We start from the raw sequence: 72,089 nt of genomic DNA, 5'->3' as shown, positions 1-72,089 counted from the left end.
AGACAGATACAAATAAGTGCAGCGATTAACAACATGGACTACTACACCAGCATTAACCTAATAATTCAATCACTGTCCCTTCATAATCATGGATCCCCTAGCCTTAGCAAAAGGGAATTAGCTACACATCACTATCGAGTTAACAATAATAATATATATATAACCAGGATTAAACATAATACCAATAAAAATGAAAGATTAAATAAAACAATAATGGAAGCAGTGAGAAGAAGATAGAAATAAAATGATAAATACGATTAAGAAATAAAAGGAGAAATAATACCAATTACAAATCCGAATCTTAGTAGCAAAGTATAGAAAAAAAAGTAGAAATCAATAAGCAGTAGAAGTCGATCAAGTAGAAGTGAAATGAAAGAAGCAGTGGAAAATTATAGAGTGAAAAGTGAATGAGGAAGAGTTACGCAGCTACTGTATTAGTAGTATACGAAAATCCTCCTCTAAACCTAATCCATAGCCTATTTACAAAAGCCCACACGAAATTAGGCGGAAAAACTCTATTACAGGCAAAACCACTCGATCGAGTGTAAATAAACCACTCGATCGAGCAACTAAGCGTCAAACCCTTCGATCGAGTGGAAATAAACCACTCGATCGAGTAACTCCATGTAATGTCTTCTCGATTGAATACTCGAACTGCTCGATCGAGTAACCTTCAGTATATAAAGCATTCGATCGACTAGAAAAGTAGTCGATCGAGCTATTTTGGCACGTTAGACACTATGACACCTTCCTAAACCAGCTCATACGTCTTCAAGGTGATAGATTCCAAGCTCCGGCTCCTTGTTCTCCATAAATGCATGCAAATGGGACGAGTTTAGGCTCGATTTAGCTCTTCTTTGGTTTATTCCTGCAATTTACATAAAACGAACCAAAGTAGACTATTCGGGGGTATTGGTAGCTAGATGCCACGTAAATAGTACAGAAATGCGTGTAAAAGTGACGTAAAAACCTTATATAAAATACACGCATCAAATCTCCCCAAACCAAATCTTTGCTTGTCCCCAAGCAAACTATGAATGCAACTAAGAAATAACAGTGGAACGGGACCAACGCATCAACTAAAAATCATCCACCAAAACCAGTTTAATGCAACAACTAACAAAGTGGCAAATGATAAGTGCAAACGAATTAAATCGATGTTTTAGACTTACTGAACCGTCGACCTTGCAAGACTCAAAAGTATCGGACTCTCACGGGTCGCTCATCACTCAAAATTAGGCACAAGGTGAGTATATATGTGAAATATACAAAGAAGTAAAGACACTCACCTAACTCGACCTATAAGAACATGCATGCAGTTAACATGAATAAAGTCTCTACAACCATATATACGCATTCCAAACATACTAATGACCAAGACACATGCCGAGGACTTACATTTGGGTCAGTGAGGTAATGGGTAAGAAGGGGCTAAGATGAATTTGGATATGTGGAGTTAGTAGCCAGGCTAGCAACAACGAATCCAAAAATTGAACTGCATCCCAACTTCGTACTCAATATAACAGAACAGAACGGTGCAAATTCAATGCACTAATCTCACAATACGTCATAAACTTGTCAGCTCCCCATAAAAATATAAATAAGACATGGGAGTGGAAATCATCCATATAATTTCTCATTTTTCTCGCATGATTTTTTTTTCTTTTTCTTTTTCGTATTTCCAATTTTTTCGTTTCATTCTTTTTTTTTTTTTTTGATTTTCATTCATCATTTTTCTCTTTTCATTCCCTTCAGTGCTTCCACCATCTTCTGAAATTAGATAAAAGTAACCAAACTGCAGTAAAGCATTCCAAACAGCTACACATCACTAGGTTGGCTAGGGTAGGAAAAATTATAGTTTGTAGCTAGTAGGACAAAAAGGGCAATTTGACTATGTGGGGCTCATGGGTAGAAGGAAATAAAGGGAATTGCCTCTTGTGGACATGGGCCACGTCTCGGTCTCTGGATTTGGGCCACCTATCGGTCAGCGGTCACGGGCCACCTACGAGCCCACTTCGATCTGTGGACCTGCAGCGGTCTTTTGAAAGCCACGCTCGGCGGCGTAAAAATGCTTTCGACCGGATCGTTTTAGATCGGTCGGTTTCGTCTCGGTTAGGGTCTCGAAACGATTAGAGATGTTCGGAGTCGCCACCAAGCATTTGTGGGATGCCTGGAACCCGTTCGAATTCCACTTTATACCTCGGTCAAATCGAAGCACAAAGCAGCGTTTGACATAGGTATTAAAGATAAGGAAATCGTCCATCTTTAGCATCCTATCTCTAGAATGACTCTCGTACGCCCTGGATAAGGTCGTCCACTATCCAAAGTTTCTGAGTAAGAGGTGAAAGTACGTATTGGGAAGCCCTTTAATCAGACACCCAATCTCGCCCGCGTTAGCGGCCTCTACTGATCGATCTTGGTTGGTTGAATGCAAAAGTTGATAAAACGGTTTAAATGCATGCATGCGCATCCAATAACTTAAACCTAACATGTGAGAGCTTTCTATGTCGGTTGATTTTATCCAAGTATCAAGTATAAGATGTCGAGTTGGATTAATGATTGATTTGCATGCAAGACGGAAATTAAACATCCATTTACTGTATTAGGTTTAGGGTGCATAACATGATCCATTTGTCTTAGTAAGGCATTTTGCAAATATGGTTTTGGATAATCAAATAGTCTTCTGATCCGTCCTATATCCGGGCTAACCGTAGTCGGGATCGTCATAGACTAATGCTGGAAGGGAACAGGCCCTGTACCAGACGGCTACATGAGGCGCGAGCCAGCCGGCGATACAAGGGGCCTCCCTCTGGTTTTGAAAGTGAGAAATGGAGATCCTGTTTAGGCACGGGTTAGCCCACGGTTTATGTGCCGTGTTCTGACCTTTTAGAAAACGTTATAAAACGTGTTGGAAATGGGTATTTGAACCCGGTTTGACTTGAAGGGGTCGTTTAGACCGCATTTGTTGATTTGAAGAACTTGACTCGAATAATCATCATTATTTTGATAATATTCGGTGTCGGGTTCGATTTGACAAACTTGACATGAATAGTTTTGAAAATAATTATGGACTAATTGTTTTAAGTCCATTTGAATGTCATTAGTCGATACTCATCATCGTACCCGGGTTAAAATCCGGCATGGTATGTAGAACCAAGGATGACTTTGTGTTGGTGACTAATATGTTTGTTTGAAAATGTAAAGAAATGAAATAAAAGGCTTTAAAAAACCTTTTAATTGTCATTACCCAAATATTATCACCGAAACACGGATTTAACCGTCATGGTATGAGGAACCAAGGGTGAAAAATCCAAAAAACGGTTAAAACATGTGAAATAAAATAAAAATGGTTCGAAAATACTTGAAATGGTGAAAACCGATTGCAAATATGAAAAATGGATTAAGGGAAATGACGAGAACAAACACGGTTAATCTCTGGTCTGAATACCCCATTTAGGCGCGGGCTAGTTGGCGACCTAAGGGGCTTTTGCCTCAGACCAAAAATCAGTTTTGGCTCGTTTATTCCATGTTTTGGTTCATGTTATGCATGTTTTAGCAGGTTATAGTCATGAAACGAATGAAAACATAATAAAAGAGGATTATTACACCCTCATACTTACATGTTTGGTTATGGCGAGTGACAGACGTAAGTGTAATAACTCGGTTGATCAGAAAAAAACTCGGTTTAAAACCGTTTTGGTAAGTAAAAAGAGTGTTTTAAGCTTAGTGATGGTGTAGTGGTCGAAGTGGTCGGTCAAGTGATTTAATGCACGATGACGGTACCAAACAATGTGTAAGGCTCGTGTTTACGATCGGTAGGTCGTAAATACGCGTCGGGTTGTGACTTAAGAAGTCGAGTCAAGAATTTTAAGGGAGAAAAGAGGGGGCGGACACTCGCGTAAGTCTCAAATGGGTGGCATTTGAGGGGTATTTATAGGAGAATGAGTGGTTGTGTGAGTTTTGAGCGACGTGGCCACTTGGGCTGCTCAAAGAGGCGCGAGCCACGTCGCGGGTCTTCGAGGTGTGTTGTCGCTTTCACACAAAAACAATCATGATTTGTTCTATCCTAGGTTTTGTAGTCACATGTTTGGTACTTGACCAACATGAATCCGGGAAAACTTAAGGTAGAAGGTTTGGAAAGTTTTTATTTTGGTGGTTGACTCGGTTTGACTCGTTGTTGGAGTCGGGATTTGAATTCTTGAGTCGGTTTTTGGTCCGGTGCCGGTTTTGACTCTAGTTAGTGTCATTGCGACCCCGTCGTCGTGCATTAAACACTCCAGGTATTTTTGAAATGTTTTAAAATGTTTTATTTTCGAAATCGTTTTAAGTTTTCTGACGTAAAGTTGTACACAAACTGTCGATTAAACGCCGCGATTCCAAAACATGTTGTAGTCCGATAATCATCGGGTGTTTGTTGGAGTCTCAGCAGATACTGGGTATCTACAGAGCCCCCACTTTGGCTGAGGCTTGGACAAGGCGAAAGTCAAAGTAGAGCCCCCAGGTCAATCGAAGATTACAACCTGGAGACCCAAGCGACGTCGAGGCGGCTCGAAAGGATTCGGGCCAAGGACCTGTCGTCGGGAAGGGCGACGCCAAGCCGACTCGAGGGTACGAGCCAAGGACTTGTCGTCGGGAACAGTTTAGAGTCTGTCGACTGTCTGTGCGGGTTGTTTAAAGTCCATTAGACTACGTATAAAGGCTCGCCAGCCATAAGAAGGAGTCATACCTGAGGCATCTTCGGATATGTCCTTCCGCGTTTGCGGACAAAGGCTCGTCAGCTGTGATAAGGAAATGTACCCGAGGCATCTTCGGGATCTATCTTTGGAGGGTTCCGGACAAAGGCTCGCCAGCCATGACAAGGAAATGTACCCGAGGCATCTTCGGGATCTGTCCCTGGAAGGTTGCGGACAAAGGCTCGCCAGCCATGACAAGGAAATGTACCCGAGGCATCTTCGGGATCTGTCCTCGAAAGGTTGCGGACAAAGGCTCGCCAGCCAAGACAAGAAAATGTACCCGAGGCATCTTCAGGATCTGTCCTCGAATCTTTGTGGACAAAGGCTCGCCAGCCAAAGGTAAGGAAATGTACCCGAGGCATCTTCGGGATCTGTCCTCGAAAGGTTGCGGACAAAGGCTCGCCAGCCAAGACAAGGAAATGTGCCCGAGGCATTTTCGGGATCTGTCCTCGAATATTTGTGGACAAAGGCTCGTAAGCCAAAGGTAAGGAAATGTACCCGAGGCATCTTCGGGATCTGTCCTCGAAAGGTTGCGGACAAAGGCTCGCCAGCCAAGACAAGGAAATGTACCCGAGGCATTTTCGGGATCTGTCCTCGAATCTTTGCGGACAAAGGCTCGCCAGCCAAAGGTAAGGAAATGTACCCGAGGCATCTTCGGGATCTGTCCTCGAAAGGTTGCGGACAAAGGCTCGCCAGCCAAGATAAGGAAATGTACTTGAGGCATCTTCGGGATCTGTCCTCGAAAGGTTGCGGACAAAGGCTCGCCAGCCAAGACAAGGAAATGTACCTGAGGCATCTTCGGGATCTGTCCTCGAATCTTTGCGGACAAAGGCTCGCCAGCCAATGGTCAGGAAATGTATCCGAGGCATCTTCGGGATCTGTCCTCGGATGTTTGCGGACAAAGGCTCGCCAGCCAAGGAGGCGGTCGATTAATGGACCATGGGAATAGCTGCGTCAAATGGGCTTGTTGTGAAAGTAGCGAACTCGTGATGCCGCTGTGGGAATAGTGAGTATGGATTTTCACTACCACTGCTTTTTTGGAATGAGCGGGTTCCGCGAGGAAGCCCCCTGCTGGTATTTGAAGGAATAGTGAATTTGGAATCTTCACCATTCGTCGTTCTTCTTTGAACATGAAGCGGCGGTTTCGATCGCCGTTTGTTTTAATTTTGAGGGAAAATAGCGAATTTTGAGTTTGCTGTTACGTTTGAAGTGACGGTTTATGTGCCGCCGTTGACATTTGATGGAAATAGCGAATTTGGAATCTTCACTATTAATTGAAGTGACGGTTTATGTGTCGTCGTTGACATCTGATGGAAATAGCGAATTTGGAATCTTCACTATTAATTGAAGTGACGGTTTATGTGCCGCCATTGACATCTGATGGAAATAGCGAATTTGGAATCTTCACTATTAATTGAAGTGACGGTTTATGTGCCGCCGTTGACATGTGATGGAAATAGCGAATTTGGAATCTTCACTATTAATTGAAGTGACGGTTTATGTGCCGCCGTTGACATGTGTGGTGAAAATAGTGGAATTCAACCTCCAACTATTATTTTGAAAATGACGGTTTTAATTGCCGTCGTTTAAAATTTGGAGAAATAACGGTTTTTCGAATTTTCGCTATTTATTGAAGGAAAATAGTGAATTAGATTTCATCATTATTTTTGAAATTGGCGGTTTTGATCGCCATTTGCTTGAAATTTTTGAAGGAAAATAGTGAATTCATATTTTCACTATTTGTGTTTTCGTATTTGAGGAAATGACGGTCCTTAATATCGTCATTGAAAGCTTGAAGTTTATCACGGGAAATTGGGCTAAAGCCCAAAATTCGCTGAATAGAGCAAGGGGAGGCCTGGTTTAGGCGCGAGCCACCTGGCGAACCAAAGGGGCTTCCCTTTTTTCTGTAAAAGACACGAGTTCAGGCTGCACACCATTCATCATCTCGTCTTCTTCCTTTCGACACAAAAACCCGCAAAAATCGCCATTGAAGGACCTTTGCTAGCTTCCACTCGTGCCATCATCCACAATGTCATCTCAAGGTAAGTATTTCCTCTTGAATCCCTTTAAATTTGTTGATCCTTAGCTTGAATGAATTAGGGAGAATTTTACCCTAGAAAATTGAATTGGGCGTTTTCGATCGAGCCCATTTCGAGTGAAATTGATGTTTGCATTAGGTTAGAAACCTGTTTAGGAGTATAGGGCTGCTTTTAGTTTGCATTTTGGTCCCCGTTCTCGCTCCCTATGCTCAAAAAACGTGAGTGAGGCGAGAAACCGTCTCATTTCACAATGCTAAGTTTATTTTTTTGGGTAGTGGGTCCCACTAGGTTGCATTGTAGTTGGGAAAACCCGTGTTCGCCATTTATGGACCTTCGTTGGGTATTGTGGGCAAAATTGGATTTTTGCCTTTTGTGACGGTCTTATGTCTGACAAAATAAGCGTCTGTTTGAGCTTGAATTGAGTCAGTTTGCCTTGAAATGGACCTCATTGGTGATGCGTGTCATTTATATGATGTTTTACACCTTATTTTACACGCATTTCAGAGCTCATATATGTAGTTTATGCTACTATTTTCCCTATTTCCGTCTACTTTCGTGTTTTTGTATAAAATTGCAGAAATGTGAAGAATCCAGCGAAAATCGAGCCGAATCCGCCCCTAAGTACTTAGCATTGCATTTGACATGGAGTAAAGACTCGGGAAGCAAACTTGGTGCGCGTTTTGAGGCCTGAAAGACAAATTTACGGGAGCTTCAGAAGCGAATTACCAGCTACAGCAGTCCATAGACTGACCTACATGGTCTATAGACTGCCAGAATGCTTCTCGACATTGCAGCCTTATTCAGATGGCAATATCTCGAGTTCTAGAGCTGATAATCGAGTAATTCCAATTGTAGGTGAAAGCTTATCCTCTTAGCTTTCCAACGCCATGTAGAACGCCTGATTTGTTCAAGTAACGAAGAAATGGCGGCTGTTTTAAGATCGGTGCGCGCTGCAGGAATTGTCAGAATGCATTAGTTACAGCGCCTGTGGTCGATCGACCGGTCCAAGTGGTCGATAGACCACCCCACGAGCTGATGCGCAATTTAAAAGACAAGAGACCGAAGCCCAATTGTAATTAGGTTTAGGAATAGGTTATGTTATATTCCTATATAACGTAACTTTACCTATTGCTTGACACATCTATCATTCATTAGCTTAGTTTTTTATCATTCAGTTCGTAACATACAATTCGGTATTCATTAGTTTAGTTTCGTCAATAAAATATACTTTTCGCATTGAGCTTTTCTTTCCTCTTCAATTCCTTTTACGTTATTCTTCTGTTCTTTAGTTCAGTTTCGCTGTTTTAATTCGTATATAGATTAAATTGCATAGAGTAGTTTCCCAAAAGCCAAATCATTGATTCATGTTTGTTATTTGTTTAGTAAATTCAATTATGAATTCGTTTGCTTTAGTTGTTAATTTTACTGTTTTTATTATCGCTAATATGTCTAGCTAAATCACCTTTGCTAGGATGTAGGGGATCTATGGCGAAGATGGCATTAGAATAGGTGTGACCCCGCATTAGGGCTTGGTCGATCGACTGGCTTAACTAGTCGACCGACTGAGCCGGTTGGTTGATCGACTGGGGTAGCTGGTCGATCGACTGACTTCGTGTCTGATTAGCACCGTATAATTCGTTAAGTGCAATATTTAACAATGAGACCGAAAGGAGACTTGTTAGATGCTTAGTTTTGACCAACCCGTAGATCGAGAGATAGGGAAGGGCATTAATTAATTAATTGAGACGACTAAATTGCTGAGATCGAGAGATAATGTAATTTAGGCTTTAGGAATCACTAATTGGGGCGAGAGCTAGCATTAGTGAGACTTAGGGACTGGTAGCATAGGCCGAAAGGAGCTACTAGTTAACTTGGACCGAGAGGACTTGTTTTACCCATCCTACACGACTGTATTTCGGACTTACCTAGGATTTTGTGCCATCGCAGCTATAGTGAACCGACCGTATTAGCATCTCTTTTATCATTTTTTACATTTCTTTTTACTTTTATTTGTTTATTTAGTTATTTTAGATTTAATTCATATCAAAATCCCCCTCAATTGTTACCCTTAGACTGAAGTAAAAAGCAATTAGAACTCCCTACCTCCCTGCGGATCGACCCTTTCTACCGCTTGCTAGTTGTAGTTTGGAAATTATAAATATTATTTTTGGTACTCACTTCGACAGGTATCAAATTTTGGCGTTTACAAATTATAAATATTAATTTTGGTACTCACTTCGACAGATATCAAATTTTGGCGCCGTTGCCGGGGAGGCAGCGCTAGTTTTAGTTGTTTTTCATTTTAGTCTGTTTTTCGCCTCAAGGGAAGACTGAGTACCTTGAGGCAGTTCTTATCCTCTTCTTTAATGTTGTTTATTTGCAGTACTTCAGGAGAGTCCACTCATGTTCAATTCTTGGGAGCAGCAGGTAGAGATTTGTGGGAGATGTGGCGTTGAGGGGCATGATTCTGTTATGTGCCTAGCAGATAATGACCAAGTCTATGCTTTTCATTATTCAAGAGCTCAGTTTTATGCGCCGCCACATCCGTACTATCAGCAAGGCTTTCAAGAGCCTTCATATTCCTTTGCACCGCCACAGCAAGACCCTCTTCCTTCTGAAGAGAGTGCGGAATTAAAGTCTATGGTGGAGATGCTTAAACTCCAAATGCAAGAAGAGGCTGAACAAAGAGAAACTTCTTTCAAAAGACTTGAGCTTCTCTTGGCTCAATTAGCTGCCGAGCAAAATGATGATATGTATGACTCGGAGGATGATGATTTGGAGGAAGATGAAGCGTCAATTGAAGACTTTAATGCTGTGCCACATGAAGAATTCGGTCAAGCAGATTTGTGTGGTCGAACGAGTGACATTGCAGAAGGGAGAGCGGTCGATCGAATGGAACCAGTGGTCGATCGACCAGTTATGCTGGAGGAGGAAACTACTCGATCGAGTAGTGACGCTGTTCGATCGACCCCTGCAGCCTTGGGAATTGTTAAATCGTCACAAACGCCTATTCCGGATGACGATGAGAAGGTAAATGAAGACCATTCCTATCCGATTAAAGGTAATTCCACTCCTTTAGTCGATTATGTATACCTTCTTACTCCTTCTATTGAACCATTTGCTGTTGTAGAATTGACGCCTCCGTCCCAGTTTGGGGACAAATTGGAGGAACATCGCTTTGTTTCTCTTTCTACAGGCCTTGACAAGTTCAAAGACCCCGGAGGTGAGTTGGGTATTCCTAGCTCGAAGTCTGGAACTGCTCGGATATATGATCCAGGAGGAGGTCTTGATGAGGATATTCAGTCTAAGAAGAAGCTGTGCGCTGAGGTGAAAGATTGGGATCCGGATGCTGCGAGACGTTGTTGTTCTTCCGTTGCCTTGTTGTGGAGGCCGGGAGTAGATTTGACAGTTGCTGAAGCCACTGCGTTCAGTCAGAAGCCTAGTAGTGGGCCAGTGATTTGTGCTTTTTGATGATCGAAAAGTGGGTCGAGCTGGGACCGTCTAATCTAGCGCTACCGGGAGGCAACCCGGAGTTTGAAACATTTCGTTTAATTTTGTTTTGGAACATTTAGCTTTATTTGTTTTTATGTGCTCTAATAATTAGCTATACTTTAGACTGTTACTTTGGGTTTTGCGCAATTTTGGGCGCGTTATTATGTGTATTTGCAGGTTTATAGAACATGTTGGCTCAATCTATTGAGCTAATTCGAAGAAAATCGAATCGACAACGAGGTTTTCCAGTCGATCGATCGCCTCCTATGGTCGATCGACTAAGCTGCTAATTCCAGGAGCTTATGTTCTGTTCACTCGTCGATCGATCGGGTGATATGGTCGATCGACCGCCCCTTCATTTCAGCTGTGCACCTGCATTTCGATCATTCCCCTGCTGTGTTTGGTCGATTTGCGGAGTTGAGGGTGTCTTTTCTCCACTTTATTCTCCGACTCATTTCTGTTTTCTTCCGTTTTTATAATTTACACATAATTTTGCGTTTCATAAATTGCTTTCTCGGAATTATGCGCGGTATTTTCTGTCTTTTCAGGTACTTTATGGTAGCACTGCTGGCTACTGAAACCTCCTAGCTCACGCTGGTTTGGGGAGGTTTCCTTTTGCTGCGCTTAAAGTCTTGTGAGTTTCCGAGTTCCTTCTCATGTCTTATTTAGTTATTTCTCGTAAAATCCCATTTTCTTTTGCTTCTTTATACATGATTTTGCACAATGGGGACATTGTGTGATTTGGTTTGGGGAAGGGTTTTGCATTGCATTCACATGTTTTATTGCATTTCTGTTTCACGTTTATTTCAGTTTGCATTGTTTATTTCATTTCCTATATATATACAGAAAATCCAAAAAAATTGAAAAATTTCAAAAAATTCCAAAAAAAATTGCATGTTTATTTTAGCATGTAGGTTGAGTCGGAACGGTAGTATTTCAATGATGACATTGCATTTGCATCTGTTTATGCCTAAGCCGTGCTTAATTGACATGTTATTAGTAGAATCACATCTGCATACCTACGAGTTTTTGTTAAAATATTTGCTGGATTATAGACTTGACCTGAATTTTGGCAACCTACTTATAATTTCTAAGGATTAGAGCTCATATAACTGGTGTCATTTGTGTCCAGTTCATGTAGGATTGTGAGTAGTTACTCCTTGCATATCATGTATCATTAATTTGCACATTTATGAAATTCAATTGCTTTTTGCCTATATACATTCGGGTTAGTGGTTGGTGTCACATGCAGGGAGGTGCTTACAATTTCCCCTTTATTTCATTTTACCCATTGAACTCCACATTAGCCAAATTTGCCTGTTGACCCTTAGCTACATCCAAATTTAGCCTGCCTTGTCAAGCTAGTGTAGATTGTTTTGCGGTATATAATTTATTGTGCCAAGTTTGGCTTGTATCCAGTGATTTGGAGTTGGTATTTAATGAAGAAAAGGAGGATGAGAAAAGAATTGAAAAATGAATTGAAAAAAAAAAGAAAAAAAAACGTGAAAACAAAAAAAACCGAAAAAATAGAAAGAAAAGAAAGAAAGAAAAAATTGAAAAATGTTTGAGACGATTTCGCTCCTATGCTCTATTTACATTTATTGAGGAGTATTTTCGGTTCGGTTTGTTGAGTTTTGTGCCAAATGAAGGGCATTATGCTTAATTCTGTAATTGATTGGAAATGGATGCTGTCATACGGTTTTGTTTAGGTACTAGCTTGATCACCTATACCTCCACATTTCCATAAATGTTTTGCCTTTTCTCACCCATTGCCTCACTTTACCATATTTTTGTAAGCCCTCGGCTATGACAGGACCTTGTTTGGTTGGAATGTATGTACGGTAGTTAGAACTGTCTATCATAATAGTTGCATGCATGATTATGTGGGTCGTAGTCTAGGTGAGCGGCTATTTCTCTTCCTCTCTTACATATATATGCTTACCCTTTGCTTCATGAGAGAAGAGTGACCCGTGAGAGTCCAATTTTAAAGGTCTTGCAAGGTCGAAGGTTCAGCAGTTTTTGACAACTTCATAACTCGTTTGCATGATTCATGTTGCTAATTGATTGTTGATTTGTAGTATTAAACTGGTTTAGGCTTTATAGTTGCATTTCGCTCTGAGATCGAACTCGTTCCATTAGGTTTTAGGATCGAGTCTAGTTCTTGCTTGGGGACAAGCAAGGGTTTGGTTTGGGGAAGTTTGATGCGTGTCATTTATATGATGTTTTACACCTTATTTTACACGCATTTCAGAGCTCATATATGTTGTTTATGCTACTATTTTCCCTATTTCCGTCTACTTTCGTGTTTTTGCATAAAATTGCGGAAATGTGAAGAATCCAGCGGAAATCGAGCCGAATCCGTCCCTAAGTACTTAGCATTGCTTTTGACATGGAGTAAAGACTCGGGAAGCAAACTTGGTGCGCGTTTTGAGGCCTGAAAGACAAATTTACGAGAGCTTCAGAAGCGAATTACCAGCTACAGCAGTCGATAGACTGACCTACATGGTCTATAGACTGCCAGAATGCTTCTCGACATTGCAGCCTTATTCAGATGGCAATATCTCGAGTTCTAGAGCTGATAATCGAGTTATTCTAATTGGAGGTGAAAGCTTATCCTCTTAGCTTTCCAAAGCCGTGTAGAACGTCTGATTTGACCAAGTAACGAAGAAATGGCGGCTGTTTTAAGATCGGTGCGCGCTGCAGGAATTGTCAGAATGCATTAGTTACAGCGCCTGTGGTCGATCGACCGGTCCAAGTGATCGATAGACCACCCCACGAGCTGATGCGCAATTTAAAAGACGAGAGACCGAAGCCCAATTGTAATTAGGTTTAGGAATAGGTTATGTTATTTTCCTATATAACGTAACTTTACCTGCTGCTTGACACATCTATCATTCATTAGCTTAGTTTTTTATCATTCAGTTCGTAACATACAATTCGGTATTCATTAGTTTAGTTTCGTCAATAAAATCTACTTTTCGCATTGAGCTTTTCTTTCCGCTTCAATTCCTTTTACGGTATTCTTCTGTTCTTTAGTTCAGTTTCGCTGTTTTAATTCGTACATAGATTAAATTGCATAGAGTAGTTTCCCAAAAGCCAAATCATTGATTCATGTTTGTTATTTGTTTAGTAAATTCAATTATGAATTCGTTTGCTTTAGTTGTTAATTTTACTATTTTTATTATCGCTAATATGTCTAGCTAAATCACTTTTGCTAGGATGTAGGGGATCTATGGCGAAGATGGCATTAGAATAGGTGTGACCCCGCATTAGGGCTTGGTCGATCGACTGGCTTAACTAGTCGACCGATCGAGTTTGAGCGATTGGTCGATCGACTGGGGTAGCTGGTCGATCGACTGACTTCGTGTCTGATTAGCACCGTATAATTCGTTAAGTGCAATATTTAACAATGAGACCGAAAGGAGACTTGTTAGATGCTTAGTTTTGACCAATCCGTAGATCGAGAGATAGGGAAGGGCATTAATTAATGAATTGAGACGACTAAATTGCTGAGATCGAGAGATAATGTAATTTAGGCTTTAGGAATCACTAATCGGGGCGAGAGCTAGCATTAGTGAGACTTAGGGACTGGTAGCATAGGCCGAAATGAGCTACTAGTTAACTTGGACCGAGAGCACTTGTTTTACCCATCCTACACGACTGTATTTCGGACTTACCTAGGATTTTGTGCCATCGCAGCTATAGTGAACCGACCGTCTTAGCATCTCTTTTATCATTGTTTACATTCCTTTTTACTTTTGTTTCTTTATTAAGTAATTTTTGATTTAATTCATATCAAAACCCCCCTCAATTGTTACCCTTAGACTGAAGTAAAAAGCAATTAGAACTCCCTACCTCCCTGCGGATCGACCCTTACTACCGCTTGCTAGTTGTAGTTTGGAAATTATAAATATTATTTTTGGTACTCACTTCGACAGGTATCAAATTTTGGCGTTTGAAAATCATAAATATTATTTTTGTTACTCACTTCGACAGGTATCAAATTTTGGCGCCGTTGCCGGGGAGGCAGCGTTAGTTTTAGTTGTTTTTCATTTTAGTCTGTTTTTCGCCTCAAGGGAAGACTGAGTACCTTGAGGCAGTTGTTATCTTCTTCTTTAGTGTTGTTTATTTGCAGTACTTCAGGAGAGTCCACTCATGTTCCATTCTTGGGAGAAGCAGGTAGAGATTTGTGGGAGATGTGGCGCTGAGGGGCATGATTCTGTTATGTGCCTAGCAGATAATGACCAAGTCTTTGCTTTTCATTATTCAAGAGCTCAGTTTTATGCGCCGCCACATCCGTACTATCAGCAAGGCTTTCAAGAGCCTTCATATTCCTTTACACCGCCTCAGGAAGACCCTCTTCCTTCTGAAGAGAGTGCGGAATTGAAGTCTATGGTGGAGATGCTTAAACTCCAAATGCAAGAAGAGGCTGAACAGAGAGAAGCTTCTTTCAAAAGACTTGAGCTTCTCTTGGCTCAATTAGCTGTCGAGCAAAATGATGATATGTATGACTCGGAGGATGATGATTTGGAGGAAGATGAAGAGTCAATTGAAGACTTCAATGCTGTGCCACATGAAGAATTCGATCAAGCAGATTTGTGTGGTCGAACGAATGACATTGCAGAAGGGAGAGCGGTCGATCGACTGGAACCAGTGGTCGATCGACCAGTTATGCTGGAGGAGGAAACTACTCGATCGAGTAGTGACGCTGTTCGATCGACCCCTGCAGCCTTGGGAATTGTTAAATCGTCACAAACGCCTATTCCGGATGACGATGAGAAGGTAAATGAAGACCATTCCTATCCGATTAGAGGTAATTCCACTCCTTTAGTCGATTATGTATACCTTCTTACTCCTTCTGTTGAACCATTTGCTGCTGTAGAATTGACGCCTCCGTCCCAGTTTGGGGACAAATTGGAGGAACATTGCTTTGTTTCTCTTTCTACAGGCCTTGACAAGTTCAAAGACCCCGTAGGTGAGTTGGGTATTCCTAGCTCGAAGTCTGGAACTGCTCGGATATATGATCCAGGAGGAGGTCTTGATGAGGATATGCCGTCTAAGAAGAAGTTGTGCGCTGAGGTGAAAGATTGGGATCCGGATGCTGCGAGACGTTGTTGTTCTTCCGTTGCCTTGTTGTGGAGGCCGGGAGTAGATTTGACAGTTGCTGAAGCCACTGCGTTCAGTCAGAAGCCTAGTAGTGGGCCAGTGATTTGTGCTTTTTGATGATCGAAAAGTGGGTCGAGCTGGGACCGTCTAATCTAGCGCTACCGGGAGGCAACCCGGAGTTTAAAACATTTCGTTTAATTTTGTTTTGGAACATTTTGCTTTATTTGTTTTTGTGTGCTCTAATAATTAGCTATACTTTAGACTGTTACTTTGGGTTTTGCGCAATTTTGGGCGCGTTATTATGTGTATTTGCAGGTTTATAGACCATGTTGGCTCAATTTATTGAGCTAATTCGAAGAAAATCAGAACTTACAGCAGGTTTTCCAGTCGATCGACTGCCTCCTATGGTCGATCGACTGAGCTGCGAATTCCAGGAGCTTCTGTTCCTGTTCACTCTGGTCGATCGACTGGGTGATGTGGTCGATCGACCGCCCAGCGCTGCTGTACCTGTTTTCGATCATTCCCCTGCTGTGTTTGGTCGATTTGCGGTGTTGAGGGAGTCTTTTCTCCACTTTATTCTCCGACTCATTTCTGTTTTCTTCCGTTTTTATAATTTACACATAATTTTGCGTTTCATAAATTCCTTTCTCGGAATTATGCGCGGTATTTTCTGTCTTTTCAGGTACTTTATGGTAGCACTGCTGGCTACTGAAACCTCCTAGCTCACGCTGGTTTTGGGAGGTTTCCTTTTGCTGCGCTTAAAGTCTTGTGAGTTTCCGAGTTCCTTCTCATGTCTTATTTAGTTATTTCTCGTAAAATCCCATTTCCTTTTGCTTCTTTATACATGATTTTGCACAATGGGGACATTGTGTGATTTGGTTTGGGGAAGGGTTTTGCATTGCATTCACATGTTTTATTGCATTTCTGTTTCACGTTTATTTCAGTTTGTATTGTTTATTTCATTTCCTATATATATATATATACAGAAAATCCAAAAAATTGAAAAATTCCAAAAAATTCCAAAAAAAATTGCATGTTTATTTTATCATGTAGGTCGAGTCGAAACGGTAGTATTTCAATGATGACATTGCATTTGCATCTGTTTATGCCTAAGCCGTGCTTAATTGACATGTTATTAGTAGAATCACATATGCATACCTACGAGTTTTTGTTAAAATATTTGCTGGATTATAGACTTGACCTGAATTTTGGCAACCTACTTATAATTTCTAAGGATTAGAGCTCATATAACTGGTGTCATTTGTGTCCAATTCATGTAGGATTGTGAGTAGTTACTCCTTGCATATCATGTATCATTAATTTGCACATTTATGAAATTCAATTGCTTTTTGCCTACATACATTCGGGTTAGTGGTTGGTGTCACATGAAGGGAGGTGCTTACGATTTCCCCTTTATTTCATTTCACCCATTGAACTCCACATTAGCCAAATTTACCTGTTGACCCTTAGCTACATCCAAATTTAGCCTGCCTTGTCAAGCTAGTGTAGATTGTTTTGCGGTATATAATTTATTGTGCCAAGTTTGGCTTGTATCCTGTGATTTGGAGTTGGTATTTAATGAAGAAAAGGAGGATGAGAAAAGAATTGAAAAATGAATTGAAAAAAAAAGGAAAAAAAACGTGAAAAAAAAGAAACCGAAAAAATAGAATGAAAAGAAAGAAAGAAAAAATGGAAAAATGTTTGAGACGATTTCGCTCCTATGCTCTATTTACATTTATTGAGGAGTATTTTCGGTTCGGTTTGGTGAGTTTTGTGCCAAATGAAGGGCATTGTGCTTAATTCTGTAATTAATTGGAAATGGATGCTGTCATATGGTTTTGTTTAGGTACTAGCTTGATCACCTATACCTCCTCATTTCCATAAATGTTTTGCCTTTTCTCACCCATTGCCTCACTTTACCATATTTTTGTAAGCCCTCGGCTGTGACAGGACCTTGTTTGGTTGGAATGTATGTACGGTAGTTAGAATTGTCTATCATAATAGTTGCATGCATGATTATGTGGGTCGTAGTCTAGGTGAGCGGCTATTTCTCTTCCTCTCTTACATATATATTTTTACCCTTTGCTTCATGAGAGAAGAGTGACCCGTGAGAGTCCAATTTTAAAGGTCTTTTAAGGTCGACGGTTCAGCAGTTTTTGACAACTTCATAACTCGTTTGCATGATTCATGTTGCTAATTGATTGTTGATTTGTAGCATTAAACTGGTTTAGGCTTTATAGTTGCATTTCGCTCTGAGATCGAACTCGTTCCATTAGGTTTTAGGATCGAGTCTAGTTCTTGCTTGGGGACAAGCAAGGGTTTGGTTTGGGGAAGTTTGATGCGTGTCATTTATATGATGTTTTACACCTTATTTTACACGTATTTCAGAGCTCATATATGTAGTGTATGCTACTATTTTCCCTATTTCCGTCTATGATAACGTCGTTTTGTATCAAAATTAAATTTATAATTCCAAACTAAAACTATAGCTAGTGATAGTAAGGGTCGAACCACAGAGAGACAAGGTTGATTTTGTTTGCTATTTTTCAGTCTATAAAAGTAACAATTAATTGGGGGGTTTTGAGTTTGTTTGATTAATTGGCTAATTGCTAAAATGAATATTCTCAACAAGATGAAAAGGGGATCGGGAACTTCGGTTTACCATGGCAAAAGTCAAGTCAGTAAGGTAGCAGAGGTCTTATAATACAATCTCAGGGAATATAAGCTAACCTTTTGATCGATGCTCAATTAACCTTACGGTCTATTTATTCCCTAGAATTTCTCAAAGCCTTCGCTCAAGGGAAATTCCTAATCTAATGATAATACAATTTACTAATCTTTCAATCTAGTAAAAAGGTTTATCAAAAGACAACAAGACCAATACAGAAGAATTCATACTACAAAACAATCCTTATTTCTACCATGGCTCACCTCGTTCCCAATCAAAGAAATTACTTACGCATAATTAAATCTATATTAACTTCAAAATTAATAGTAAAGAACAAATTTGACATAATTGAATCGAACTAAAACAAAAGGGGAGAACTAAATTGCTGAAATTAAATTGATGAAAACAAGAATCGAAATAACAAGGAATTAAGGAAGAAAAGGAATTGCATAAAAACTTACTAATTGAATTAATGAACAAGGTATCGAATTCGAGGTTTTCCGTCACCGAAAGCTAGATCTAGAAACTGAGTTTTTCCAATAATGAAAGCATAACCTAATTCTTGCTGCGTTCTCGATAAAAAGATCTTTTGAAAGTTAATTACAAGTTGGGCTTTTAAAAGTCTAACACGAAGAAATAAGTATCGGCTCTGAAAATCGGGTCGATCGATCGGCCAAGTCGGCATGGTCGATCGATCGGTTAACGCAGTAAGCAATGCGTCGATGTACTTGGTGGTCGATCGACCTTACACCATAGTCTATCGACTGATGATGCTGTGCATAGACACTTCTTTTCTTCAAAAACAGCTCCTCACTCCAATGCACGCATCCCGAGGTGGGTAAATCTGAATCTCCTTATTATGGGCTTCCTTGAAGTTGCCTCCGGAAGACGAATTAGGCTTGATTTAGCTTACTTCCACTCATTCCTACAATAAATCATAGAAAATGCAGAGTAAATCATTTCTGGAGAAATAGTAGCCTTAAGCTAACAATTATGCATGGAAATACGTGCCAAAACCGCAAATAAAGTGTATAGAATATGCACGTATCAAATCTCCCCAAACCAAACCTTGCTTGTCCCCAAGCAAGCACTATGACCCGTATAAAAACTAAATGGAAAGGAGTATATCTCAGAGCTAACTACAAGCCAATGCCAAACCGTTTAATGCACATAGTCAACTACTGCAAAGCTTAAATCAAGTGAACAAATTTATGCATATCATAGAATTAAATCGGGCGTTCGACCTTGCAAGACTCATACATTCGGACTCTCCCGGGTCACTCGTCTCTCAGGAAAGCAAATGGTAAGATTATATGTAAAAGAGAGGGAAGAAAAATACAGTCTCTCACCTAGACTGCGACCAACAAAACATGTATGCTTGACTAGCATGAATAATGATTCTAGCTACCGTACATACGCATAACCACCGTCAAGGACTATCACATGCCGAACTAATGCAGGATTTGGATATGTGAGGCTAAGTGGGAAAGAAGGGGCAAAACAATTATGGAAAAGTGAAGGTAAGAGCCAAGCTAGTACCTAACGAACCATTAGAAACCGTATCCCGTTCCTCCAACTCAAAATATAAACCATGCCTTTAAAAGACTAGGCATCACAAAATCCCAAGACAAACGCCTCCAATTCATGAGATAAGCATATGAGGCGCGTTCTTATTCAACCAAAACCTTATTATTTTCAAAACTCCTCTTTTTTTTTCTTCTTTCTGTTTTAATCTTTTTCTTTTTCTTTCATTTTCATTTTTTTTCATCTTCTGAGCTGGTGGTCGATCGACCAGTGATGGCAGTCGATCGACCACCCTTACACAACCAGAGCTCTCTGCCAGGCAAACACATCTCTTTTTGTTTTTTCATTTCTTCTAAATTTCTTTCTTTCCCTTCAAAAAGACACAACCCCTTAACTTCTCATCAATACTCACTCCATCAGTACAAACGAACCAAAACCGCTTCTAATCCGACAAAAATTCCTCTACTACTTCCTAGCTTGGCACAATGGTAGGCTAAGTATGGGATGTAGTTGAGGGCAACTGGCAGTTATGGCTTATAGTGGAGTTAATGGGGTAAAACGAGAAAGGGGGAGGATGCAATAGTTCTCAAAACATGCAATACCGACCACAAACCAATGCGTATAGGCAATCAGCAATCAAAACTCATACACGTGCAAAACATGAAATGAAGGGAGTACTACTCTCAATCCTAATTTAACCGGTCATGAACGTCACCAGTTATGGGCTCTATATCTCAGAAAGTATAAGTAGTTTGCCAAAAGTGATGAGTCAAGTCTAATTACCCGAAATGAATTCCATAACAAAATTTGAGAAATCACATTTAATTCTCGCTAAACAGCTGTGAAAAGGGCAAGGAGTGGCATATTTGACTAATAGTGCAAAATCATCATTAATAACTCCAATCCGACTCAACTATATGCAAAAGTAAACGTGATATTTTTGACTTTTTTTTTTTTTTTACATTTTCTATTTTTTTTCTTGTGTTTTTTGTTGTTGTTGTTTTTTTTTTTTTTTTTTTTGAATTGAAGAACAAATGCAAACTAAAATGCAATAAACATGTGACTGAAATACCAAAAAAAAAAAAAAAACAAATGCAGATGCAAAACAAAAGTCATATGCAAATACCCTCCCCAAACCAAAACGCACAATGCCCTCATTGTGCTCAGCAACAAATCACCAGCAGTAAAATGGGAGAATAAAAGCATAACAAAATAAAAGGAAGCTAATAAAGAAAGGAAGGTACTCACAAAATACGACCTCCCCAAACCAGCCAAAAACGGGGAGGTCACCAGCATCTAATCTCCACCATCGTAATCAGAATCTCTGTCCTTGTCGGACCCCGAGTCGCTCTCCTCCTCCTCCTCCTCCTCAGCAGCAGCAGCGGGAGTGGCTCTCCTGGAAGTGGAGGCACCAGCAGTAGTAGTGGGAGGGGGTCTCCTTGTAATACTCCGTATTTATGGTCTTGGGGGTACTCTATCGAGTAGCCCTTACTCTGTCGAGTAAGGGTATGTTGCAGAATAAAATAGTTTCTGACCTGTTGGGCACTCGATCGAGTAGTGGGGCACTCGATCGAGTAGGTACTCGATCGAGTACCTTGGGTACTCGATCGAGTGTCCGGTTTATCGGGGGGTTTTTCTCGGGTTTTGTTAATTACGCGATTAAGGTATTTAAATCAATTCGTCTTTATTCTAAATCACTTTTTACAAAACCTAAAACCTGTTTAAGAGAGAAAGCAACTTGTCTTCTTCCTAATCGCGTTCTTGACAATTCCCGGAGTTCAGACGGTCGGATTGCATCGTAGTTTGTGTCGTTGGATTCCTTGCGTCGAGGGTAAGCTTTTAATATAATTTATATACCGTTTTGTTAAGATTGATGAAACCCTAATTTGGGATTTGGGGATTGTTATGAGTAGTATTTGAGTAGTGGTCTTTATGTGTTATATGTTAGGAGGAGAATTCGTAGAAGAGGCGTTTTGAGACAGCTGTAGATACCGTCTGCGTGTTGTGCTTTTCGGTAGGATTTCTACTCGGTATTAGTCCCATAATGGGATATTGGTGATGTGCTTAGTTAGTTGATTGATATGATGATGGTATTTGTGATTGTGATTGTGGTTGTGTTCGTTGATGGCTCTCGAGATGCGTTCTCCGAGAGTGGGGTCACTTGCGGGAGTGATCTCACGCCCTAGTTTCGCCTTATGTGGAACCCGCCACAGAAGGGATGTGCACATTAATGAGCGGGGTTATCGCTCGTACGATGAGCGGGGCTTAGGTGGGAACGGCTGCGGTCCCCCACTAGCGTAGGCTGGGTCCAGTGGACGATCGGTGATTGAGACGGTTGGTTGGATGTGGTTGTGTGTGTGTGACATTAATTTGTCTGTTTGTCTTGTTGTTGTTATCTATTTTGGATTGTGTGATTAGTACCGACCCGGTGTTGTTTTGTAAAACCTGCGGTGATCCATTCGGGATGGTGAGCAGATATTGAGCAGGTATAGAGATGATACGGGGATATTTGGGATGGCCACGACATGACGATAGAGTCTTCCATCGTAGTTTAGCTTTTATTTCTATTTGATTGAAAACGAGTTAGTTTGAATAATGTATCGTACCTATCGTTTGGTTTCGAGGATTGTATTCATTCATTAAAGTATTTATAATAAATGTTGTTTCCGTTTTGTCTATTTGATTATCATGCCTCGGGCAACCGAGATGGTGATGTCTTCATACCCGAGTGGTCCTGGTAAGGCACTCGGAGTATGGGGGTGTTACAAATGGTATCGGAGCGACGATCCCGAAACTCGTAACCAATGAACTTAATGAACATAGGGAGTCAATTAAAATGAACCCGGGGTAAATGTTGTAGGAGCTAGTGCAAAGGCTTGGGAGACGTCCTAAAGTCGCAAGGGGTCGCCCTACAACTTTGAACCGGTCACATGGGAACGTGTTTGTTGAGTCGTCTATGTGATTGTTTAACTTATGCAACAATGTGATGAAGTGTGAGGGTTGTTTGGTGTTGAAATAAGAAGTTGAGCATGTGAAAGAAAATGATATGTGGAACATGTTAATTAGATGATAGCATGTTGAGGTGTTTACGATGTGGCTTTTATAGCATGATGATTTGATTTTATTGATAAGTAGAATGGATGCGTAGCATATTGATTATGGTATCATGCGATTTATATAAAATTTAACATGTTAGTATGTGACGTAATATGCGGGTAGCTTTTACGTAATAATGATACTTGATCGAGTGAGACTAACTCGATCGGATAGGTTTTTGACGATTTTGGACCAGAATCGAGTTTTGGGGCACTCGATCGAGTAACTAGGGGTACTCGATCGTAGAAATCACTCGATCGAGTAGCCTAGATACTCGATCGAGTGGGGGCTGAGATCGAAGGTGCTGTTTGGTTGGAGTTTGGGTACTCGATCAGTACATGGGGGCACTCGATCGAGTAGCCGTTACTCGATCGAGTGGGTTTGGATACTCGATCGAGTGGGTTCTGGGCAACGCGTGTTCGTGTTTTGAGGATTAGTACGCGTGTTTATGTTTATCCCTTCTTCTATAGCTTCAAGATGCCGCCCAAGAGAAACGCTTTGTACGCGAGAGCTGAGGTTATGACTACGGATGACATCGTTAAAATGTTGGAACACCAAGACGCTCTTACAGAGACCCTGAAGAGAGTGAATGAGGACAAGGACAAGAGTAAGGAGAAGGAGGTTGACCATGCTAAAGTCAGCCTCTATATCGCGAGGTTTAACCCGAAGGAGTACAAGGGAGTTGAGGAGCCTAACCACCTTGATAGTTGGCTGAGGGAGATGGAGAACATCTGGATTTAGTTGTCCGGATGAGATGAGAGTGGATCAGCTGCATTCTATCCGAGGGAGGCGGTGGCAAGTGGTGGGATTCCGTGAAAGTGAGTGCCAAGGAGATGTATACCAACCAGGGGTTACCTGCTATACCTTGGGAGGAGTTTCGTAGGGCTGTGAGGAAGGAGTTCGTACCAGAACATGTGAGGAGTAAGTTGAGGGAGGAGTTTGATAAGTTTAAGATGATCCGAGATGTCCGTGGCCGAGTACTACGAGGACAGTTCAATGAGAAATCCAGATATCCGAGGACATGGGTTTGAGTGATGAGAATTTGGCTTTGAGGTTTGAGAGTGGACTAACCACGAAGATTATGGATAAGTTACCCGTGGGAGTCCTCACTGATGTGAAGGAAGCATATGAGAGGGCTGGGAGAGCTGAGAGACTAGTGGAGATGGCTCAGGAGAGGTCTGGTGGAGAGAAGAGGAAGTCGGAGAGCGAGGGTGGTGGCCAATCTAATTACAAGAAAGGCAACCACAATCAATCTAAGGGATTTTCTTCTGGTTCTGGGTTCAGTGCTGGAACTTCCTTTGGGCGAGGTCGTGGGAGTGTGAGCAACAGCTGGGGAGTGACCTGCTTTGGTTGTGGTGGCGTAGGCCACAAGAGACATGAGTGCACGAGCGCACCGAGATCTTTTCAGAGACCTGCACAGAGCTTTGCGAGCAAATGGACCGGTGGATCATGGCCAAACCGGGAGGTCGAGCTATCGGAGTGGAGGCAACCGCACCGGCGGTAATTCTTATCGAAGACACCGATGAACAACAACAACAACAATCAAGGGTCGGGTGCTAAGCCGACCGCATCGCCTAATCTTGTCGGGAGGTGGGCGGAAGACCGATGGCAAGTTGTTCATGATGGACAAGAAGGTGAGGAGGATGCGCACGTTATCACCGGTACATTCCTTGTTAATGGTATTCCTACGTTTGTTTTGTTTGATTCGGGGCTTCTCATCGTTTGTGTCTTCGAGTCATGTAAAACAGTTGGGTTTGAGAGTATATGAGTCTGTTAGGGAGCAAGTTTTCATACCTTCAGGTGAGTCTGTATCGTGTGGGAGGTTGTTTAGAGATGTATCTTTGATAGTTGGGCAAGTCGATTTCCCTGTAGACTTGCTAGAATTTCCTTTTAATGGTTTTGAGATGATAGTTGGGATGGATTGGTTAGGGAAGTATAAGGCTAAGATAGACTGTCATCAAAAGAGAGTGTCCCTAAGAGGTCCTAAGGGTGTAAGTGTGTCTTATCGTGGGTTTCTAGTCAAACCCAAAGTTAAGTTGATTGCAGCTGTCACTTTGAAGTCGTATCTGAGGAAGGGATGTCCTCTGATTTTGTGCCATGTGAGAGATGACCGGATAGAGAGCCCGGCGATTGAGAGATACAGTGGTGGGAGAGTATGCAGATGTCTTTCCGAAGAGATTCCGGGTTGCCACCGAAGAGGGAGATAGATTTCACCGTTGAGTTGAAGCCAGGGACGGGGCCAATCTCTAAGGCACCGTACCGCATGGGTCCTAAGGAGATGGAGGAACTTAGGAAGCAGTTGGATGATTTGATAGAGAAGGGATACATTAGGCCAAGTGTATCGCCTTGGGGAGCACCAGTTCTGTTCGTGAAGAAGAAAGATGGGAGTTTGAGGCTGTGCATAGATTACCGGGAGCTGATCCGTGTGACGATAAAGAACAAGTATCCTTTGCCAAGGATAGATGACCTGTTTGATCAGTTGAGTGGTGCAACGGTCTTTTCTAAGATCGATTTGAGATCGGGATACCATCAGGTGAAGATTAGAGATGTGGACATACCGAAGACAGCTTTCACGTCGAGGTATGGCCATTATGAGTATGTGGTGATGCCATTTGGGTTGTCCAATGCGCCGGCAGTGTTTATGGATTTGATGAATAGGATCTTCAGACAGTTCTTGGATCAGTTCGTAGTAGTGTTTATCGATGACATCCTAGTCTACTCTAAGACTAAGGAGGAGCATGAGGAGCATCTAAGGATCGTGTTGCAGACTTTGCGAGATCATGAGCTGTATGCTAAGTTGTCTAAGTGTGAGTTTTGGTTGGAGAAAGTTGCTTTTCTGGGGCATGTAATCTCTAAAGATGGGGTAGCTGTGGATCCGGCGAAGATTGAGGCAGTGACAAAGTGGGAAGCACCGAAGAAGAATGTCGGCTGAGGTAAGGAGTTTCTTGGGTTTAGCTGGGTACTACAGGCGGTTTGTGAAGGATTTCTCCAAGATAGCTAGACCGATGACAGCGTTGATGAGGAAAGAGAACAGGTTTCGTTGGGATGAGAGTTGTGAGAAGGCGTTCCAAACCTTAAAGGAGCGTTTGACCACAGCTCCTGTCTTGGCATTGCCTGAAGGGAGCGAGAATTTTGAGGTTTATACCGATGCTTCGAAGAATGGGTTGGGATGTGTGTTGATGCAGAATGGTAAGGTGATTGCCTATGCTTCTAGGCAGTTGAAGCCTTATGAGGAGAACTACCCTACTCATGACCTGGAGTTGGGTGCAGTGGTGTTTGCTCTCAAGATTTGGAGGCACTACCTTTATGGGGCAATCTTTAAGGTATTTTCGGATCACAAGAGTCTCAAGTACATCTACACGCAGAAGGAGTTGAACATGAGACAGAGGAGGTGGATGGAGCTGATTGGCGACTACGACATGGAAATCATCTACCATGAAGGAAAGGCCAATGTTGTTGCTGATGCTTTGAGTAGGAAGAGTGTACATTCCTTGTGTACAGCTCTATCTTTGATGAGGTTGAGAGATGAAGTAGCGAGCTTTGGGATTCATATGATGCAGAAAGGAGATACCATGAGTGATATGACAGTACAGCTTGAGTTTTATGATGACATTCGGGATAAGCAGGCTTTGGATCCTAAGATAGTGGAGTGGAGAGTGGAGTAGTAGAAAGGGACAGTGTCCGGTTTTCCATTCATCTGAGATGGTAGCTTGAGGTTTGATGGTAGGTGGTGTGTTCCTAATGATGAGGAGTTGAAAAAGACAATCATGATAGAGGCGCATTGCACACCATATTCAGATTCATCCGGTGGAGACAAGCTTTACAAAGATCCAAGAAAACGTTTTGGTGGCCTGGAATGAAGAAAGAGACAAATTTGAGTTTGTGTCCCGTTGTTTGACATGCCGAGAGAGTTAAAGGGGAACAGAGAAGACCACAAGGTAAGGTTCAGTCCTTGGAGGTGCACGAATGGAAGTGGGAATCCATTTCCATGGATTTTATTGTGGGTTTACCTAAGAGTCAACAAGGTAACAATATGATTTGGGTGATAGTGGATCGATTGACCAAGTCAGCTCACTTTGTTCCAATGAAAGATACATGGACTAAGGCACAATCGGCTATGGCCTATCGAAAGAACGTGCTTAAGTTACATGGAGTCCCTAAGGACATAGTGTCCGACAGAGATGCGAGGTTTATATCAAGGTTTTGGAAGGAGTTGCAGGAATCGTTGGGAACGGCTTTGAAGATGAGTACTGACATTTCATCCTCGATGGACGATGGGGGAGACGAGAGAACAATCAAGACTCTTGAGGATATGTTGCGAGCTTGTGTGATGGATTTTGGTGGTAGCTGGGAGCGAGAGGTTGGATTTAATAGAGTTTTCTTACAACAACAAACTATCACACTAGTATAGGTATGACACCGTTTGAGGCTTTGTATGGGAGGAGATGTAGGAGTCCAATCTGTTGGGACGATAGTCTTTGAGGCAAAGTGGTTTTAGGACCAGAGATGGTACATGAGATGGTGGAACAGATTAAGATGATCAGGGAACGGATGAGAGCGGCTCGGGATCGAGAAGAGTTATGCGAGATCTACATCGTCGGGACATAGAGTTTGAGGTTGGGGACAAGGTTCTTCCGAAAGTGTCTCCTATGCGTGGAGTTATGAGATTTGGGAAGAAAGGCAAGCTAAGTCAGAAGTTTATAGGGCCTTATGAGATCTTAGAGCGAGTTGGGGAAGTGGCTTATCGTTTGGCTTTACCGGCCGCTTTGGAGAGAGTGCATAATGTGTTTCATGTATCGCAGTTGCGGAAGTATGTGAGTGACCCGTCGCATATGTTAGAGGCAGAGAGCTTAGAGCTAGATGAGTCTTTATCGTACCTTGAGGTGCCTAAGCAGATCCTAGACCGAAAAGTTAGAAAGACCAGGAGTGGTGAGACAGTTTTGCTTAAGATCCTTTGGTCTAACCATGAGACCGAGGAAGCTACATGGGAGGCGGAGGACATCATGAAAGAGCGTTACCCTTTCCTTTTTGATCAGGTATGTATGGTTACGGGGACGTAACCTTGTTTCTTTAGGGGGGTAGGAGATGATCGCGAGAGTTTTTAAGAGTTTTTACACCCTCTTGTTTATGTTGTGTCGGTATGTTTGTCGGGATAAGTGGGTTAGTAGCATGTTTTACGTTGTGTTCATTTTTGGACCTTCGAGTCGGGAAGCTTATGGGGGTACCTTTGTTTGGTAGTGGTTTGAACTTCGGGGACGAAGTTCCTTTTAAGGAGGGAAGACTGTAATACTCCGTATTTATGGTCTTGGGGGTACTCTATCGAGTAGCCCTTACTCTGTCAGTAAGGGTATGTTGCGAGAATAAAATAGTTTCGACTGTTGGGCACTCGATCGAGTAGTGGGGCACTCGATCGAGTAGGGGGTACTCGATCGAGTACCTTGGGTACTCGATCGAGTGTCCGGGTTATCGGGGGTTTTTCTCGGGTTTTGTTAATTACGCGATTAAGGTATTTAAATCAATTCGTCTTTATTCTAAATCACTTTTTACAAAACCTAAAACCTGTTTAAGAGAGAAAGCAACTTGTCTTCTTCCTAATCGCGTTCTTGACAATTCCCGGAGTTCAGACGGTCGGATTGCATCGTAGTTTGTGTCGTTGGATTCCTTGCGTCGAGGGTAAGCTTTTAATATAATTTATATACCGTTTTGTTAAGATTGATGAAACCCTAATTTGGGATTTGGGGATTGTTATGAGTAGTATTTGAGTAGTGGTCTTTATGTGTTATATGTTAGGAGGAGAATTCGTAGAAGAGGCGTTTTGAGCATTTGTAGATACCGTCTGCGTGTTGTGCTTTCAGTAGGATTTCTACTCGGTATTAGTCCCATAATGGGATATTGGTGATGTGCTTAGTTAGTTGATTGATATGATGATGGTATTTGTGATTGTGATTGTGGTTGTGTTCGTTGATGGCTCTCGAGATGCGTTCTCGGCTGAGTGGGGTCACTTGCGGGAGTGATCTCACGCCCTAGTTTCGCCTTCTGTGGAACCCGCCACAGAAGGGATGTGCACATTAATGAGCAGGGTTATCGCTCGTACGATGAGCGGGGCTTAGGTGGGAACGGCTGCGGTCCCCCACTGGCGGTGGCTGGTCCAAAGTGGGACGTCGATGATTGAGACGGTTGGTTGGATGTGGTTGTGTGTGTGTGACAGTTCAGCTGTCTGTTTGTCTTGTTGTTGTTATCTATTTTGGATTGTGTGATTAGTACTGACCCCGGTGTTGTTTTGTAAAACCTGCGGTGATCCATTCGGGATGGTGAGTGATATTGAGCAGTATAGAGATGATACGGGGATAGGCCGGGATGGCCACGACATGACGATAGAGTCTTCCGCTGTAGTTTAGCTTTTATTTCTATTTCAGTTGAGAACAGTTAGTTTGAATAATGTATCGTACCTATCAGTTTGGTTTCGAGGATTGTATTCATTCATTAAAGTATTTATAATAAATGTTGTTTCTGTTTTGTCTATTTGATTATCATGCCTCGGGCAACCGAGATGGTGATGTCTTCATACCTGAGTGGTCCTGGTAAGGCACTCGGAGTATGGGGGTGTTACACTCCTGGCAGGCTGAGGGTAGCCGCCCGCAGGGGGAACAAAGTAAGAAGGGTGAGTCCAGTCACCCTGTGGAAGCATCCCTCCCCGGGCTAACTCCTCGTAAACTGGGTAGAGGGCTAGAGCCGTGTCTAGCCTGTGCTCGTTGAAACTCCTGCACAAATCACCCAATACACGTGACATTGCCCTCTGGTCCATGACCGAAGGGACAACCAAGGGAGTAGGTGGTCGAAAAGTGGCCGGGTAGCCAGTGGGAGCAGGAGTGGAGGAAGAGGGTGCCTGTCCAATGGAGGCACGAGCTCTCCTCGAAGTGCTAGCAGTAGCAGTGGCCGCCCGCAGAGGAAGCCTGTAACTAGGCAAGGGCGGCCGAGCTGCCCCCTCAACAGTGGTAAGGGGCATGACAGGAGGGTACCCTGTGACAGGGATGCGGTCACAGATGAAAGAGTCAATCTTCCACCCCATCTGTCTATCGACCCAATAGACAGCCCTCGCGCAAGGAAGGTCCATGAAGCGCAGGTCAGGGTCAATGGGGTTCTCCTGTCGAGGGAAAAGTAAAACAAGGCGGTTGGCGATACATGTCACCAACCCGCCACAAGCAATGGTGGTCAAAGTGCACTCACTTACAGTCTGAAAGTGAGCGGCAGTCAAGTAGGCGATGTTATAAATACAGGCTACCCGACTGTCAATGTTCAGATAGCCCGCTAAGATTGACAATTCAATATTATTCACATTATTAGACTCTTTACGGCCAAAAATGGTATTACCCATTAGCCGTTGAAAATAACGAAGAGGGGGCAAATGGACGGAAGTGCCCGTCCTCTTAGACCCGTAAAAGTCACTGATACAAGACCACATGACTCGATGAATATCAGAGGTGTCCGAGGTTCTGCCCTCGAAATAAAGACCCAGAAAACCAACAAAATCAGCCAACGTCAGAGAGTAGTTGACATTGAAAAGTCGAAAGGAAATGCAAGGGTTGGTCTTATTAGCCAAGAAAGCTTTCGAGTCAAAAGCATAAGACGAAAAGAATTCAAGGATCAAAACATAATACGTGAACTCAGCCATGTCCACTAAACCTGTCATACCCGTCCCAATTAGCAGGGACACAACCGACTCATAACAGCCTAATTTCTCCAAAGTATCTTTATGGAGAAACCGGGTAGCTGTAACTTTCATTTTCGAAACAAAAAAGAGAAAACATAGCACGTTGCGTAGAATTAGCAAAGATAACCTGCGGATAGTCAGGTAGACTATCCGTGGTAGCCTCTATCAGCAGTGGCGGTCCTCGTTGCCGCTTGGAAGCTCCTTGGCTCGATTGTCCCTCGTACATGTGCTCCTTTCCTTTTGTCATCGGTGTTACCTGCAAACAACTCGTTAGCAACAAGAATCCCCTAACAATGTGAATTGAAGAAAACCCGAATCACAATCAAAACTGAAATGCAAATTAGGGTTTCGAAAAAATTGGGGGAAACGGCTTTAAACACATCCTAGCTGCTTATTTGCTTTGAAAATCAAGGGGGAAAGGGTAGAATAAGCGATTAAAGCATAGAAAAGACAAGAAATCAATCCCAAAAATCGATTTCCCCAAATCGATTTTTCCATCTCAAATGCATATAACTCGAAAATTTCGCATAAAAACCACAATAAAATCGAAAATAGAGCATGGAAATGAGATTAGAGACATACCTTGAAGAAACTATGAAGATTAAAGCAAGAGAAACAAGTGCAAGACGGGATTTTAGGTGAAAATCGCGAGAAGGGGGAGGAAACTTAGGGTTTGCTTAAGAGTTTATGTGTTTGTGAAAGTGAAGGAGTGAAAGAGTGAAACTTCCCTTTTAGTTGTAATCTGCTCATGAGTGGTCGATCGACCACTCTTCTCGGTCGATCGACCGGTCTGTCATTTAACAGCTTCCTGAGTTGTATGTATTCGATCGACTCATTGACCCGATCGATCGACCAATTTTCCTTCACAAGTAAGCTTCTCGCTTTCTCCGCTTGATCGATCGATCGAACCACTTAGTCGATCGACTGCTAGAGCTGGCAATCGGACTTTAATTCGTCAAAAATTCATTTTGCCATCATAACTTCATGTCTTTCTCTCGCAAATATCCAGTAAACCATCTACGCACTTTGCATAAAATTGATTCCTGCAAAAATTATCAAAGGCGCACATATTCCCAAACCAAGAAATTGCAAATTAATAGAAATTAAAGAAAAACAAAAAACAAAAAAAAACTCAAAATGCAAATTAAATGAAATAACAAAATAAAATTCCTAAATTACAAATAATTACAACCTGGGTTGCCTCGATTAAGCGCTGGTTTAAGAGGCCCGCACGACCTTTTTACCTCAATTTGCATCATCTGATAATGGGTCGAAGTACAAAACCTCGACTTTCCTAACATATGCATCTGATCCGTGATAATGCTTCACATATTGGCCATTAACCTTGAACCTTTCTCCAGCAGAGGTCTTCAATTCAACTGATCCGAACTTTGTAATCGCTTTGTGATCGTATAGGGGCCGGTCCACCGGATTTGACTTACCAGAAATAGACGGATACGAGCATTAAAAAGAAGTACCTTATCGCCAATATGGAACTCGCGCTTGATGATTCTCTTGTCGTGCCAGCGCTTTGTTTTCTCCTTGTAGATCCTTGCATTGTCATAGGCCAGCAGCCTAAATTCCTCTAGCTCATTCAGCTGTGTCATGCGTTTCTCACGAGAGAGGTTAGGATCCAAATTCAAATCACAAATAGCCCACCAAGACTTACGCTCTAACTCAACAGGTAAATGACATGTCTTACCATAAATCAATCGGTATGGTGACATCCCGATTGGCGTTTTAAACGCGGTTCTATAAGCCCATAAGACATCATCTAACTTAAGACTCCAATCTTTCCGTGATTTAGAAACAACTTTACCTAAGACTTCTTTCAACTCTCTGTTAGAAATCTCAACCTGACCACTCGTTTGGGGATGATACCCCAGACCTCGATGATGTTGGACACCGAATTTAGTCAATAAAGCACTAAGTTGTTTCTCTTTAAAATGCATTACCCCATCGCTAATGACAACCCGAGGGACACCAAAACGAGGGAAAATAATCTTTTTAAACAGTTTAATCACGGCCTTTGCATCGCAATGGGGAGTAGCAATAGCTTCCACCCATTTGGATACATAATCTACAGCTACGAGGATATATTTATTACCTTGACTGCTCGGAAAAGGTCCTTGATAATCGATGCCCCGACATCAAAAATCTCAACCTCAAGAATGCCTACCTGAGGCATCTCATGTCTCTTGGAAATATTCCCCGATCTTTGACAAGCATCGCACTCAGCAACAAAATTGCGACAATCTGCATGCAAAGTTGGCCAAAAGAAACCAGATTGGAGTACCTTAGCTACAGTCCTGGATGGACGGTGATGACCACCATAAGCAGAAGAGTGGCAAGCCTCTAGGATATCCTTCACCTCCCACTGAGGTACGCATCTCCGGATGAGACCGTATGCGCATTCCTTGAAAACATAAGGATCATCCCAAAAATATTGTCTAGCATCATAGGCAAACCGCTTCTTCTGCTGCCATGAAAGCTCGGGTGGTATCCTACATCACAAAGCAAAGTTAGCAAAATCAAAGAAACCACGGAGGTGGATAAGGCCCTGAAGTAGTAATAGCTAATAGACTCTCATCAGGAAAAGAATCATTAATAGGCAATGAATCCTCCCTTTCTGTCAGCTGCAGACGAGATAGGTGGTCAGCTACCATATTCTCTGCTCCTTTCTTTCCTTTGATCTCCAAATCAAACTCCTGCAAAAGGAGTATCCACCTTAAAAGCCTCGGCTTCGCATCTTTCTTAATAAAGAGAGTCTTCAACGCTGCATGGTCAGTATAAACAATAACCTTAGAACCTAGCAAATAAGACCGAAATTTGTCTAAGGCAAAAACAACAGCTATAAACTCTTTTTCAGTGGTAAAATAATTGACTTGAGCCTCATCCATAGTTCGGCTCGCATAGTATATGGCATTCAAAGCTTTATTCTTTTTTGTCCCAGAATCGCACCGATCGCCTAATCGCGGCATCACACATGATCTCAAATGGGAGGTCCCAATCCCGTGGTGAATGATTGGCGCAGAAACTAGGGCCTCCTTTAACTGTTAAAAGCGACAAGGCACTCATCGGTAAATTCAAAGACAGCATCCTTAAGGAGCAATTGTGTAAGTGGTTTAGCAATTTTTGAAAAATCCTTAATGAAACGCCGATAGAAACCAGCGTGACCAAGGAAACTCCTCACTCCTTTAACAATCACGGGAGGAGGTAATTGCTCAATCACTTGCACCTTTGCCTTATCAACATGTATACCTTTATCAGAAATCAGATGCCCTAACACAACTCCCTCATTGACCATAAACTGACACTTTTCCCAGTTTAAAACAAGATTAACATCTATACAACGCTGCATGACTTTATCAAGGTTAGCTAAACAACGATCAAAGTCACTACCATAAACTGAGAAATCATCCATGAATACTTCCATAATATTCTCTATATAATCAGAAAAAATCCCCATCATGCACCTCTGAAAGGTAGCAGGGGCGTTACACAATCCGAAAGGCATTCTACGATATGCAAAAACACCCTCTGGACAGGTAAAAGTGGTCTTACTCTGATCGTCCGGATGAATAGGGATCTGAAAGAACCCTGAATATCCGTCTAGAAAACAGAAAAATTTGTTAGAAGCAAGTCTTTCAGTCATTTGGTCAACAAAAGGGAGGGGGATGTGGTCTTTCCTGGTGGCGGCATTCAACTGTCTATAATCAATGCACATCCGCCACCCTGTCACTACTCGAGTTGGTATTAATTCATTTTTCTCATTTTTAACCACGGTAGTCCCTCCTTTCTTCGGGACTACCCGAATCGGGCTAACCCACTTGGAGTTGCCAATCGTATAAATAATACCGCATAGAGTAGTTTCATCACCCTCCCATAACAACTTCCTCGCATCTTCGGGTTCAACTTGCGTTGCATTGACTGCCTCGTAAGGCTTGTGGCCTTCCTCCGGCTCTATCCTGTGCATACAAACATCGGGTGATGCCCTTAATGTCATCCAAAGAGTAACCCAAAGCCTTCTTGTTTTTCTTAAGCACACACATCAAAGCAGCATACCTGGTCATCATTAAGCTTAGAGTTAACAATAGCTGGTCTTGCTCCGTATCATCTAGAAAAACATACTTAAGATTAGGAGGAAGTGGCTTACGCTCCGGCACTTTTACCTCTACAGCATAGACATAATCAGCTTCAATGGTGTAGCAAGTGTTTACCAAGTTCTCGTTGGCCAAGCTCAAGAGCATCTCATCTTCTTCCTCATTGAGCTCGTAGGTCTCCATTGAAGCTACCAAAGCATCGGCTCCTCAAAGCATTCTCCATCAGTATTACCGCACACTCATCTAAACGGGTTAGATCGGCTAAGGGATCCTTGGCTAAGGATTCCCTCCAATTACAAGTAACTCAACAATATCAATAGAATAACACGTATCCTCATCAGCAGCCTTGATCGCCTTGTGAGCAAGATCGAACTCAATGGTGTCATCCCCTACTTCTAAGGTGATGGTTCCGCGTTTGACATCTATTACAGCCCCAACTGTATGTAAAAACGGTCTGCCTAAAATAATAGGTATCTGACTGTTCTCTGCAATGTCCAAAACAACGAAATCGACAGGAATAAAAAACTTACCCACTCGAACGGGTACATCCTCTAGAACACCTATAGGTCTCTGAGTCGATCTATTTGCCATTTGAACGGTAATATCGGTCACCTTAAGTCTACCAATATTTAACCTTTCGCAAACAGAATAGGGCATGACACTGACACTGGCCCCTATGTCACAAAGGGCCTTTCCAATTACGTGGTTACCTCTAGTGCAAGGAATTGAAAAACTACCCGGGTCCTTTAATTTAGGTGGCACATTAACTTGCGAAAGAGCATTACACTCTTCCACAAAAGCAACATTACCATCATCACGAAAATTCCTCTTACGATTTAGAATATCTTTCATAAATTTAGCGTAAGAGGGTACCTGGGTAATTAAATCAGTGAAAGGAACCGTTACCTCGAGATTCTGGACCATCTCCAGAAACTTACCAAACTTACGCTCCAGCTTAGTAGCCTTCAAACGCTCCGGATACGGGACTGCAACACTGGTCGTAGGATCAGTAACCTTCGGCTTCCGTAGGTTTAAAACCCCCGTCAAATCATCAATGAGTGAAGAATCATGCAAACTAGTTGACGGATTTGCATCCTGTACTGGGAGGTCAGTCGATCGACTGATATTAGTGGTCGATCGACCAACTTGGCTAGGCGTGAACAGTTCCTGTTCAGAATTGATGTCGTCAGGTGAGTCAGTCGATCGACTGAGAATGTTGGTCGATCGACTGACTGTGCTGGGTGTGAATAGTTTCTGATCAGAAACTATTTTATCTGACGCTTCAGTCGATCGACTGACAATGTTGGTCGATCGACCAGAAGTACTGGCAATTGAGTTCGTTATTGCATCAGAATGTAAACGAGCTTCTTCATCATTTCCCGAGTCTTCCTTTGGCTTGTCGGGACTTTCATAAGAGAGGCCACTCCTGAGATTAATGGCATTAATCGTTTCAATCGGCCCTTTACATTTGCTTGAAGAATTAGCAGCTTGCTTAGCCTCTATATTCTCCAATTGCCTCACAAAATTCCTTGAGGACTCAATCCCGGCTGCTTCCATATTCGCCACTTGAACCAAAAGGAGTTGGACCATTTCTCTCAACTTCTCGATCTCATCTGAGTTTTGAACAGGTATTTCAACTTTCTCCTTGGAAGCTTCAGAAATCTCGAGCTTCTCGAGACGGGCAGTAATAGAAGTTATAAGTGTCACAACGGCACTCATTTCATCACTTTGCTTTCGTGACTTTCCACGTGAACTTCCAAACTCATCTCTATGGACTGCCATCTCCTCAATAGTGTTCCAACCTTTACTTTGACCGGTATTGTTTTGGAACCTACCGTTAGCAGCTGCATCCAGGATGACCTTGTAATCATCATATAGAGCATTATAAAATAGGTTGCAAAGATACCATTGCTGGAAACTATGGTGAGGGACAGCTCGGACCAAACTTTTGAAACGTCCCCATGCTTCGCAAAAATCCTCATCAGCTCCTTGCTGGAAACTTGTGATTTTACTTCTCAAGGCGTCAGTCTTTGAAAGTGGGAAGTACTTCTTGTAGAAGGCTAATGCTAGAGATGTCCAGTCCGTGACTCCAGCTGCTACCCTATCAAGGTAGCGGTACCAATCTCGCGCCGAATCCTTCAAGGAGTATAAGAACATCAACCCTTTACTTCATCCTGAGTCACCCCAGCTGGTATAGGTATGGAACAGCAGTAGTCTGTGAAAATTTCCATATGCTTCAAGGGATCCTCATCTGGTAGACCAGCAAACTGATTTCGCTCCACTAGATCGATATAAGAAGAACGAAATTCGAAGTTACCCGTAGTAGGGGTAGGTAATTGGTGCCCCTTTGGAATATGGTGTTCCTTTGGCTGTAGATTATCATATATTGTAGCCATAATTGCCAAAATGAGAGTACTCAAGTCTTCTTCTCAAAAACCTGTCTTCTAACTGTGCAAAAGCAAAACTAAAAGCAAAGAAAAGCAACGGCCTCAAGGAACCAAAGTTCCTTGAGACAAGAAAAATAAACTAAAATAAAGCAAACAGAATTACACCATTTCCCCGGCAACGGCGCCAAAATTTTAAAGTGTGACCCGTGAGAGTCCAATTTTAAAGGTCTTGTAAGGTCGACGGTTCAGCAGTTTTTGACAACTTCATAACTCGTTTGCATGATTCATGTTGCTAATTGATTGTTGATTTGTAGCATTAAACTGGTTTAGGCTTTATAGTTGCATTTCGCTCTGAGATCGAACTCGTTCCATTAGGTTTTAGGATCGAGTCTAGTTCTTGCTTGGGGACAAGCAAGGGTTTGGTTTGGGGAAGTTTGATGCGTGTCATTTATATGATGTTTTACACCTTATTTTACACGTATTTCAGAGCTCATATATGTAGTTTATGCTACTATTTTCCCTATTTCCGTCTATGATACCGTCGTTTTGTATCAAAATTAAATTTATAATTCCAAACTAAAACTATAGCTAGTGATAGTAAGGGTCGAACCACAGAGAGACAAGGTTGATTTTGTTTGCTATTTTTCAGTCTATAAAAGTAACAATTAATTGGGGGGTTTTGAGTTTGGTTGATTAATTGGCTAATTGCTAAAATGAATATTCTCAACAAGATGAAAAGGGGATCGGGAACTTCGGTTTACCATGGCAAAATTCAGGTAAGTAAGGTAGCAGAGGTCTTATAATACGGTCTCAGGGAATATAAGCTAACCTTTCGATCGATGCTCAATTAACCTTACGGTCTATTTATTCCCTAGAATTTCTCAAAGCCTTCGCTCAAGGGAAATTCCTAATCTAATGATAATACAATTTACTAATCTTTCAATCTAGTAAAAAGGTTTATCAAAAGACAACAAAACCAATACAGAAGAATTCATACTACAAAACAATCCTTATTTCTACCATGGCTCACCTCGTTCCCAATCAAAGAAATTACCTACGCATAATTAAATCTATACTAACTTCAAAATTAATAGTAAAGAACAAATTTGACATAATTGAATCGAACTAAAACAAAAGGGGAGAACTAAATTGCTGAAATTAAATTGATGAAAACAAGAATCGAAATAACAAGGAATTAAGGAAGAAAAGGAATTTTATAAAAACTTACTAATTGAATTAATGAACAAGGTATCGAATTCGAGGTTTTCCGTCCTCCAAAGCTAGATCTAGAAACTGAGTTTTTCCAATAATGAAAGCATAACCTAATTCTTGCTGCGTTCTACTGATAAAAAGATACTGAAAGTTAATTACAAGTTGGGCTTTTAAAAGTCTAACACGAAGAAATAAGTATCACTCAAATCGTCGATCGATCGACGGTCGATGGTCGATCGATCGGTTAACGCAGTAATGCAATAGCGTCGATGTACTTGATGGTCGATCGACTTTACAGCATAGTTGATCGACTGATGATGCTGTGCAGAGACACTTCTTTTCTTCAAAAACAGCTTCTCACTCCAATGCACGCATCCCGAGGTGGGTGAATCTGAATCTCCTTCTTATGGGATTCCTTGAAGTTGCCTCCGGAAGACGAATTAGGCTTGATTTAGCTTACTTCCACTCATTCCTACAATAAATCATAGAAAATGCAAAGTAAACCGTTTCGAGAGAAATAGTAGCCTTAAACTAACAATTATGCATGGAAATACGTGCCAAAACCGCAGATAAAGTGTATAGAATATGCACGTATTAGTCTACTTTCGTGTTTTTGTATAAAATTGCAGAAATGTGAAGAATCCAGCGGAAATCGAGCCGAATACGTTTTGAGGCCTGAAAGACAAATGGCATTGCATTTGACATGGAGTAAAGACTCGGGAAGCAAACTTGGTGCGCGTTTTGAGGCCTGAAAGACAAACTTACGAGAGCTTCAGAAGCGAATTACCAGCTACAGCAGTCCATAGACTGACCTACATGGTCTATAGACTGTCAGAATGCTTCTCGACATTGTAGCCTTATTCAGATGGCAATATCTCGAGTTCTAGATCAGATAATCGAGTGATTCCAATTGGAGGTGAAAGCTTATCCTCTTAGTTTTCCAACGCCGCATAGAACGCCTGATTTGACAAAGTAACGAAGAAATGGCGGCTGTTATAAGATCGGTGCGCGCTGCAGGAATTGTCAGAATGCATTACTGTAAAACGCCTGTGGTCGATCGACTGGTCCAAGTGGTCGATTGACCACCCCACGAGCTGATGCGCAATTTAAAAGACGAGAGACCGAAGCCCAATTTTAATTAGGTTTAGGAATAGGTTATGTTATTTTCCTATATAACGTAACTTTACCTGCTGCTTGACACATTTATCATTCATTAGCTTAGTTTTTTATCATTCAGTTCGTAACATACAATTCGGTATTCATTAGTTTAGTTTCGTCAATAAAATCTACTTTTCGCATTGAGCTTTGGTTCTTTCCTCTTCAATTCCTTTTACGGTATTCTTCTGTTCTTTTGTTCAGTTTTGCTGTTTTAATTCGTTCATAGATTAAATTGCATAGAGTAGTTTCCCAAAAGCCAAATTATTGATTCATGTTTGTTATTTGTTTAGTTAATTCAATTATGAATTCGTTTGCTTTAGTTGTTAATTTTACTGTTTTTATTATCGCTAATATGTCTAGCTAAATCACCTTTGCTAGGATGTAGGGGATCTATGGCGAAGATGGCATTAGAATAGGTGTGACCCCGCATTAGGGCTTGGTCGATCGACTGCCTTAACTAGTCGACCGACTGAGCCGGTTGGTCGATCGACTGGGGTAGCTGGTGGATCGACTGACTTCGTGTCTGATTAGCACCGTATAATTCGTTAAGTGCAATATTTAACAATGAGACCGAAATGAGACTTGTTAGATGCTTAGTTTTGACCAACCCGTAGATCGAGAGATAGGGAAGGGCATTAATTAATGAATTGAGACGACTAAATTGCTGAGATCGAGAGATAATGTAATTTAGGCTTTAGGAATCACTAATCGGGGCGAGACCTAGCATTAGTGAGACTTAGGGACTGTTAGCATAGGCCGAAAGGAGCTACTAGTTAACTTGGACCGAGAGGACTTGTTTTACCCATCCTACACGACTGTATTTCGGACTTACCTAGGATTTTGTGCCATCGCAGCTATAGTGAACCGACCGTATTAGCATCTCTTTTATCATTTTTTACATTTCTTTTTACTTTTATTTGTTTATTTAGTTATTTTAGATTTAATTCATATCAAAACCCCCCTCAATTGTTACCCTTGACTGAAGTAAAAAGCAATTAGAACTCCCTACCTCTCTGCGGATCGACCCTTACTACCGCTTGCTAGTTGTAGTTTGGAAATTATAAATATTATTTTTGGTACTCACTTTGACAGGTATCAATTGGTAATTTAGGTCACCTTGAGGCGTGATGGAATCATGTTTGCCTTTTGGCGGTCGTTTTTGAATTTTGACCGGTTTGGGCTCAAATTAGCGTATGAGTTGCTTTTTTGAGTCGCAGAAAAATAACCCATTGTGTCGGGAATGTATTTTGGTTTGCGGGCGGACCTTGTATGGGTCTTGAAATGCCGTTTTTGTGGTTTTGACTCGTATTTTGCTTGAAAAGAGGGGCGAGTCGTTTTTGTGTTTGTGAACCGTTTCGTTTGGTTGGATTTTGGGCGGGATTGCCCTTGTTTTGCATTGCAGGTTATTTTTTGGATTTATCCATTTCATGCCGTCGTAATGCCAAAATTTCGGCTTGACATTTTTTTTAATAGGAGAGTGTTCGGGGCAGGCCGAGTCCATGGCTGCGACTTTTGAGGAGTTGTTCGGGGTGGGCCCGGTTAGCACTCCGGTTAGTACACCCGCCGTGGTTGTGGAGGACATCACTGAGGAGGAGAGACCTCCTGAGTAGACTGTTGGAGCCTCAGGGGCCGTCGAGGAGCGTGAAGCGCCCGTTGTTGGGGCCACTGTCACAGGGAGAGCTCAGAGTAGGTATGAGGCTGGTACCTCTGGGAGGAGGGTTTCTTCGAGGCCGCGCCGTCCTCGGGCGACCAGACGGTCGTTGCAGGACGTCACCAGGGTCGTTGAGCTGGGCCCTACCCACTACGTTGAGTCCCGTGGCCATAAGAGACAGAGAGCGGAGACAGCCGAGGACGATGCTGACGTCGCGAGTTGGAGAGCCAGGCGAGTTACGGCCCCGCGGGGGTTGCTTTTACGGGCGGCGCCTGACTAGGCCAAGGGTTTTGACGGCAGCCAGTTGTTGCTTCGACTGGACCGACACCTTTCCTACCGTGCTCACGAGGGCTTGGTGAGTCGTGTTCCTCGATTGAATTTTGTCACTTTTGAAGTGTCGGGCCTAAATAGGCATTCTGACGTTGTTTGTTTTTGATTTCAGGAGATTGGCACCATGAGGACTTTCTCGGGCTTTTCTATCTGCTTGGGTTTCTACGACGTTCTCCGAGCCGGGACGAGGGCATTGATAGAGAGGTCGGCTTTTGGGCCGTTGGTGGCCGCTTGGCGGGACATTCACCGGTCTTCGATTAGGGCGAACCTGTGTTTGATCCGCGCTATGTTGGATCGGTACTGGGTTACAACGTTGTTGTTCCACATGGAGTTTGGGGAGGTCGGCGTTACTTTAGAGGACTTTGCCATGGTGTCCGGCCTTCCCTGTGGCGAGTTGCCCATTGAGTTTACCGAGATGCCGGAGAGAGTGTCCTCTCCCGCGGTCACTGCTTTGATCGGTACTGCTTTACCAGAGACTTCCAACGTCACTCCGTACTTGATCGCGAGTTCGTACCTGAAGGACCACTTCACTGGGAGGGTGGCAGGTGTTATTCCGGCGCCGTTGGCGAGTCCGGAAGCAGAGGTTGAGGCCGACACGAAGGAGGCGCGGCTGTGGTTGTGGTACTTCTTGGGTGCCACGTACTTTGGTGACAAGGGTGAGCGCTTATCGACCAAGGTGCTTCCTCTCCTCACCGACCTTGACACTTTGGGTCAGTTTGACTGGGTTACGCCGGCTTTGGCGAGTTTCACCCGGTATTTGTACGCGGCGGTGCGTCCGGAGATAGTGGGAGCGGGTACTGCTCTTGCCTTAGTTGGTCCCGGCCTCATCTTTGAGGTACGAGTATTTTTGTGGTAGTTTTTTTTTGAGTTTGATTTTGATTTTGATTTTGGCAATTTTTATAGAAATTGCCTTATTTGTGTTTGTTGTGTTTGATTACAAGCTTGGTTGTATGCTTACTTCACTCCTCTGCGTCCGGGGACCACAGACAGTGTCCCCTCGACCTACCCTGCTGTGAGCGGTTGGACGGTGGCTCGGAAGAAGTCGATTAAGTCGACTTACGAGGACTGCAGGCGTCGCGTGAACAAGCTTCGGGTTGCTGATGTAAGTCCTTGCTCTCTTCCCCTTCTCTTTTATAGAAATAGATAGAGATAGGATGATTAGGTAGCTTATGAACCCCCTAGTTAGCTAAATAGCTTTGTTTTGAATGTAGTTTGTTGGGCGGCCTTGGGAGCACTACACGGGTGTACCGGCTGCCATCATGGAGTGTTTGCGGCCTCGCAGCTCCCTGCGTCTGTACTTGGAGACGGCGGTTGAGCCGGTTTGGTACTTGGGCGAGCGTTTAGTTCGCCAGTGCTTTACCGAGACTTTCGTCGTGCCGGTTGACCTGCCTAGGGTGTTGTCCAGGAGTCGACCCCTGATGAGGTTGAGGAGCACCTTCACGGTCGGGGAGGTGAGGAGCTATTGCTGCGGGGCGTTGACTACGACACCTTCCGGTTGTCGAGGCTTGCTTGGTACCCGATTGAGGTATGTTTTCCTCTGTTTTTTTTTTTCTATTGCCTCTCTTAATAGGAGGGTTTGTCATCTTTGATGTGGATCCAAATGGCAGGGAGTCGACTTGCTGATGAGGACTCAGCCCCCAGCCTTCCCGACGGAGACCACTTTTCAGGGGCCGGGTGGCGAGGAGCTTGATTCGCTTACTTACGGAGCCCGCGGGCGAGGCCGAGGTGACCGATCGGCATGGAGTGGAGGTTGACCGTTCTGAGGGTGAGTTCCTGACTTGAACACTTTTTCCAATTATACTTTGCCTTACATTGTATTGAGGGACATTTTTGTTTTGTAGGTGACGACTGTTAGTCACCAGGACTTGTGGCGGATGGCTAACCGCTGGAGGGCGCTTGCTGGTGACCTGGCTACGTGGGAGGCTCGGCTTTCTCAGGTACGTTTTGTATGCTGTTTTTGTGTGTTTGGTGTTGTATTTCACGTTTTTAGATCTTGAGGATCTGTTATTGTGTTTTGTAGGGCATCGCGGATCCCGTGAGCTAGCTCGGGTCCGTCTTGAGTTGGAGGCGCCGGTGTCGACGATCGCGGGCCAAGAGCTGGGGATCATCCGTCAGGACCAGGACTTGAGGCGTCGTGAGGATGAGCTGCGGAGTCGGGACGCGGAGATTGCCTCCCTCAGGGCTCAGTTGGCTGCGGCGGAGGAGGTTCGCGTCGTGATGGAGGAGGAGACGCTGGAGAGTTCTCCGGAGAGGGAGCCTGAGCAGGTAGTGGTGTCTGCGTTGGCGGCGACTCCTAGTGAGACCAGGACTGGCCCGACGGGAGACGCTGAGTAGTTTGTAGTTTGTCCGTGTCTCGGAATCTTGTCTGTACATATTTACATTTTGCGTGAAGCGGTTTGTATATATGTGTTTTTGGATTGTGGTTTATTTTGTGACTTTTGGCTTTTTCGTGTTGTGTTTCGGAGGAGCGCTGTCGGCTGTTGATTCTCCATTTGATGTTTGCACCAATTCCTGCATCGTTAGTGTAGAAAACAGGCAACAGATAGCACATACACATAAACGCAAACACGTAGAAGCATTTGATTGAAAACATGTAAAGCATTTGTTTGAAAATCAAAATTAACCAAGATGAGTTGAGGTTAAAATTGACATTTTGAAATGAATTTTGAAAATTCCGTGACAAATCGTCACGTTCGGAATTCAAAAGGAATTGATTTGAAAATTTGAGCAATTAACTCGTGTCGTGAATTAAATTGCATCGAAATTATTGAAATTGACTCGAAAAATTCAAACTCAAACCGTCAGGAAAGAATTTTTAGAAAAGGATTTTTGCGAGTATATTTGATTTTTGATTTTTGAGGTCAAGACTCGAATTTGTGAGTGCTTGAATTTTGATGAAAATTGATGTTGTATTATCATCTCTCGATTTTGAAAATTTGATGGAAAATTGCGAAAAAGCGAAAAATTTCCGGAATTTCGACTGACATGGAGACGATCCATCGCGGATCGGGGCGACTAGCCCTTCCCCCCTTAAAAATATAAAGAAAAATCCGTATGTTTAAAGCTGCGTCATGGAAACCGTGTCGGATTTCGTAAAACGCGTAAACAAGGAAATGTGAGTGTGAGGGAACACAAAGTATCCCGGATCATCCCGAAGAGGTGCGAGCTTCCTGGCGGGAGGTTTGAGGTGTCAGGAGAAAACACATGTTGAAAGAGACAAGTCAATAGCGGGAATCCTGGGGAAGCCTCAAAGAGGTGCGAGCAGCCTGGCGATGGAAGCCAGCTCTCCCCTTTTTCTGAAAAAATGCGCGATCATTTTGTATAAATAGGGACGTTTGCGCTCCATTGTTTCATCATCCGAAACACAAAATCATCTCTACAAAACCTCTTCTTCTTCCACAAAAATATTTCATGGATGCTTTTGAGAACGCATTGCAACAATGGTGTCGGGATTTGTCGCCTCTTGAAAAGTATCAACTCGCTTGCATGGGAGTTGGTCAATTGTTGGTGCTTCGTCAAGTCAAGGTGCAACCTTCGTTTCTTGAAGCATGTTCTCGGTTTTGGGATTCGAAACATCATGTTTTCGCTTTCCCGAAAGGTGAGCTTTGTCCTCTTGCCGAAGAAGTTGGAGCCATTGGTGGGTGGCCGGGTTGTGTTCCGGTGCTTCTTCCGACTCGGTTGTGCTATAAAGAGAAATTCCGTTTCATGTTGGGCTTGTCAACAAGCCAAATCAACTTTCTTCTTGCTCCACATGGTGTGGACATGTTGGCTCTTATCAACATCTTTTCAAACCGATTAGATGCTAATGTCTCGGAGGTGGCTAGGAGAAGGGCTCTTGCATTTTGCCTTGTCCATGTGTACCTCTTTGTTGATGTCTTGAAGAAGGAGGGGCCAAGATTTCATGGTAGCATGACCCTTATCCATGTGATTGAGCAAATGGAGCATGGTAGAGATCCATCATGGTTGGTGCTTGGAGAGATTATCCTAGCTTTGGACAAGGAAGGCTCTTGTGGAGAAGCTCCCTCTTTCGGGTCCCCGAGGATCCTTCAAGTGTGGCTATTGGAGAGGCTAAAGTATGTAGAGCCTCCGGTTAATCCTTCTTCTTATTCCTTCCGTCACCTTACCATGAGGAAGAAGTTGTACCCGGATAGTTTTGCTTCCACCGAGGCCTATTGGGCCGCAAGACTGGCGGAGGAGGGTGGTCCTCATATCCGTTGGATGGTGCCGTGGTGACACTTGAGGTCCTTCACGGGGTTGCCCGCTTTGGGTGCTAGTCCTCGTTCTTTGATGGTGGTGGGTTTGAAGGTTGTTTCCTTCATTTATCCCGAAAGGCTCATGAGGCAAATGGGGCGTCAACAAAAGGTGCCCACTCAAGATACTCTTGTTCAAGAGAATGTTTTCCGGAACTCCGAGCTTGTGGAGTTCTTCGAAAGATGGTGGGCCACTCGGCCGCTTTGGGAGGTGCCAAAACCCGTTGCCACGACATGGGTGACTCCCGCTTATGTCAAGTGGTCACGAGCTCCGTCCTTGGAAGAGAGATCCAAATTTCGTAAGGACGAGGTTGTCGATTTGAAGTACCGAGAGGTTGGCAAGGCCAACCGTGCCTTCTTTGAGGAGTATGTTGATGGAGCTACCCCTGATATGATTAGACCACCGAAGAGGAGGAGTTCCGGTCCCAAGAATATGGTGGGCCGTGCATTGGCTCGTCTTGGGTCGAATATGGGGTCTTGTGCTAGACCGGAGGCCGTCGCCGTCTTAGATCCGTTTAGGATCCGTTCTGAGGAGGAAATCCATGCTAGGCGGATTCAACACAAGACGCCCGTCTTCTAAAAAGACGCTCGTATTCTCTGCAGGACGCCCGTCTTGGAAGACACCTGAGACAAAGTTTTGAAACTGCCAGGAAATCCGAGCGGTTTTTTGAGAAAACGCCCGTCCCGAGTAAGACGCCCGTCCTAAAACAGAAGACGCTCGTCTTCTGCGTGCTCCAGATTTTGCTGAGGTCCTGTCTCAAAATCCGAGCGGATTTTAATAGAGACGCTCGGATTCTACAGGCCAAAGACGCCCGTCCCGCATGAAAGATGCTCGGATTGGGGTCTTTTTCTCGAGCAATCCGGCCAGGCCCCACTCTTATCCGCTCGGCTTCCCCTCTTCTTCTATAAAATCACCCCCTTCATCCCTCATTTCTTCACCTTATCTAACCCTAAAACACTCATCTTCATCCCCACAAACACTCCCCTCACATAAAAAGCCAACAAAAATCCCATTCCCTCAACTTCAAGATGATGAACCTCAAAGGCAAGGCTAAGAAATTTGTTGAATCCACCGGAAGGAAACGCAAGGGATCATCCTCTTCAACCCCGCGAGAGGTAGTGCCACCAAGGAACTTCCGTCCCATCATAAGAGGAGGAATAGAGCAACTTGAGTACTTCCCAGAGATACTTTTCGAATCCGATGCCCACCGTAAGAACTTTGTCAAATTGCTAGGTAAGAACTATGAACCCACTAAATTCATAGATACTAAGGTGTTGGAAGTCCTTGGGATAAGGTACCACACCGAGATGTTCTTTGATGGCTTAGGGATTGGAAAACTTTTCCATGCCCATGAGGAGACGTATCTTAGTCTCACCCTGGAATTTTTGAGTAGCCTTCGTATTGTCACGAACACTCGAACCAATGTGGGCATGGAGTTTAGGTTGTGCAACCTAGACCATAGCCTTATACTTGATCAATTTGCCCACATTTTCGGTCTTGATGTGCCAACCGACTATATCGATAAACCCGATGATTTCGATGTGGACCTACTTTGGAGGGATATTTCCGGGAGGAATTTTACCGGTTTAAAACAATGCTATACCTTCGCCATCCAACATCCGGTGATTCGGATCACCGAACGCTTTGTGGCCGGTACCATCAATGGGAGGTACGAACAAGATAGGTGTACTCTCATTGATTTAACATTTCTTGAGTCTTATTTAAATGTTCGGGGGACGAGGCGCTATAACTTCAACACCCCCCTTGAGATACTTAGAAGGTTTTATGATTTTGCTCAAGGGACCACCCAACTCAAGACCTTCGTAATGGGAGGTCTAGTTACTATTTTGGCCAACTACCTTTGCCCCGGGTTCAACTCCCGCGGGATTTATGCTCCTCTTGAGGGGAGTACTTTGATTGATGAACACGCCGTCTTCACCCACCACCGGTGGTGTAACTACACTCAAGAAGGGCGTGTAGAATGGCTCACAAAAGGATGCACCCCCATCATCCTTTCGGGTTGGAATATACCGGGCACCGACTCAAGATTGAGCCCATATTCGCCTGCACCAAGCTACCTCCTTGATATGCAAATATTCGACAATCCCCCTCAAAGGGAAGAGGCGCCCCACCAACAACAAGTACCTCGTGGGGTACCGTCAAGGTCTACTCACCCACCATCCTATGTGCCTATCCCACCATACCCTACTCCTTATACCGAATTCCGACCGGAAATCCCCAATACCCCGGGTATTAATGATTTGATGAAACTCATGAATAGAGTGGACCTCGGGGTACATGAAGGGAGGGTCGATAACTACTTGGCCCTTTATCCCCAGTACTATAACATGGCTCAACAAGGGTATATCGACCCCAATGGTCCTAAGCCCTCTTGGGCCCAACCACAACATTTGTTCCCTAATCAAGGGGACCAAGCTTGGAATCTCGGTGGTGGAGGGTACTCGGGCCAAGGAGGAGGGTACGACCAAGGAGAGTTTGACCAAGGAGGGTACTGGGGCCAAAAAGGAGGGTATGACCAAGGCGGGAGTTCTCACCGGTATGGCTACCCCCAAGATGAGGATGATGACGAGTGAAAGAGGCCTACCTCATCACCTCTATTTGTATGATACTCTTCTCTCTCTCTCTTTTGTATATACATTGCATTTAGTGTAGCTTTCGCATGCATTTGTATCATATTGCATTTGCATTAGTTAGTTCATATACTATGATTGCATTATAATATATCTCACATGATTCATGTAGATAGTTGCATATAGATTAGAATTCATGCATAGTTACTAATGGCCAAACCTATTCATTTCTACACTAGAAATAGTGTTTAAATTGGTTTGGGGAGGTTTGATCATAGGTGACCATAGTTTACTAGAAATCATGCATCATATAATATAGTTTAGATTGCATTCATTTGTTATATATGTCATATAGAATTGCATTTAGTTAGAGCATGCATTCATTCATATCATATCATTGCATTTGTACTTCAATTTTCAAAAAATCAAAAATCCAAAAAACATGTATTTCTTTTTCATTCCTACTCCTACATGTACATTGAGGACAATGTCCAAAATAAAGTGGGGGATGAGAATTTATATTCCAAAAATGCATAAAAATTGAAAAATTTCGAAAAATCACAAAAATATGTCTTTTAATTTCATAAAAACAAAACCCATAAAAATTTGAAAATTCCAAAAACATGTTCATTACCTTTGTAGTGTAGTCTTGTATATATTGTGTTTGTCTATCCTTTTTAACATTGATCTACTACGCCACATCCGAGACATGAGGATATTGAAGACCGCATGGTATGATCTTTCCAATCCCCTTTTTCCTCTTTATGTTAATAACTATGTGGCTTTATTTTGATTGATGCGGTATAAACAATGTGAATTTAGGACTTGCATTTAGATTATTTGGCATATTAGTTGGTAGAATCATATGCATTAGGATGTATAAATGATAGTTGCATCATCGCATGTAGTTTGCATGTTAGGAAAATTTTGTGAAACCGTCTACTTGGGAAGCTTGACAAGTGTATATAGGCCCTAGTAGATGCTTTTTCTTGTTAAGACTTTGCTTGTTAGAATACTTGTAAAACACCCTAGGATGTGTCATGCTAGTATCCTTTGACCCATGGATTAAGGCCTAGTCAAGAGTACCTTGTGGTGTGATAACTCCTTGGCTACCGTTTATTCCAAGGTGACCCTTGAAACCATGCAACCATCAATCATCCATGTTCTACTGTATTTTTGTCATCAAAGGGAATGGGCACAAAAACAAATTGTTCAAATTTGAGTTCAAGAAAAAAAAAGTGGAAGAAAGTTTGCAAAAATGCATCAAGTGAAAAGAGGAGCAAAAATAGAACTCCTAAAGCTTCAAATATAAGGCACCCTCACTACATATGGGGTGACTTTAAAAATATTCAAAAAAAATGCAAAAAGTTGAAAAATTGTCAAGTGTTGAAATGCCAAACATCAAAAGAAATGGCAAAAAAAAAAAGTGTTCTCAAATGTTATATGCCACAAAAAATTGGGGGGAAAAACAAAAACAAAGCAAACTCCCAAATAAAACTCAAATACTATCGATCCCTTTATCCATCGTATCCATTTTTGTGCATGGTAGAGAGGGGATGACCCTTCTTCTTGTCTAGGCAAGAGGGGGAATTCCGCGATCCTCCAGTGTTTCTAACACCATAGGGAGTCTACTCTTGACAAAAGCATTTAACGATTGAGGACAAAGGTACCCTAGCTTGACACAACTTGGAGGTGATTTATTGGTATCCTTCTAGGCGTAGTAGTTTGAAGAAACCATATCTATGAAGGAGTGTGTACCCTTGAATTGCTTCTCCTTTAGATAATTTCCGCCACTTAGATGAGGAAAGTGGCTATTCTTTTGTAGATGCATCCATTACTTGTTTTGTGTGCTTTAATGCTTGGATGTATCGCCATTTTGGCAAGACCCACCTTGCCTTGCAAGAAGGCACCCTACCTCATGGTTGTCTTGTTGTGAGTTGAAGGGGCGGAGTGAGACCCGCTAATTGTCTCATATCGGTTATATTATTAGGATAGTTTAAATAATGGTCTAGTTTTTGTCACCTCTTTACTCGGGACGAGTAAAGGTTCGGTTTGGGGATATTTGATGTGACCATTATTTGGGCATATTTAGTCCCCTAAATGAGCCTATTTTGCATACTATTATATCATTCCATGGCCATTTTATCCGTCAAAACCTTCCTATTCGTTTTCCTATTGCATTGTGCATGTTTTGTAGAAAAGGATTCTAAAGTAGAACCCGAGCGGCCAACCAGGCAAGACGCCCGTCCAGAATGACAATCCGAGCGTGCAAGCATGAAAGACGCTCGGATTCCTCTACTACAATTCGAGCGGATTTGCAAAAAGACGCTCGTGCACCCCCTCAAGAATCCGAGCGTCTTCCCTTCCTGGACGCACGGATTGTGGTGTTTTTAGCCGAGATGCTCATCCTTCCAAAAAGACTAGCATTTCCATGCTTAAAACTCAAAAATGTAATTACTAATTTAGCCTTAGTTAACCTAATGAAGCTCTACTATATATACCCCATTTGTAAATAATCATAAGAGGAGAGTTGGAGAGGAGATTAAGCCTCCACATTAGAAATTCCTTTTAGATTAAATTAGGAGTAGATTAGAATAGATTACTCTTTAATCTCTTCACAAATCTCACATTGATCTCTCCTTAATTATTGTTCAAGTTTGTTACTTTTGGGTAATTGAAGATTATTGGGTTATTATTGGAGGATTGACAACCCTTCATCAATCAATCAAGTTTCTTCTTTTATTCTTTGCATTATTATTTTGGAATCTCCATAGGTATAATCCTCTTAATCCTTGTTTTAATTATTGTTAATCTTTCTTACTTGTTCATCATGTTTGGCTTTGTTAGTATGATTGACAACCTTATTAACATGTTAAACTTGATCATGAGTGAGTAGTCTCTTAGCTAGGATTAGTGGGTAATTATGGGAAATCGACATGGGATTGATTCATGCTTAATCTAATATGTTCACATGATTAAATTGCTTCCTTGTTGTGATGTCAACTTTATGCACATGTTATGTTTGATGAAATGCTAAGCCTATGAATCCTTGCATTTACAATCGTCTCTTATCTACTCAACTTGACTTGTAAGATATAAACCAACTCGAGTCTTGTTAGACCATGCATAGAAGTTGAATAGGAGGAAATTAAGTCGACTTGTAGGTGTTGTAAAATCTAATCGATTCGGCTCCGGGACCCAACTCTTCCTATGAACCGTAAGATATAAACCAACTCGGTTCCTTCACAACATTAATTGCTTGCAACTTTGTAAACATGTTTGTATGATCAACACCATGAATCCCCTATGACCTCATGATATCCTAGCACTTTTAATCATTTGTTTACATCATTTCTTAGTTCATTGTTTGCTTTACTTTATTGCTTGCATTAGTCTAGGACACAACTACAAACCCAAACAAATTATGACACTAGCATAGATTGAGATAGATAGACTTAGAACCCAAAGCACATCGTCCCATGGATTGACCTCGACTTACCGCTAACTAGTTGTTTGTTGAGTATTATAAATGTGTTTTGATTGGGTGTACAACTGTAACACCCCCATTTATTTAAGGGCCTGAACTAGGACTCCTCAGATAAATGACGGTGTTACCATCTCAGAAACCCGAGGCAGTAGATAACAAAGGAAAGAAACACAGTACTTTATTAAAATGTTTATAGTGAGATTACAACTGGAATTAAAACAAAGCCTCCAAAAATATGACCAAAAGATAAAGTCTGATAAAACTACTAATAAGGCTAAGGTGGGCTAGGCACTAAGTCAGTCATCCAAGCTCTCTTCCCGCCAGCTCCCCATCAGTCTCTCGAAATACCCGGCAACCGCTCCCAATAATTGGATCATCACAGGCGTACACGAATACACATGTGGTCACGCGAAGCCGAGTAGGGAAAACAATGAAACAATAAAATATGATATGCATGCTCCTCCGTCACCTCCATCTCCATCTCAACTCATATCTCATATCTCATACCCCGGACAACCCACCATACCGATCCCGGTAGACTATATATATCGACCGTAGCCGATCTGCACCCGGCCACTGAGGACACCAGGGCAAGTCCTGCAGAACCCGCCTGGGCCTTATCACAACTCACATCGTATCTCAACATCGTCACTCCTACACCATCCTCCAACTCCAATGCATATGAGATGCTCAACATAAATTAATGCAACACAATATATATATATATATATATATATATATATATATATATATATATATATATATATATATATATATATATATAAATCATCTGAATCGATAAATCATAAAATCATGCCGGTTACTCGATGTTGTGATATCATACTCAATACGATCAATTCAGTCAATCACCTTCCCATATATGAATCATAACGTAAATCAACAACCACGAATCAAGTCAACACAATTAAACAACAACGATAATAAGTCAAGTGTATTTCCCTACCTCAAAGTGCCAGCAAATCCAATTAAGTAGTTCAAGCAAATAAAATAAAGCAACGAATCGATTATTGATCCTTCACGAATCCGTCACCTAAAACAATTATAATATTTATAATTACTAACTACTAAATATAGAAATCTCCCAAAATAGAAGCTTTCCCGAAACACAATCCCGACACCAAACTTATGCCCAACCGATAACTAAAATAACCCGATTAGTATTGCCCCAACTTCCCAAAATAGAAAGTTACTAAAGTAGAATTTCTTAGAATGGAAACTTTCCGATATAGTAGCTTTTTCATTTTAACAAACCCGTCTCTAATTAATTAATTATTATTTTATTTTAAATAACTCGGAACTAAAACCAAAATGATAATTAAAGGATTAACGAATTATGCGATTTAAGAAAAACCCGAATCAACATTTGAACAACTCAACACCCGACTCAAAACCCGTCTTTAATTATTTTAATCAACTCGGGAATTAAATTAATTAATTAATAATACGACCGATTAACGAATTATAACGATTAAACTAATAAAAAATCTGTTTCAAAACAAACACAACCCGTCCACAACCACCGTCCCTTCACTCGCATCCCCACGCTCCCACGCGCCACCTCTCCACCGTGACAACCACCAGGCATGCTGCCCACTTCGACCCCACCACCAACAACCACCACCAGCCTGGTCGACTGCCGCCGGCGAGTCGAACCAGGGCTGGAATTTGGCCTGGTTCACCGCCAAGCCTCACCAACCGCCCACTGTCCTTGACTCACCACCACCGCAACACTCACCAAACTCCTGTCAAACCACCACGGCTCTGCTCGCCGTCAGCCCATGCATCCAGAAACAGTGGCACCACCGTCTCGACCTCCCCCTAGTCCACGGTGGCGCCACCCCAACCTAGCCATCTAAACTCGCCTGAAATTGCATTTAAACTCGTTTGCTACTCCCCGTCGCCGCCTTTACATTGTTACTATAACCACCCAAAACCACCATGACACCACCACTACACTCGTCACTCACCACCCATTACCATTACCCCGACACCAACCACCCTCATCCCCTCCCTAAGACACGCAATGCCCACCAACACACGACGTAAAAATGCGAAAACAGAGGAAAGGAGTTGCTCTTACCTTTTTCCTGCCACCTCTACCGCCACCAGGGCCACCCACGGTTGTCGACAAACACCCTAAGGTCTTCCTTGCTGCGCCGCCAATACCCAAGCCCCCTCTCTCTCTCTCTCGTTTTGCGTGAGGGTTGAGATTGAAGCTGATGAAGTGAGGGAGGCGGGTTGAGGGAGGCGGGTTGAGGGAGTAGGGTTGATAGAGATTAGGGTACTATTAGGTTTAGGGTTTAGGGTTAGGGTTAAATAGACTGGACAGATTATTGGGCCAACTCAAATGGGTTAGCTCACCTTTCGAATTCTATATAAAACCCGTCTCAATTAACTTGCGATAGCTTAACGTAATTATCGACTCAACAATTAACCCGATATAATTAGTAATATAAATGTATAATAATTAATATATAATAATATCCGTTTAATTGATTATATAAAATACGGGGTATTACAGTCTTCCCCCCTTAAAATGAACTTCGTCCCGAAGTTCGCTCCCGTACCCAACCTCAGAAGGGTATTGCATATCGTACTTACGGACGTCACTCATTTCTAACACGGTTAACACACACTTTTGACACATCAATTAAACATAACAAATACGAAATGTTACAACAACGACATCACCCACGTCAGTCTCTCGACACATAGGGGCATTGATGTCATGTCGTCAGGTATGTTGACGAGCGCGGCAAGTTTTGCCAGGGCATCAGCAAATTGATTTTCCTCTCGTGGCAAGTGGAAGTAGTCGACTTGGTCGAAAATCTCGGCCTCTTGATTGATCTTTGCTCGGTAGGGAGCTAAGCTGTCAGATCGGATTTTCCATGATCCGGACACCTGATTGATGATGAGCGAGGAATCGTCGTGGACCCTCAGTCTCTTGATGCCAAGTGTGATGGCTGCTCGTAGGCCGATGAGGCATGCTTCATATTCAGCGGCGTTGTTGGTGACGGCGAAGTCTAGCTTGACCGAGATCGGAACATGTTCTCCCTCTGGTGATATTAGAAGGATTCCCACCCCGAAGCCTCTCAGATTAGATGCACCATCAATGTATAGGTCCCATGCGTCAGAGTCGGCACAAAGGATGTATTCGTCAGGAAATGACCATGTGTCGGTCGTTGGATCCTCGTTGACGGGATTTTCTGCTAGGAAATCGACTGCTTCTTCCTTGATAACCTTGAGGGGTACGAACTTGAGATCAAACTTGACAAGATCGTGTCCACCAGCGACCTTCCGTTTAGTACGGGTTTTTCGAAGATGTATTTAACCGGGTCCATCTTGGAGTAGATGTGGACCGTATAGCTGAGCATGTAATGCCGCAGCTTCTTTGTTGACCATACTAGGGCAAGGCATGTCTTTTCCAGTTGGGTATACCTCGTCTCGTACTCAATGAACTTTTTGCTGATGTAGTACATGGCCCGTTCTTCGTTGCCAACTGTTTGTGCTAGCATTGCTCCCATGGCTGTGTTGGTAACAGTCAGGTATAGGGATAGAGGGATCCCCGGTTGAGGTGGCATGAGGACAGGAGGTTTGGATAGGATTTCCTTTATTATGTCGAAGGCCTTCTGACAGTCATCATCCCAATAGGTGTGATCGGAGGCTCGAAGCTTCTTGAATATTGGTTCACAAATCATAGTGAGCTTGGTAATGAACCGGCTGATGTATTGGACCTGACCGAGAAATCCCCGAATCTCCATCTCGTTCCTAGGCCGAGGCATTTGTTGAAGGGCTTTGATTTTGGTTTGATCAATCTCAATCCCTCTTTTGCTGACGACATGTCCCAAGAGTTTTCCGGAGGTGACCCCGAATGCACACTTCTGAGGATTTAGTCTCATGTTATATTTCCGCAGACGAGCGAATAATTTCCGGAGGGCACTGATGTGGCCGTCCCGTTCTTTTGATTTGACAATCATGTCATCGACATATACCTCTACCTCCTTGTGCATCATATCATGTAGGATAGTGGTAGCGGTTCTCTGATAGGTTGCTCCGGCGTTGATGAGGCCGAAAGGCATGACCGTGTAGCAATATGTACCCTACTGTGTAGTGAACGCAGTTTTGTGCATGTCCTCCTCAGCCATTTTAATCTGGTTGTACCGATCATACCCGTCCATGAAGGATAGGAGAGCATGCTTAGCGGTATTGTCTACCAGAATGTCAACATGTGGCAAAGGGAAGTCGTCCTTTGGACTCGCCTTGTTTAGATCCCTGAAGTCAAGGTAAACTCGAATTCTTCCGTCTTTCTTTGGTACTGGCACAATGTCGGCCACCCAATCCGAGTATTCAGACACCTTGATAAAACCAGCCTTAAACTGTTTGTCTACTTCTTCTTTGATTTTTAGGGCCCACTCAGGACGCATCCGGCGTAGCTTCTGCTTCACAGGTTTAGCCCCGGGTTTAATGGGTATCCGGTGCTCTGCAATTTCCCTGTCAATCCCAGGCATGTCTCTGTAAGACCAGGCGAATACGTCCTTGTATTCGTGGAGGAGGTCAATGAACTGCTGTCTTTCCGAGGGGTCCAGGGTTGTCAATATCCTAAGTTCTTGAGGTGTATTGTCGGTTCCTACGTTAATAGGTTCTGTCTCCTCAATGATGGGGGTTCTGGTTTCCCGTTTGTCAAGTTCTTTGGCTAAGTGAGGTGAGTAGTCACTCAAGTCAAATTCCTCATAGTCATTCAGAATTGCATTACAGTTAAATTGAGACGAGTCATAAGCAAACTTAGCGTTCATTAAATTGACACGAGCGAAAAGCTCGGAAAGGACAGACATTACGTGGTCAGTCAGAGGCGACACAACAGAGAAAGTGGCCCCTGGAACAGGCTCCAGGTTGTCACCTTTCATGGGAGAGGGGGTGACCCTAGTAGACTCAGCCTCTGAATCAGCCACGACTTTGTGATAAAACAGTGGGAAGGGGACCTTGACTGGGACATCAGGAGTGTTAGGAGTTATGATAGACTCTGACTCTGGCTCAGACTCAGACTCAGATCCTTCTTCACTTCCCTCCTTAAACATAGGGCCTTCTCCAGTTGTTATCTTGAGAATGCGGCCTTGGCGATCGGTCCACTTGACGGTCTTCCTCCAGCCCTGGGTGGCTTTTTCCGGGTCAGTATCGGAGATCAAGGTGGTTGGATCAAATTGATTGTCTTTTAGGGCGATGTTGATTATATCCTCATAGTCGAGGTGTTTAACGTTATCTTCCCCAAAGAGGAGTGTGACAGCTTGTCCGTCAAGGCATGGTGACGGCTTGGACTCAGTTGATGCAGCTTCGATGTTGTCGTGGATAAAGTAGCAGTCCTGGAAGACTTCCACTCCCGGGTACCTAGCCTTCACCACAGAGTCATAGATTGGTTCCGGAAATCCGTGGTAGAGCTCGGACTCTCCCTCGGGGACAAAGTATCCGTTGAGAGTCAGGTGGTAGGGACGGAGGATAACCCAGTGCTTCTTGCATTTTCGGACCAGGAGGTTCATCTCCTGGATATCTTCGTCGGTAGGCTCGTACCCCAGCCCAAAGGGAATGTTGGGGACCTTAGCCTGTTTCAAGGGAGGCAATGGGTCCTTTAGTGGATTGAGCAGCAAACCCGGGAAATAACCCGGACGCATCATAATACGGTTGACCGTGAGGTTGGTGAACGGGTCACGATCAGAGGGCCTCAATTCATCATTTATGGCGTTTACGGCTTGGAAACCCCACATTTCGTTGTCATCCTCCTCCATGGCTTGGGAGGCTATCCCCTTTCTCATGACTGCCTTGATCGGGGAAGCGGGAATCGTGATCGTTTTCCCGTTGAAGGGGACCCTGATATTCTGGTGGAGAGTTGAGGTGACCGCCTTGACGGCGTGAATCCAAGGACGTCCCAGGAGCATGTTGAAAGAAGCGTCGATGTCGACCACTTGAAAACTGTTTTGTCTTTCTAGTGGTTCGGTTGCGACGGTCAAAGTGACTAGCCCAGCCACCTTGCGACGAGTGCCATCGTAGGCGCGTACTCCTTAATTTGTTGGGACCAAATTTGATTCCTTGATACCCAGCCTGTGGGCAGTTTTGAGAGGAATAACATTCACGGCGGAACCGTCATCCGCGAGGACCATGGGTATATTTTTCTGGAGGCATTGTACGATGATATACAGGGCCAGGTTATGATTGGCTCTGAACGGAGGGATATCCTTGTCGGAGAAGACGACCGGGTTGTTCAGATCAGGGGCGTCCCTCGTCATGTGCGCCACTATTTCTTCTGGGGAAGAGGTGGAGGGTACGGTTAATTTTCCCAAGGCCTGTCGATGCTCAAAAGACGTTGTGATCAATTGCCAAATTGAGATTTCGGCTTTTGCTTTCTGGAGCTGTTTTAGGATTGAGTTCTCGGGGGCCTTTGGTTGAGTGTCCACCTCTGGGACGATTTGGTCATTCGTTGTTGGAAAGACCGTTGGATTGTTCGGATTCTGATAGGGACGTCCGGACCAGGTGAGATGTCTGATTTTTTTCGCCCGCTTCTCCTTCCCTGGGATGATATAGACATCCTCAACATCATCTCTCCAGATGCCGTTAATTTCGGAACCTCGAGGGTACCTTGGAGGGGTGCTCCTCGGTGGGTAGTTCTTGTGAGGGATATTTTTGTGAGGGCGATTTTTATGGGGGTAGTTATTTTGAGGGTGATTTTCGTGGGGTCTATACCAGAATGGTCGCGGGAACATCCCATCCTGGGGTGGGTAGTTTTGAATGTTTGGGGAATTCTCCCTCGGACGCGGTGCTGGGGGATTGAAGATGAGTCGACGGTAGGCGTCGTCGAGTCGGGTGATTCTTTCAGAGAGGCTGGCTATGGCCTCCTCAACTTACTGAAACATAGTGAGCATAGTGGAACCACTAAACACAAACACTCCGTCTGAAGGATCTTTTTCCAAAGCATTCACCTTGTCATCAACTGGCAGGATGAGATGAGAGCAGTCTAGGGTCGGCTCGTCGTCAGAGTTGGCGTGAATTCCCAGGGGATTCGTTTTGTTGTTCGGTTTAGTTGGTGGGGATAAAGGCAAATCTCCTTTCTCAATCATGTCTTGAATGAGGTGCTTGAGTTTGAAACTAGTTTTGGTATCATGCCCTTTCCCTCGATGATATTGACAGTAAGCATTAGGGTTCCAGAACCGGGACTTCATGGCATCGGTCGGATCCGGGGTGGGTCCGATCGGTTGTAACTTCCCCTGGTCCATGAGCCTTTTCAGGGCACTTGCATAAGTCGACCCTATGTTGGTAAACACTCTCTGGGGGCGCTCAGTTTTCTTCGTAGATGGTTCAACGAGGTTAACCTCATCAATCTTATTTGTCTGGCCGTAAGAGCGAGATCCGGTTGAGGTGGATCCCTGATAACCTCTGCCAGTGGTCTTGGCTAAGACACCCTTTCGTAGGTCGTCCTCAATGCGTGTCCCAAGAATCTGCAGATCTTGGAAGGTCTTGATATTCTGATACCTCAGTAGGTTGGTATAAACCGGGCGAAGATTGTTGACAAAGTTTTCCACCAAAGTTGATTCACTCGGCTTACTGACCAATTGAGTACTCACCCTCCTCCAACGGGTTAGGAACTCAGTGAACCCTTCTTCGTCGTCCTGGGTTAGCACTTCGAGAGTACGGGTATTGTCCTGGATCTCGACATTGTCGGCATACTGTTTGGCAAACTCAACTGCGATCTCATCTCAAGTAGTAAGGTTTTTCGGATCAAGGGAATAGTACCATTGGCGAGGAATCGACTCCAAAGAGGATGGGAAGATCCGGGTAAAAAGTTCCTGTTTGACCTCTTTAATGGCCATGTAGTCCTTGAAAGCACGGATATGGTTGAGTGGGTCCTCCACTCCCTTGAACTTAGGCACATCAGTCAGGGTGAAGTTGTCAGGTAACTGGTCCCCAACAGGTTCAAACCTTCGGTTGTTCTCAAGATCGATATTGTTACCCCGGGCTAGGAGCTATTCTTCCAAGAGCTTCAGCCTCTTCTCCGTTTCAGTCAGAGGTGGGGTATTATGTTACCCAGTTTCCTTGTTCTCCAGGGCGTCGATACGGGTATCGACGCGATCCAGGGTGACCTTAAGAGCGGTAAAGCGGTCAAGCTAGCCGATCGTTGTGACATCTCTGTTGTTATCATTGTTGTTGTTGGACAAAGCTCAAGATGAGGCCATGGCTCTGAGGCAGAAAAACGGCTCAGATTACAACTCAATCCGACACGGTTCTAAGACTGAACGCAGACAACACAAAGGACGGGACAAAGATCAGACTCAACAAGACGGAGCGACCGTGTGTGGTCCCTCGGTGCTGACTCGATTTGTGACGTGACGGTGTTTGACCGAACCTTTGACACGAGTCCAACGTGACGGCATGACGCCATTGGACGGGTCTCGTGGTGAGACGACTCATAAGTAAAGACCCATAAGTACGTTTGCTTTGACTCGATAGACACGAGGCGGAATTGGAATGGTGGACTGAAGTTTCCGAAAATAGAAATTTTCAAAAAGATTCATTTGTCGCTTTAGTGGACGGCTTCCGAAGATAGAAATCTCCGCAAGTCGATCAGTTGAAAGGGGTTGTCTTAAGTTTATTTGCAAAAGACGGTTTGAGTTTGAGTCGGCTCGGAAAACAGTGCATTGTTTCCCAAGACGGTTTTTGAAATTCAAAATTGTATGTTTTGAAAATCGAGTTTGAAATGTTTGAAGAGGTCTCGGGGACGGTTCATGGTCCTCGGGATCCCGAAAGTGTCTCGAGAAAAGGGTGTGTGCTTTCCTCGGGTTTTGAAAGAGCCATTGTCGGCGCGAAACGGGTTAAAATCCGTGTCTAGACGCGGCGATTATAACGGCGTAAAAAGGTGATTTGAAATGGTTATACAAACCGGGTTTAAAAATCGTCATTACGACGGCCTCGAAAGGCGTGTTGAAATGGTTATACAAAACCGAGTTGGAAAATCGTCATTACGACGGCCTAGAAAGGCGTGTTGAAATGGTTTTACAAAACCGGGTTTGAAAATCATCATTACGACGGCCTAGAAAGGCGTGATGAAATGGTTATACAAAACCGGGTTTGAAAATCGTCATTACGACGGCCTAGAAAGGCGTGTTAAAATGGTTATACAAAACCGAGTTTGAAAATCATCATTACGACGGCCTAGAAAGGCGTGTTAAAATGGTTATACAAAACCGGGTTTTAAAATCGTCATTACGACGGCCTAGAAAGGCATGCAACGGTCGGCGAAAGACCGAGGTTTGAAATGGCCATTATAAAGGCGCAAAAAGGTGTTTTTGAAAGTTTGAAAATGACACGGAAGGACTTATGATCAAGTAGCACATAAGCACTCGCATTTCATTATATTATGCATTATGCTGACACGGGTTTTGGCTTTAAAGGGTGGGTTACACACCAAGCAATCAAACCCCGATTTGCGAGAGGGATACCAATCCAAACAAAATGTGTAAGGAGGGTGCCCTAGCCTCGTGCTCGACGGTGAAGAAAGCTCTTTGACGAAACAGAAATGTGTAACGTCAATGGTATGCTTGACTAAATCGGGATGAGAAACGCGGGGATGAGAAAACTCACGCCGACGAGACGAGCTAATTGGTCGAAAAGGGTTAGGTTGTGGGCCCGGACAAGGAACCCGACCGTGACCGTAATATCAATTAATACATTCCAACCAAGACCTCGTTCGAGTCTCACCATCTAGGGATCACAAAGACGTAAGTGTCCTAGTTTTCCCCAGCGGAGTCGCCAATCTGTGGACATGGGCCACCTACCGGTCTTTGGACCTGCAACGGTCTTTTGAAATCCACGCTCGGCGGCGTAAAAATGCTTTCGACCGGATCGTTTTAGATCGGTCGATTTCGTCTTGGTTAGGGTCTCGAAACGATTAGAGATGTTCGGAGTCGCCACCAAGCATTTGTGGGATGCCTGGAACCCGTTCGAATTCCACTTTATACCTCGGTCAAATCGAAGAACAAAGCAGCGTTTGACATAGGCACTAAAGATAAAGAAATCGTCCCTCTTTAGCATCCTATCTCTAGAACTAAAACTTGGATTAAAACTTGATTAATATTTGATTACAATATTGAAGAGAGATTTGATTGATATTAACTACTCTAATTATTGATAAGAAGAACATGCTCCTCTAATTAGACTAATGGGGTATTTATAGTAAAAATTAGGGAGGATGCATTAGGGTTAACTAAGGGCTAAACTAGTAATTACACTTTTAAGTTGAGCAAGGAGCCTCCGGGATTGTCCGAGAGAAGGGCTTCTCCATTTCGTAGCTTGAAGAACGAAACTATGCTGTGCTGTGATCCGAGCGGATGGGAGTCGGGACGGCCGGATCTGGGATGGACGATCCGAGCGGATCAAGGAACAAGACGCTCGGATCGGCGACGGTAATCCGAGCGGATTCTGGTGAGGACGCTCGGATCGGGCGAGGACGGACGGATTCCCTACAATCCGTTCGGATTGTAGTTCAAGCAGCCTTTCCTTCTTCTTTTTCTTCCCTTTTCTTCATGGATTCCTTGGGGATTTCCTTGGGGACTCAAGGATCCTTTTCTCAACAATGCTCTTCTACTTATGCTATGTACAAAGGCCTTCTAGTCTTGTCTCTCCTTGATGCTTGGTCATTGAATATGATCAATTTAGCCTTGTTTTGCCATGAAAATGCAAGATTCTTACTCCTTTCCTACCAAGGGATCAAAATCTCAAAGAATATGCAAAACAAAGAACTAAAGATAAGAAATGACCCAAATAGGCACTAAAAAGCATAGAAACAATGGTAATTCGGGGGCTAAATATGCGCCAATTATGGTCGCATCAAATATCCCCAAACCGAACCTTTGCTCGTCCCGAGTAAAGAGGTGACAAAGACTAGGACCAATACTAACCTAACCTAATAATAATAGCCGATATGAGACAATTAGCGGGTCTCACTCCGCCCCTTCAACTCACAACAAGACAACCATGAGGTAGGATGCCTTCTTGCAAGGCAAGGTGGGTCTTGCCAAAATGGCGACACATCCAAACATTAAGCACACAAAAACACATAATGGATGCATCTACAAAAGAATAGCCACTTTCCTCATCTAAGTGGCGGAAATTATCTACAAGGGAAGCAATTCAAGGGTACACAATCCTTCATAGATGCAATTTGTTCAAACTACTAAGCCTAGAAGGATACCAATAAATCACCTCCAAAAGGTGTCAAGCTAGGGTACCTTTGTCCTCAATCGTTAAATGCTTTTGTCAAGAGTAGACTCCTATGGTGTTAGAAACACTGGAGGATCGCGGAATTCCCCCTCTTGCCTAGACAAGAAGAAGGGTCGTCCCCTCTCTACCATGCACAAAAATGGATACGATGGGTAAAGGGATCAATAGATATTGAGTTTCATTTTGGGAGTTTGCTTTCATTTTTGTTTTTCCCCCCAATTTCTTGTGGCATTTGACTTTTGAGAACACTTTCTTTTTGATTTTTGGCATTTCAATACTTGACAACTTTTTTGCATTTCTTTTGAATATTTTCAAAGTCACCCCAATTAGTAACGAGGGTGCCTTGTATTTGAAGCTTAGGAGTTCTATTTTTGCTCCTCTTTTCTTTTGATGCATTTTGCAAACTTTCTTTCACTTTTCATTTCATTGAACTCAAATTGATTTCTTTTTGTGCCCATTCCCTTTGATGACAAAAATGTGGTAGAACATGGATGAATGATAGAAGTATGCATGGTTTCAAGGGTCACCTTGGAATAAACGGTAGCCAAGGAGTTATCACACCACAAGGTACTCTTGACTAGGCCTTAAACCATGGGTCAAAGGATACTAGCTTGACACATCCTAGGGTGTTTTACAAGCATTCTAACAAGCAAAGTCTTAAGAAGAAAAAGCATCTACTAGGGCCTATATACACTTGTCAAGCTTCCCAAGTAGACGGTTTCGCAAAATTTTTCTAACATGCAACTACATGCCATGATGCATCTAACATATAAACATCCTAATGCAAATGATTCTACCAACTAACATGCCAAATAAACTAGATGCAATCCTAAGTTCACATTGTTTTTACCGCATTTAATCAAAATAAAGCCACATAGTCATTAACATAAAGAGGAAAAAGGAGATTGGAAAGATCATACCATGCGGTCTTCAATATCCTCATGTCTCGGATGTGGCGTAGTCAATCAAAGTGAACAAGGATGAAACAAACACAATATATACAAGACAATATATACAAGGGAAATGAACTTGTTTTTGGTTTTTTCTATTTTTAAATTTTTATGATTTTTGAAATTTTTTCAATTTTTATGGTTTTTGAATAAAAGTTAAGTGTTAGAATTCCCATCCCCACACTAATATGGGCATTGTCCTCAATGGCCAAAATGATGGAAATTATGCAAAGATGATGCATGATTTTCTATACTAAATGCAATTCTACACTAAACTATACTACATGATGCATATTTTTTGTTATGACGGAGAGGATAATTTAAATTACCTCCCGTTGCGTATGTATTAACTTCCCCAAACCAAGTAAGACACTATTGCTAATGTCAAAGCATGGGGGAGTTCATGCACATGCTATGCTATGCATGAGACTAGATTGTCATTTTGGATTTTACAAAAGTGGGAACAATAAAGAACACCTCAAAGGAACCGAGGTGTGAGTCCTTTGATGTTGCTAGGACTAAACCAACAATGATCAAAATGAAATAAAATACAAAGAGATATAGACAAACCGTGGGAGAGTAGGAATCTCCAAGGCTAGTCTTCCATCATGCTACTATCATCATCACTTCCCTCATGAGAAGTGGTCACATTGCCACTTTCCTTGGCACTTTCTTCTTTGCTTTCCTCATCACCATCTTCATCATCTCTTTCTTCATCTCCACTTTCTTCATCCTCAATGTTATCATCAAATTCCTCATCATTTCCAACAACCTCATTGCCTTCCACCACGTCCCTAGATGCACCCGGAAATAAGGCTTCTCTATCCGCCCAACTAGGCAAAGGACAAGATGGATCAAGGAGTCCTTGCCTAGCTAGATGTAGGAGGGGAGGATATTGAGCCAAATAAGCATTCTTCCGATCTTCATAAGCTTGCTTGTGCATGGCTTGCATTAGAAGAGTGACATAATCTTTTCCAATTTCAACTCCTTGCGGTTTGAACTCTTCATAATCATAGGGGTAAGGTGGTATAACAATGGAAGAGGAGGGAGTTTCATGATCACCCTTTTGTTGTTGAATGATGTACTCGGCTTCCGTGGATAGGGGGAGTAAATAGTTGGTCCGGTGGACACTAAGACGGCAAATCTTTGCGGGTAGAGTGAATGATCGAGCCTCACTTGTAAGCCACCCATACTTGGTATCAAGGGGATTGTGAGCAACCCACTTAAACTTGTTAATCAAGGTGGACATATCAATAAGATGGCCACCATTAACAATTACGGTTTGACCCTTCTTCCCACTATCTACATGGAGCCATCTATCAACCAATAGCCTCAAAGAATTGTAAGGCTTGGTGTGAATTCTTCCAATATTCAAAGTTGATTCAAGGAGGATAAAATCGAGTCCCGTAAAATGATTGGTGTCTTTCCTAGCAATTATGGTATTTCCCACAACTTTGTGCCATATTCTTATGCCCGGATGATGGACCAAAAGAGCACGACAAGCTTTAAAATCTTCAAATTTCTTCCCGGAGATTGCCTCCCAAAGAGGCTCGGGATCATACTTCCCATATTGCTTATAGAATTTATGTTCATCGCTAAGACCCAAAATTTTACCCAATTAGGAAAGGTAATGCGTCTACTAGCGTTAGCTAGACGAAACTCAATATTTTCCTATTCTCAACTTTTGTCACTTTTAAAGAACTTAAGAATTCCAAGACAAGGGAGGGGTATGTTACTTCCTTCATTTCAAACAATTTCTTTAAACCCATGGCATTGAAAAAGACTCTTGTTTGTTCAAGAACGCCCAACTTCTCTAAAGCATCTTGGCATATGAATTTGGTGGATTGAATTTGTTTCATAGCAAACTTGACAAATGTATTTCTATGAGAATCGGAAATGAATGTTACCTCCGGGTAATGCAAGAGTTGATTAATTACCGGAGTAGAGGGTGATGCTTCCATAGAAATTTGTTGAGGTGGTTGCACTTCCAAGCTTGGTGTTGATACCACCATTGCCAAAGCTTTCTTCATTTGTAGAGCTTTTTGCCTTTGAGAGAGAGTTGTAGTCTTTGGTGCCTTTGCTTTTGCTTTTGTTGCTCCCTTTGTTCTTGCCATTTGATGAGCTAACCAAGAAAAAGATCAAAAATCTTCAATTTGTAGAATGCCCAAATTGATTTTGAAGGTGAAAGGCTTTGCCTTTATGAGAACAAAAATCAATTCAAAGGTGAAGATTTTGTGCTTGGTTTTGATTGTTAATGAAGATGGAGTGATTGATTTGTTATTTGAAAGATGGTTTGATTTGATTTTGGTGAGTTTTGTTGAGGGTTTTTGTTTTTGAGATGGAGAGGATGAGGGTTTTGATGTTATGGGTAGTGTTTATGAGTGAATGAATGAATGAATGAAGGTGGGGTGGGTATTTAAAGAACTCGACATTTTCGAATTGTAGGGGACAATCCGTGCGGATTAGGCGCAATCCGCTCGGATTTTTCAGCTTCAAATTTTCAAAAATCCCGCCTAGAGACGGGCGGATTCTGGATAATCCGCTCGGATTCTTTTTGGATGAGACGGGCGGATTTCGTGCAGGACGGACGGATTCTTATCCAGAGATTTTTCTTTGTTTTTCTTCAGCTGCAAGACGGGCGGATTGATTACAAGACGGACGGATTCTGAGAGACGGGCGTCTTTCCAGAAATCCGCTCGGATTCTTCAATGATTTAAAATTTGCGTTTTTTGCCCAGCCCAAGACGGGCGTCTTCTCGCCAGACGCTCGGATCCTCTCGCAGACGGGCGGATTCTCGTGAATCCGCTCGGATTGGTCCTTGTGTACACGGATTGATTCCATCCGTGCACCAACGCATTCCCTTATCATTCTTTCTTTCTTTCTTTCGAATCTTGTGTTCTTCATTGCGGGGGCACTACTAAGGCATGAATAGCCTAGGCAATTGCCATCCCCACACTAAGGTAAAGCACTACACATCAATTAAAATCATTAGTCCCTCCCTCACTTCTCTCTTTTCATGACAATTATTTTGATCAAAGTAAATAAAATCCAAAAATGACAAAAAAATGCAATACAAAAATTAAATGTAAGTTAGGGAGTTAGAAATATTCACAAGTGGTGGTTTAGGGAGGACTCCACCAAACTCTCATTCTTGATGAGATGTCAAGGGGGCATGTTCAAGGTGTTGTTGATGTTGCTCAACACCTCGAAGAAGTAATTAAAAGCTTGTTCATTGTTGTGGTAGAGGTCCTCAATAGACCGTGGCCCTTGTTGTTGATCATGATCGATGGCATGCCCAATGTAGGGATTAAAGATCCCTTCAAATTCGTCGTCCCAAAGACCACAAACTTCATTGAGTTGATCATTGAAAATCTCTTGCTTGGATGGAGACAACTCTCCCAATTTCTTTTCTTGGCCAATGAGGCCATCTTCTTCTTCCTTGGTTGATTTTGATGAGCTTTGCAAGCTCTCCTTTTCACAATTCACTTGCTCTTTGAATGGAGCATCTTCAACTTTCTTCTTCCATTGGAGTTCCGATTTCTTCTTTTCATCTTTCCGGCTATAATGATCAATCATGAAACATGGCTCATGCAAACGAGGAGCTCTCATGGTCTTGTCAAGATTAAAAGTTATGCTTTCATCTCCCACTTCTAGAGTGAGCTCTCCATGTTTCACATCAATCACCGCACCCGCGGTGTGTAGGAAAGGTCTTCCTAAGATGATTGGAATGTTGGAATCTTCCTCCATATCAACAATGACAAAGTCCACCGGGATGAAAAACTTCCCAATTCGCACGGAGACATCTTCCCATATCCCTAACGGTGTCTTCGTCGATCTATCGGCCATTTGAAGAGTGATATTGGTACATTTAAGCTCTCCCATTCCCAACCTTTTACTTACCGAGTACGGCATGACACTCACACTAGCCCCTAGATCACATAAGGCTTTGTTGATCGTTGTGTCGCCAATGGTACACGGTATTGAGAAGCTTCCCGGATCCTTTAACTTTGGAGGTGAACTCCCTTGAAGTATTGCACTACTCACCTTAGTGAAGGCGATAGTCTCAAGTTTCCGGATTGACTTCTTCTTTGTTAGGATATCTTTCATGTACTTTGCATAGGCCGGAACGTGATTGATCAATTCCGTGAAAGGAATTGAGACTTCTAAGTTCTTCACAATTTCCATGAACTTTCCAAGTTGATCATCAAATTTGGGCTTGGCTTGACGACTTGGAAAAGGAAGTCTAATCACAATGGGCTCCTTTTCTTTGGCTTTGTCTTCATTTTTCTTTGAACTTTCTTCTTTTGATGATTCCCCTTCCTTGGGACCTTGCACCACAACTTCATTCTCACTAGCTCTCATAATTTCATCCTCAACTTGCTTCTTTGGTGCTTCATATCTTGTACCACTTCTCAAGTGAATGGCACTAACCGTTTCATGTCTAGGGGATTACCTTGAGGTGGTAATTGCCCCTTTTGTCTTGATGAGTTTGAAGATGCTAGTTGGGTCAATTGTGTTTCCAACATCTTGGTGTGAGCTAGAATGTTGTTGATGGTGGTATCCTTTGCTTGGCTATCCTTTTGCATTTGGGTGAAGAATTCTTGTTGATTTTTTTGCATTTGAATGACCGCTTTTTGGACATCAAAACTTTGGTCATTGTGGTGATTGTATGGATTTTGATTTTGGTAGCCTTGGTTTTGATTGAAAAAGGGTCTTTGATTTTGATTTCTCATGGGTGGTGGAGTGTATGTAGTTTGAGGGTTTTGGACATTTTGGCTCTTGTACGAGAGATTTGGGTGGAACTTGGTGTTTTCATTGTAAAAATTTGAATAAGGGGTGCCACTTTTGTAAGCTTGGAAAGCATTGACTTGTTCGGTTGTTCCCCTACATTCACTTGAGTCATGACCCAAGGTTCCACAATTCTCACATATCCCGCTTGGGATTGATGAGGATGCCGTCATGGCATTGACATGATGCTTTGATGATTTTGAGCTTTCCTCAAGTCTAGCCATAGCTTGTTCAAACTTCAAGTTGATTGTGTCAATGTGAGCACTAAGTTGAGCACCCAATTGAGTCACGGTGTCCACTTCATACTTTCCTCCTCTAGTAGCCTTGCGAGGCCTACTATATTGCGAATTATGGACCGCCATTTCCTCAATCTTGTTCCATGTTTGATTGTCATCAACTTCGGTGAACATTCCATTTGATCCCATATTGAGAATGTTCCTTGAATCTTCATATAAACCATTCCAAAATTGTTGCACTAAAAACCATTCGCTAAGTCCATGGTGAGGACATGAGCGACAAATACCTTTGAACCGCTCCCAAGCTTCATACAAAGATTCTTCATCCCTTTGCTTAAAACCCGTAATTTGAGCTCTTAGCATATTTGTCTTCTCCGGTGGGTAGAATTTTTTGTAGAAAGCTAGAGCTAGCTTCTTCCAAGAATCTATTCCAAGGGTGGCCTTATCAAGGCCCTTCAACCATTGCTTTGCGGTGCCGATTAACGAAAAAGGAAATAAGACCCATCTTATTTGGTCTTGAGTCACGCCCGTTTGAGAGATAGCTTCACAATAATCACAAAATGTTTCCATATGAGAATGAGGGTCCTCACTAGGCATTCCCACGAATTGGCTCCTCTCAACTAGTTGAATGAAGGCGGACTTGGCAATAAAGTTTCCGGTAAGATGTTGTGGGGTAGGAGTACCATTTGGTAGATCCTCCTCGGTGGGTATAGAGTGTGACGAGAATTTAGGCATTGTAGGTGGATTTTGTGTGGTATTGTTTAATGGGTTCTCTTCTCCTTCTATTGCGAAAGGATTGACAAACTCACTAGTGGGTTGAACAACTTCACCAACACCTCCCAAATTCCTCCTAACAAGTCTCCTATTATTCGTCAAGGTTCTTTCGATTTCACGGTCAAAAGGTAACAAATCTCTTTGTAACCTTCTAGACATGCAAAATATCAAACAACTAGAAAACAATTAGAACAAACCTTGAGGAGTTTTACTTCCCCAAGGTGAAAAAGACACAACTAAAAACAATAAAAGAAATCTTAAATCAATTAAACACCGTCCCAAGAACGGCGCCATTTTTGATCGAAGCCATTTGGTGTTCACAATTAAACATATGTGGTCGTTGGTCAATGGTCGATACAAAACACAATTTATACTTCACAAACAACTCTACAATTAGTAAAGAGGCAAGTAAAGGTCGGATCCCAAGGGACGGGTATTGAAATGAAGATTCTATTGTAACTAGTGGTGTCTAGGGGTGTCACAAATTGGGTTGATGTAGAAGGTCACTAAACTAAAATAGCAATGAAAATAAACTAGCAAAGTAAATGAAATAAGGGTGTAAACAATTGATTAAAAGCACTAGGGTGTCATGGGTTCATAGGGGAATCATGGGATATGATCATACAAACATGTTCTCAAATTATAAGCAAGCAATTATTGTTGTGATGGATTGAGTTGGGTTATATCTTACAATCCTAGGAAAGTTTGGGTCCCGAGCCGAATCGATTAGAATGTACAACACCTACAAGTCGACTTAATCTTCCCTACTTAACACATGCATGGTCTAACAAGACTCGAGTTGGGTTATGTCTTACAAGTCAAGTTGAAAGGATAGAAGATGATAGTAAATGCAAGGATTCATAGGCTTAGCATTTCATCAAATATAACATGTGCATGTATTAAGATCAAAACAAGCAAGCAAATAAGATATGAAAGCATATTAATTTAAGCATGAATCATTCCCCATGTTGGTTTCCCCTAATCACCCATTAAACCCTAGCTAAGAGACTACTCACTCATTATCATATTGATCATGCTAGAAAGGTTGTCAATCATACTAACATAATGAAACATGATGAATAAATGAAAGTAATTAGCAATAATTAAAAAGGGATTAAGAGATTATACCTACTAATGATTCCAATAATAAAGCAAGAATAATAGAAGAACTTGATGATTGATGGAAGATTGTCAATCTCCCAATAAACCCAATAATCTTCTAATTACCCAAAATAAATGAAGAACTAGAGAGAGATTAAAGAACTAAAACTTGGATTAAAACTTGATTAATATTTGATTACAATATTGAAGAGAGATTTGATTGATATTAACTACTCTAATTATTGATAAGAAGAACATGCTCCTCTAATTAGACTAATGGGGTATTTATAGTAAAAATTAGGGAGGATGCATTAGGGTTAACTAAGGGCTAAACTAGTAATTACACTTTTAAGTTGAGCAAGGAGCCTCCGGGATTGTCCGAGAGAAGGGCTTCTCCATTTCGTAGCTTGAAGAACGAAACTATCTTTGTCTTTGTGATCCGAGCGGATGGGAGTCGGGACGGCCGGATCTGGGATGGACGATCCGAGCGGATCAAGGAACAAGACGCTCGGATCTGGCGACGGGTAATCCGAGCGGATTCTGGTGAGGACGCTCGGATCGGGCGAGGACGGACGGATTCCCTACAATCCGTTCGGATTGTAGTTCAGCAGCTTTCCTTCTTCTTTTTCTTCCCTTTTCTTCATGGATTCCTTGGGGATTTCCTTGGGGACTCAAGGATCCTTTTCTCAACAATGCTCTTCTACTTATGCTATGTACAAAGGCCTTCTAGTCTTGTCTCTCCTTGATGCTTGGTCATTGAATATGATCAATTTAGCCTTGTTTTGCCATGAAAATGCAAGATTCTTACTCCTTTCCTACCAAGGGATCAAAATCTCAAAGAATATGCAAAACAAAGAACTAAAGATAAGAAATGACCCAAATAGGCACTAAAAAGCATAGAAACAATGGTAATTCGGGGGCTAAATATGCGCCAATTATGGTCGCATCAGAGAGCTTTCTAAGTCGGTTTATTTAATCCAAGTATCAAGTATAAGATGTCGAGTTGGATTAATGATTGATTTGCATGCAAGACGGAAATTAAACATCCATTTACCGTATTAGGTTTAGGGTGCATAACATGATCCATTTGTCTTAGTAAGGCATTTTGCAAATATTGTCTTGGATAATCAAATAGTCATCTGATCCGTCCTATATCCGGGCTAACCGGAGTCGGGATCGTCCTAGACTAATGCTGGAAGGGAACAGGCCCTGTACTAGACGGCTACATGAGGCGCGAGCCAGCCGGCGATACAAGGGGCCTCCCTCTTGTTTTGAAAGTGAGAAACGGAGAGCCTGTTTAGGCGCGGGTTAGCCCACGGTTTCTGTGCCGTGTTCTGACCTTTTAGAAAACGTTATAAAACGTGTTGGAAATGGGTATTTGAACCCGGTTTGACTTGAAGGGGTCGTTTAGACCGCATTTG

General features: G+C 42.8%; 2 non-coding genes across 2 annotated transcripts; both read left to right on the top strand.

Moving 5' to 3' along the window:
• Positions 1 to 36,388: 36,388 nt before the first annotated feature.
• Positions 36,389 to 36,494, top strand: LOC141593189 (small nucleolar RNA R71). The gene has a single exon (XR_012521293.1). It is a non-coding gene; the product is annotated as a small nucleolar RNA R71 (small nucleolar RNA).
• A 32,555-nt stretch (positions 36,495 to 69,049) lies between these two features.
• LOC141593523 (small nucleolar RNA R71) lies at positions 69,050 to 69,156 on the top strand. Its single transcript, XR_012521601.1, has one exon. It is a non-coding gene; the product is annotated as a small nucleolar RNA R71 (small nucleolar RNA).
• The last annotated feature ends 2,933 nt before the right edge of the window (positions 69,157 to 72,089 follow it).

Source organism: Silene latifolia, chromosome 7 (genome assembly GCF_048544455.1).
Source record: "Silene latifolia isolate original U9 population chromosome 7, ASM4854445v1, whole genome shotgun sequence".
Lineage (NCBI taxonomy): Eukaryota > Viridiplantae > Streptophyta > Magnoliopsida > Caryophyllales > Caryophyllaceae > Silene > Silene latifolia.
This window is presented reverse-complemented; position numbering and strand designations above follow the sequence as displayed.